At 50.4% G+C, this 69696-nt stretch overlaps 2 protein-coding genes across 10 annotated transcripts; one reads left to right on the top strand and one right to left on the bottom strand.

Moving 5' to 3' along the window:
* The first annotated feature begins 9908 nt into the window (after positions 1-9908).
* Positions 9909-42541, top strand: TCF7 (transcription factor 7). Of its 7 annotated transcripts, none has more exons than XM_027097603.1 (11): positions 9909-10341; positions 10534-10600; positions 11110-11234; positions 32676-32787; positions 33643-33733; positions 35359-35451; positions 36698-36817; positions 37244-37406; positions 37518-37625; positions 38147-38195; positions 40836-42541. In XM_027097603.1, exons 1-11 carry the CDS (start codon positions 10090-10092, stop codon positions 40913-40915), a joined length of 1260 nt encoding a protein of 419 aa, XP_026953404.1. In that variant the 5' UTR covers positions 9909-10089; the 3' UTR covers positions 40916-42541. The 7 variants fall into 7 exon arrangements, with proteins under 7 accessions (XP_026953404.1, XP_026953387.1, XP_026953395.1 ...); XM_027097586.1 differs by lacking the exon at positions 40836-42541 and adding an exon at positions 39382-40806 and having other exon boundaries at positions 9914-10341; XM_027097611.1 differs by having other exon boundaries at positions 9917-10341; positions 40813-41140.
* A 6372-nt stretch (positions 42542-48913) lies between these two features.
* On the bottom strand, positions 48914-65290 carry SKP1 (S-phase kinase associated protein 1). Of its 3 annotated transcripts, none has more exons than XM_027097542.1 (7): positions 65161-65271; positions 63029-63100; positions 62348-62444; positions 56430-56503; positions 52930-53073; positions 50519-50659; positions 48914-49877 (listed from the first exon to the last, which is right to left on the bottom strand). In XM_027097542.1, the coding sequence occupies exons 3-7, from the start codon at positions 62442-62444 to the stop codon at positions 49842-49844; spliced, it is 492 nt and encodes a 163-aa protein (XP_026953343.1). In that variant the 5' UTR covers positions 63029-63100; positions 65161-65271; the 3' UTR covers positions 48914-49841. The 3 variants fall into 3 exon arrangements, with proteins under 3 accessions (XP_026953343.1, XP_026953346.1, XP_026953336.1); XM_027097545.1 differs by having other exon boundaries at positions 63029-63094; positions 65161-65265; XM_027097535.1 differs by lacking the exon at positions 63029-63100 and having other exon boundaries at positions 65161-65290.
* Between the last annotated feature and the right edge of the window lie 4406 nt (positions 65291-69696).

Genomic DNA, 69696 nt, shown 5'->3' with positions numbered 1-69696 from the left:
ACAGTGACTTGGAATCACCTCCCTGGCAAAGAGCTTCTGACTGCATGGACCTGTCTATCTGACAGCCAGGAGAGGCTGGGAAAGAGCTTGGCATCCCTGAGTCTCCTCATCCCAGTCAGGAGCCCCAGAGGCTGTAGCTCTGTGTCCCAGTAGACAATAAGGCCATCTCCCCTGACAGTTTCTGAGGAGTACTTCTGTGCCGAAGGAGGCCATGGGGGAGCCTCCAACCGCGAGGGATTCCTTCTGTCCTCCCACTGTCCTCACACAAGGACATGGGAGACGTCTCTGTGGGCTGCGGAGTTACTGATAATTTGGAGCCCCAGCAACCCGGGTTTGAGCTGTGTGACCTTGGGCAAGTCACTTCCTCTCTCTGAGCCGCAGTTTCCTCATCTACCTCTCAGGGTTGTTGTAAGGATCAGATGAGATAACAGAGGGGAAGGAATTTTGTAAACAGTGAAGTGCAGTGTCTGGAGACTTCTGGAATCCAACAGGTATTTATTGGACATCTGTTCTCTGCCAGGCCCTGGCTCAGCCCAGGGCACACAGTCATGGGCAAGAGAGAGGAGTCCAGCTGGGACAGAAGAGAAAATGGGAGTGAGCAGGACACCTTAGGCCCACAGCCCCACACCACCCAGAGAGACTGTGTCCTCGTCCAGCTCCTGTCCCTTGTCCCTGGTGCTTGTCTGGGGTGGCCCAGCTCCCTCAGCAGTGTCACCGCCAAGGCAAACACTGCCAGCCCAGAACTCTGGCTACTTCCAGGCCCCCTCCTCCCCATCATGGAGATTACTCAGCTGGAGGAAGCAGGGCTGTAATTTGTAATCGGAGTCACCCAGCAACGTTTCCACAAATTAGTCAGAGAAATCTCTCCCAGGCAGCAGCCACGAGAGGGGGCTTCCAGCCTGACCAAGGCTGATGGGGGTTGGGGGACGCCTCTGACCCCTTCCTGCCCACTGATCTGTTGTTACCCTGCTCTCATTGGCACCTTACCTCCCTAGAGAGGCTGCACACCTGTGGGGCAGCAGAGCCGAGTGACGGAGAGCCAGACCACCCAGAGTTTAAACCTTCACCCTGCCTCTCATCAGCTGTGTGACCTTGGGCAAGGAACTTCACCTTCTCAGATTCACTTTCCCTAATTTCCCTAATAATAGTAGTTTCAACCTCATTAGGCTGTTGTGGAGACTAAACAAGGTGATTGATATAAAGACCTTTGCACGGTACTAGGCTAGGCATAGGTGAGTTTATCAATTAATTTTTATCTCTTTAACAAATACATGGTACTTACTATGGACTATTATGGACCACAAACAATAACTCACTTCATCCTCACAAGAACCGAATGAGGGAGGTATTATTATCTTTCCGTCTTACAGAGAAAACTGAAGCACAGAGAGGTTAAGTGACTTGTCCAAAGTCACAGAGCTACCAAGTGGCAGAACCAATATTGAAACCCAGGCTCTCTCCTCTCCTGCTTCTTCCCGTCTTTCTCCTCAGCCCCTGGTTTTAGAAGTTGCAGCAAGAGAGGGGAGGCTGATTTAAGAATAAGACCCCTCCCACCACCAAGCTCTGTCCTCCGTGACCCCAGCAGGCCTAAGGCAGGTGCCTGGGCACAGAACAGGCTCCGGCTCCATGATGTCAGCCACTGAACTAAGCTGCTGCCTCAGAAAGGTGACTCTGTGGTTATTAACCCCCTTGAGATCAGCCTCTTACAGCAACACCCTCTCCCCTCCAGCCTCCAGCCCCAGTTTGGAGCCAGAAGTATCCAAGCTTTTGCTCTCACTCTCAGACACCTGCGGTGGACTCAGATGGGCCAGGGAGGGGCAGGCCCACTCAGGAAGTACAAGGGACTGCCCACAGCCTCAGAGGAGCCTCAAGGGTAGAAATCCCCTCAGTGGCTTCCCTCCCTTGGAAGCCCCCAGCCTCTGCTCATACACCTCTGGTGACAGGGAGAGCTCACTTGCTCTGTTGGTGGCCTGGGCGGCCCACGATTGGCCAGTTCTGCCTGGTAGACGTGCTTCCTCAAGCCAGATGAAATCTCTCCATGTAATTTCCTCCCATTAGTCCTGCCTCTGCCCTCAGGCGCCACAGGCCAGCTGGCTCCCTCCGGCCTGCAGACATCTGGAGATGGCCATCTCTTGGCAGGAGGAGTTCCTACTCAGGAGTCCCCACTTGAACACTCAGTGGCCTCGGCCTGGCCTCAAAAGGCAGGGTTCCTGGTGCCTTCCCCACCTTGGTTCCTGTTCTCCACTCATGACTAGCAGGACTGCAAGATGGCAGGACAGCCTCTGCTAAGCACTTTGAAGGGCTGGTCCTGAGCTCAGCCCTGCTGGCTGGGATCAATAATAATAATTGAAACTGGTCGCTACTTAGCAAGAACCTACTCCACACGTGACACTGTGCAAAGTACTTTATAAGCAGGAACTCATTGCATCTTCCCAGCTTTTGAGACAATACTATCATTGCGCCCACTTAACAGATGAGGAACCGAAGGCTCCAAGAAAGAGGGGACTCGCCCAAGGTCCCACCCACAATGAGTTATTGCAGAAGGCCTAGTTCACACACAGGCTGTGAGCTCTAAGCCCCTCTCTTGACCACCAGACAACACAGACAGCAGTCAAGGGACAGGAGACTCACTCACAGGAAACAGAGACTGAACAGCTCAGGAGCAGTGGAGGGGTTCCAATTCTAAAGGCAATGGGAGTCTGGAAGGGAGAGAGATCCCTGTGGACCCAAGTAAGTGGGAAGGCTTCCTGGATAAGGGAGAGACCAGAGATGAGCCTTGATAAGCAAGACATCTCAGACACTGCAGAATTCCCAGCTAACAAACCAATGGGAATAGCCCCTGGGAGTTTGAGGAACTGAGGTGGGTTGGACCTTTGCCCAACAGCCCCATCCCATGGGCAGCAGGCATTTATTAAGCGCCACAGTATGCTTGGTCCATATTAGCACTCAGCAATGGCACAGATGAAGGTTCCCTGATTCCAAGAAGCCGAGACTCCAGTAGGCCTAGAGTGAAGCCTGGTTAGAGCTGTAAAGACCAGTTTGGGGTGCCAGTGTTGCTAATTTCCTCCATATCAGGGACACAAATTGGAATATGTTCTGGATAAGGAGTGCCCATCTCTGCCTCCTGAAACCAGGGATACCAGCATTTCCCAAAAGACTTTCAGGGGAGCCACGTTCTTTGGAAAATCATACATGGAAGAATAGTTTTACGGTCAGATAAGTTTGGAAGGCACTTAACCAAAGAAGGCTAGACAGGACTTTCCTGGTGCAGGACTTCTCAGAATCTTTACTGGCCGTGTACATTGGGACTGGCAGTGACTCCAGGGTCTGGCCCAGGTCCCCTTTAATCCTCCCTACCTCCCATGTCCTGTTGCTCCTCCCCCCGCCCAGCTGCTAGAAAAGAGGGGGCACTCTACTTGGGGCACTGAGCCAGAAAGCCTTGAAGCCCAGTGCAGGATGGTGGATGACGCACCCAGGAAGTAGTCTGTCCTAGGAGAGGAGGTAAACAGGGAGGGCTGGTGTCTGGGGAGGTAGTACTTGGGAGAAATTGTCCCAGTTGGTGGGGGGCTGAGGGGACTGTAGGAACTGGGGCATGAAGGTGTGCCATTCTGGGCAAGGCTCAACAGATAGCCAAACTCTCCCCCAGGATCCTGGCTCACCTAGGCCCCAGAGACCCTATGGGGTCAAAGTTCATCACAACCCAGAGTGTGGGCTACTGCCCCACCTCCTAAATTCTACTTGCCTCCTAGGCTGACTTTCATCCTCCGGAAGCCCTCCGTGTCTACCATGACATGCGTACAACAGCCATGTTTCCAAACCCCTGGCTCCTGGGAACTCTATTGGCCTGATGTCCCCCGCAAGACGGCAAGTTCCTAGAAAGCGGGTACTGGGCTTGCTACTTTCTCCCTGAATTCTAAGTGGTCACTGCTGTGAATGATTCACCCATCCATCTATCCACCTACTCATCCATCCACCCATCAAGTAAGTCATCCATCCAAAAATGTCTGAGCACTGCAGTTCGCCAGCTCTGTGTCACACCCTAGTGATAAGCAGCAAAGCCCTGACAGCCCTGTTTCAAAAAGAGACATCGAATGGTACTTTCCTGGTAAGACGTTCATACGTCCACGTGTCTCGGGCCGTTCCCACACCCCAAACAGGAGCGAACAGGGCACACTCTTCCGTGAAACTGCCAGCGACTCTCACATGGACACTGGGCCTCAGTGTCCCCCACTTCCTGTTGCATTTGGGGTGCCTCTTGTCTCTCACCTCTGGACTCGTCGCCACAGGCTCCTCATTGCATCCCTGAAACTAGGTAAGGGGCACTGGGCCCGGAGAAGGCAGTTCACCCAGCAGGCCAGTGGTGGAGCTGGGTACGGGACACAGCCTCCCACTACTGAGCTCCCGGGAGACCAGCGCGCCCTGGCTGCACAGTGCTTGGCACGCAGCAGCCACTCCCAGCTTGCCTTTGCTGCTGACACCTTGGTGCCTCTGACTCCAGACCCCTTCCTGTGGAAACCCAGGACTCTTTATTCCTCTGGGTGAGCAAATCCCAGCCCCATTCACTGGGAACAATAGCTGGTCCCATGTGGGAAATTAGCCCCGGGAAACTGTCATAAGGAGCCCTCTGAACCTGTGGGGCAGCTCTCTTTATAATCTCACCACCACTACGACCCCTCAAGCCAATTTGGCCAAACTTCCTTGGGTTTTCATCAGGAAAAGCTAACATCGAGCTTCATTATTAACTATATTTTAAGAGTAATTCTCGGGCTTCCCTGGTGACGCAGGGGTTAAGAATCCGCCTGCCAATGCAGGGGATATGGGTTCGAGCCCTGGTATGGGAAGATCCCACATGCCACGGAGCATCTAAGCCCGTGCGCCACAACTACTGAGCCTGTGCTCTAGAGCCCGCGAGCCACAACTACTGAAGCCTGTGCGCCGAGAGCCCGTGCTCCACAACAAGAGAAGCCACCGCCATGAGGAGCCTGCACACCACAACGAAGAGTAGCCCCCGCTCGCTGCAACCAGAGAAAGCCAGTGCGCGGCAACGAAAACCCAATGCAGCCAAAAATAAATAAATAAATTTATATTTTAAAAAAAAGAGTAATTCTCGGTTAGTGCAATAATTGCGGGGGAGGGGGTCTGGGGGAGAAACACAGAAGATTATAAAGATGGAAAAAATGACCCCAAACCCTGTTGCTTCATTTTATTTATTTATTTTTTAAATTTATTCGTTTATATATATTTTTTTGGCTGCACTGGGTCTTTGTTGCTGCCTGCAGGCTTTCTCTAGTTGCAGTGAGTGGGGGCTACTCTTCGTTGCGGTGCGTGGGCTTCTCATTGCAGTGGCTTCTCTTGTTGTGGAGCACGGGCTCTAGGTGCGCAGGCTTCAGTAGTTGTGGCTCACGGGCTCAGTAGCTGTGGCATGTGGGCTCAGTAGTTGTGGCTCGCAGGCTCTAGAGCACAGGCTCAGTAGTTGTGGTGCACGGGCTTTGTTGCTCCGCGGCATGTGGGATCTTCCCGGGCCAGGGCTCGAACCCGTGTCCCCTGCATTGGCAGGCGGAGTCTTAACCACTCTTGCTTCATTTTAAAGGCAGCTGCCAGAGCAGTCACATCCCAGCAATTGTGTGTCTTTGCCATTCTGCAGGCCACAACCTCCCACATGTACACACACAGACACACACGCACAGACGTGCAGTGAAACTACACAGAGTTTTCAGAGAGCAAACTGTGTTTCTAGTAACAAACCAGTCTGACTCTAGGACGTGTGACCAGGCTTTGCCCCGAGAGAGAGAAAGCTCCATGGGAAGTGTTCCTGCCTGGAGCCAGCAGCCCAGCCTCCAGGCAGCGTTCAGCAAGCCCCGACAGGATGCCAGGCGGCTGGCGGGCAGGAAGAGACCCACTCTGAACCTCTCTCCCCGTTGTAATTTACCAAATCCATCTGGGGCTCCTTTGAGCTGTTTTCTGGAAACACCACATTTCAAGGGTCTCCCTGTTAGAAAAGGTCAGAGAGTTCATGCGGGCCTTTCATGTTAAAGAAACTTGAAAGAAAAGGAAAGGAAATGTATATTTTCAGCCTTAGTTGTGATTAAGTGAGCTCAGGCCATGAGAACATTTAGATGATTTACATGACATTACATGAAGAGCCAATTAGCCTAACAACTTCTGAAAAATATCTAGCTCAAGAGCACCCATTTATTAGAGTGCTTGGAATGTGCTGGGTGTTGTGCTAAGCTCTTTCCTAGGATACATGAGTCATCTCAGCCTTGCTCCCACAGTGCGAGGCAGGCTCTGGGGTGACACCCATTTTACCCCTGAGGAAGCTGAGGCTCAGAGAGGGTCGGTGATTTATCTGCGGTCCCCCAGCTAATAAATGACAGGGCAGGGATGGAAACCAGGTCTGTCTAAATCCAAACCTAGAGCTCTCTTGTTCCATCCCTCAACCCTTAAGAGCTCTGATTTTGTCCTGCGTTCAGCATCTGATGACAGCGCGATCCACCTGGTTCATTTGTGTGAAAATGAAGCCTGGGCTGCGTGAGTCCAGAAGATTCTGGGGCCTCCCTGCAGTTGGCCCTGGTCCCCAAACTCCCTGGTCACCTCCAGGAGGGGCAGCCACAGCAGATCCCACTCACCACCCCACAGAGGAACCCCAGGGCCTATCATCTCTGTTTGGGATCTGAGTCAGCGCCCAGAGCAAGCAGTCTAGGGCGAGCCCAAGGGAGAGATGGTACGGGCTGAGGTCTGTCTGACTCAAGGCAGATGCTCTGGGCCCTCTCAACCAGCAAAGGGCTTGAGCCACCCTATTCAGACCAGCCAGGAACTTTCCCCAATCCTCCTGGTGGCCCCTGTATGCAACGTGAGCCACCCAGAAAGCTGGGATTCTATTAGTGACAGCTCATTCATCAGCATTTGTCTGCAAAGATCACAAGGCAGATAATGACACCCTCTGGAATTTTAGAAGTCACCACACTAGAGTGTGGTGGTTAGGGTAGCTCAGGAGTCAGACTGCCAGGGTTCGGAATACTAATACCCTCACTTCTAAGCTGTGAGACCTGCAATGACTTATTCAACCTCTCTGAGCTTTTTAGTTTCCTCATTCATAAATGGGGATAATAGTCCCTATGTCATAGGATTGGTATATGGTGAATAAATGAGATAATGTGTGTGAAGCTCTTGCCATGATGCCCGGCACATAGCAATCACTCAGTAATATGAAGTCACTGTGTGGATGATGGATTCAGCGCTGACCAGACAAGGGGCTGCTGCAGAGGTGGGTATATATCTTATGGGGACAAGCCTGAATACCTTTTCCTCTCTATCTCTCCAAGCGCTACAGAGCCTTCCAGGCCCAGACGAAATCCGCCTCCTTCAGGAAACCAGCCTGACCGTTCCAGCCACATTGATCTCCCCATATCTGAGCTCCTTCTGCCCATCATCTGTACAGATTAATACAGTAACAAACTCGGCTCTAGTAATTTCTGAGCTTCTCAAACAGTCAATGCCTCCTGGAGGGCAGGTCCTCATTTCAGCCCCTCCCTTCTCCACAGCCTGAGTCCAGGTATAGGGTAGAGGCTCCCTCAGCAAGCCTTCAGGCTGATTTCAGTGTGGCTGTGGATGTCTGAGCCTCAGCTTCTCTCTCCCAACCTTACTCCACCTCACCCCTCTGTTCTCCCTACTCACCCACCCCCTCCCCCGGTTCCACCCAGCAGGGCAAGAGGTTGGGGCCATGACCCCATAGGGCAGCAGATCCCAGACCTTAGGATTTCACAGCCCTATACAATGTCCAAAGAAATTTGGGGTGGCAGAGAGAACAGAGAGTGGCCAAGTTTTTCTTTTGCCAAATAAGAATATTTAAAAAATCAATTCTTACTATGATTTTAGTAAAGAAAGGCTGTTTTCATCCCAATAGAACAGAAAGTTCATAATCTCTGATTAAAGGCTAATACTTTAAGCTGAAAAAAATTTAGCCTTATTGAGAAAAACAAACCAACCACTTCATTGTTGCCCTGACTTCTCTCCTTTCTCCATGGAGAAAACTTCAATCCCCACTGGCCTATGTCCACTGTGACGGCATGGGTCTTCGGACCTTCTCCTGGAGGAAGGAGGCTCCTGCTAAGCTGGGGTCACCCGCAAACAGAGGAGGACCTCCAAAGCCTTTGGATTAGGCAGATTTGTATTCCCATTCAACTTCCCAGAGGATGCTCAATCCAAAACCAGACCCTGCAGCCTCAGGGGCAGGGGATGGGGGGAAGCTGTGGGCCCCTCCTCCTGTACCCTCTCCCCTCTCAACTGGGCCAAGTCAGGCTGGAACAACCCTCCCCCCCACACACACTCTAGAGAGGATGAGTGAGACTGAGCAGCAAGCTCACAGCCAGGAAAGGAGCCAGGGGAGACCTAACGGGCAGGGTCTTCCCACATCTCCGTCACCAAGCTGAGCACCAGTGCCCAACCCCCTCCCCCCGACCCCCACCCCCACCCCGCCTCGCCCCTCCAGCACCGGGAAGGGAGGAAAATTGGGCACTCTAGCCCTGAGGTGGGGGGGCCGAGGCGCCCCGCTGGGCGGGTGCAGATAGGATCTGAACGCAGAGAAGGGCGGCCGTGGCTCTTTGATCCGCAGCCAGCCCGGCTGGGCCTGGACCCGCAGGGGCGGCGCGGCCCTCTTCCGGCCAGGCTTTGCGCCGCTACAGGACTCCTGTGGGACTCTGAACCGGACACGCGTCCAAGACGCTCTGGCCTCCTAAATACCCTCTGCACCAGTTGCTTTCGGGAGACGTGGGAACGTCTACACTGAATCCAGCACCGAAACCTGCTGGATTTACTGCACCGCGATCCAAAAGGGCCGGTGTCTTTCCTAGATGCAGTGGCTGAGCTGAGGTCAAGTGTGCTGAGGAGGCCCGCGTAGACATGACACAAGGTGCCTGGTAGATGCGATGGAAGGTGTCTCACGTTCCCGCCCTCCTCCGGCTACAGACCCTGCAGCCTAGATCTTGCGAGGGTCCGCCTGCGCCAGGCTCAGAGTGAATAGGCTCTGCGGGAATGCGACTTCCCGGTTAAGTTGCTGGGACCATTGACCCCTCGTCAGAATCCCGTGGCCCACGTAGCTGCCCACAGTCTCCCCTCCCCCGGCCGCAGGTTCCAGGCAGGGAACTCAGTTGAGCGAGGTGTTGGGGGTGGGATTGGGGGGTGGGGCTGGAGGATTGGAATGGCGTCTGGCGGGATATTTCCTCCCTGCCCTCTTGGCTGTGTTCGCGCCTCGGAGCCGCCACATGGTTGAGAGGCCCATCACATATGTGTAATGTATGAGTCCCTCATACAACAGGCACTCAATAAATGTGTGAGGGGTATATGCTTGCGTTAGCACTGTGTGCGGGCGACCTGGAAGGAGGGCCCAGATTGGCAGAAGGCTGCAAGATGCTTCAGAGAATGGAGTTTTGAGGAGTCCTAACTCTGCCGTCCCGGTGTTCGAGCACAGCCTCGAGCAGCCCCCGAGCTCTAGGAAGCCCCCAGTTCCAAGCCCAGGACATACTGGGCCCGGGGCACAGACTCTGCTCACACCTTGGCTCCCGTTCCAAGGCACCCACAAACTCCGTGCCCTCCGCAGCTGGCGGAGAAACCTGGGCGCAGGAAGGGACTCCCTTGTTGTAGGTGAGGAATCAAGGTCAAGAATCTCCTTTAGAGTCCCCGCATTTCAGGAGAAGTGTGATGCTTTTCAGGCTCCTCCGACGCCTCACTCAGGTTATGCCTGGGAGAGCGAGCCCTTTAAGTCTCTACCCACTGGGCACGTCCCGGCCTCTCCCGGGAGAGGAGGGGCGGGGCGATATGGCGCCGCCCATCGACAGGGCCCGCCCCCGGCGTCCCCGCCCCGCCCCCGACACTCAGCCGGCGGCGCCTTTGATGTTCGGACCCGCCAGCTCCCCGAGCCTCTCAGCCCTGCGTCCGCGCCCCGCGCCCGCAGCCCGCCCAGGCGGAGTCAGCCCGCGCTCCGCCCGCCGCGCTCCGGGCTCGGAGGTCCGGACTCCGGGCTCGCTGCCTCCCGGGCCGGCTCCGCGCCCGCACCCCCGGCGCCCCGCGCCCCCGAGGGAGGAGCGCACCATGCCTCAGCTGGACTCGGGCGGGGGCGGCGCGGGCGGCGGCGACGACCTCGGCGCGCCCGACGAGCTGCTGGCCTTCCAGGACGAGGGCGAGGAGCAGGACGACAAGAGCCGCGACAGCGCCGCGGGCCCCGAGCGCGACCTGGCCGAGCTCAAGTCGTCGCTCGTCAATGAGTCCGAGGGCGCGGCCGGCGACGCGGGGGTCCCGGGGGCGGGCGCCGGTGCCCGCGGCGAGGCCGAGGTCGGGGCCGAGGTGAGCGCCGGCCCGCGCCCCGCTTCTCCCCCGCAGCCGCCACGCTCCGCCGGCCCCGGCGCTCGGCTCGCGCTACCCCGCCCCTCCCTCCCGCGGCCCTCGGGGGTCCGCATCCCTCAGACCCCTCCTGCCCCGGGCCCCGAGCCCCCAGCTTTCCCAGCCCTCTCAAGGCCCCTCTGGATCTCCCCGCAGGCCCTCGGGCGGGAACACACTTCGCAGAGACTTTTCCCCGACAAACTTCCAGAGTCTCTGGAAGACGGTGAGTTTCTGCCGGTCTGGCTCCCCTCCTCCCGCTAAGGCCCGGCCTCGGTGGGAGAGCGGGGCCTTTGAGGACGGGAGGGAGCCGATGGGGTGCCTCCCCTCAACTGCAGCTCGAGGAGGCGGTAAAACCGAGGAGGTGGGGGAGTGGGGGGCGGGTTTCCCGGGCGCCGCCGGGCTCGAGTCACTTCCGGTGCCCTGACCTTTATAGGAGTAAACAGACCCCCGCCATCTCCGCCTCCCCTCCTGCCCAGGTGACTGACTAATCCCCCGACTTGACGAGAAAACGTTGGCCAAGGTTCCTTGGCGGGAGGGCGGAGTGGGGGCCGAGAAAGGGAGGCCCGAACTCGGGGTCCTTCGTCGAAACTTGGCACTGCGGGCACCCCCAGCCCTTCAAGTCACGAACTTGAAGGGGACCCCTTGGCAATTACGATTTTCTCTCGAGCGAGCAGACATCCTTCAGCCCGAGACGCCCGGGCTGGCGCTTCTGACCAGCTGTGGTTTTTCCAGGCCTGAAGACCCCGGAGTGCGCCAGCGGCATGTACAAAGACACCGTCTACTCCGCCTTCAATCTGCTCATGCACTACCCACCCCCCTCGGGAGCAGGGCAGCACCCCCAGCCGCAGCCCTCGCTGGTAAGTGGCCCCAGCAGCCCAGCCCGCCTTGTGCCTGCTACCTTCCTGATCAGGTATGTGAGGCATGGGCAAGACTAGACTTTTGCCTAGAACAAAATGGATACAGAACTCTGTTCTTGTCTCTTTCCCCATCCACACCCAGCGGGATCTGAACCAGAAGGAGAACTTTCCTGAAGTAAGGAGGGCTGCCCTAGGCACCCCACCTGCCTCCAGCGGTTGGCTTTTGTCTTCCAGCTTGCTCACGAGCAGGCATGGGCCCTGTCCTGGTGCTAGGTGGTGCTGGGATGGAGTCGGCTTGGAGAACGGTTAAGCTGAGACCACCCACCCCTCCTGACGGTGGTGTGTGTGGTGTGCTCAGAGTTGTGAGCTTGGCTGTTAGCCTTCTCCCACTAAGCCCCAATCCTCAGTGTTCGGAGGAACGGGCAGAAAAGCTGGTCTGCTTCAGGTCTCCTAGTTGTACAGGAGAAACATGCTCTACTCGCTCTGTCCTTATTGGCATGAATGTGGCCTTACCAGAGAAACAACCCGAACACGATGTGTGGAAAGTGGGTTTTTATGAAGCTGGCTTGGTCTCAGATGCACCAGGAAGGGTTTGCAAAGGTGTTTCAAATCAGTAGTGTCAGTAAGCGGCCTGTTTAATGAATTTGCAAATTAAATTTAAGTCCCCAGTGCTTTGAGAAGATTCCATGATCATTACAAACCATGCTTTTTGTCCACTGGTGCAGATGACCTAAGGTGTGAAGAGCCTCTTCTGAGTGCTGTAAAGCAGCGGTAAAGCTGCACTTACGAAAAATTCAGATTAGTGTTTCCGAGTGTGCTCAGCTGGCCGAAGTCAGGGGTGAGAGGAGAGCTTCTAGAGTTCATGTAAGGGTTTGGGGTTTTTGGTGGGTGGGTGTTGGGTGCAGATAGACCCAGGGCAGGTCAGGCCAGCAGTAGGAGGCTCACATGGCCAGTGGTGGGGGTCACTCAGGGCGGAGAGTGACTGCCAGGCTGTGTCAGATCAGGAGTGAGGAGGGTTGGTTCTGAAAGCTGTTTCATGCTGAAGCTGGTGGGACATGAGAAAGTAGATTGAGCCTTCTCTCCAGAAACCCAGGATGGAAAACCTGGTAGTAGGCAGCTGACTAGAAATAAGCTCCTTGCCCTTTGGACCCCCATTCCTTCATCTGTGAAGGAACATGTTGGTTGAGTGGTCTGTCTGGCTTTCTGCTCTGGGGTGGCTCCATCTGTGAGGTACTCGCTTCCTTCCAAGTCTGTGGGGCAAGGGGCTCACCTTCTGACCTTGCCACCTGACGCAGCAGCTCTCCCCAGAGACCTCTACCCTCCATGAGCTGATACTGAAGGATGCTTTGGGGGCCCCCATAAGGTGTAAACCCTTAGATTTGGGGCCAAGTGGTGGGACCTGACCCACCACTGCCAAACCACAGGCACGTGAGCTGCTGACAGGGGGCTGGCGTCCCTGATAATCATGACTAAACAAAAGGCCTAGGACCCAAAGCAGACCTAGCAGGCAGATTCCCTCCAGCATCTTATGATTACACAGAGGGGCAGGGAAAAGGCGGTGTTTCTGAGTTTCTTTCACAGCCTGGGCAAGTGGTAGGAGAGTGCCCAGAGTGGGAGTGCCTCATTCTTCGTAAGGGTGTGGTGATGGGACCATTTGGTGTCCTTTAGCTTACACTGGTCAAAGTGTAGGCAGATGGATGGCTGCCTCTAGCAGTCAGGATTGTGGGGGGAGTAGGAACTAGGGCAGGCACACCATCACTCCCCTGGCCTGGATCATTCATTTTTTCAACTTTGGGCTCTTTCTCAAGGTACAGCAGATGCATTTCTATGTGTCGCACCCTCTCTTATAGGGGCAGATCCCTTTGTCCTCCTCCCCACACAGCTATAGCCTCCCGCAGCCTGGCTTATGGGAACACAGGAGGAGGGCAGGCTCTGGAGCTGACTTTCTGTGCCCTGGCATCGGCTGCTCCGTGGGGCTGGGGACAAGGACAGAGGCAAGGACCTAAGGTAGGGAGATGCTGGGTGAGGAAGATGTACGTGAATATAAGGGAGCCTCCTTTAAGCAAATCTGATACTTACAACCAAGTAGCAAATAAGAGTAGTAGTTCTTTGTGTTACTCAGAGTTGTGTGGACATATAAAATATGGTGAGGATTTAAAAAGCAAAATTAATTGACCCCATGTTTTGGGAGCACATTTATCATGTGATCCAAGGTTCATGTGTCTGGAATGAGAAAAGAACCTCTTACGATGGGTTAGGAGTCCCTTGTAGGGGACCTGAGGAAAATCACCTTTGGAAGTTTTTTTCCAAAGCTCTGCTTTCCTGAGCCCCTCTTCAGGGGACAGATGACACACTGGCCAGCCCCTCCCTGTGAGCCTTAGAACTTGGCCCCTCTTGCTCTTTGCACTTTCTGAGAGAATCCAAGTGGTCAACAGTTGTGCGGGGGAGCTCAGGGCCGAACGCTTGACCTCCCCTGACAGTGGGGAAAACCCATGCCAGGGACCTCACCTGCCCTTGCGTAAGTGGAATACCCACGCGGCTACTACGCTGGACACCTTAAAGCAGGCAGACTTGAACGTTGTCAGGAGCAATGGGCCAAATGACCACCTCACAGACAACTGCCAGGGGGGCAGAGGGATTTTTTTCCCAAAAGGTTCCTTCTTTTTGGTACTTGGTTTCTTGCAAACTCTGTTTTTGGAAGTGGAAATTAGGTCAAAGTTAATTTCATAGCTGATGTCTTTGAGGCATCTAATGTAGGCTTGCAGACAGTTACTGGCCTAGACCAGTAGCCACTATCGGTTTGTTTTGTTTGCTCCGCTCTGGGATTGAGGTGGGGAGGGGCAATGACTGGTCCTGCGCCAGACTTTGAGGGATTTCTGGGATGAGTAAGGCATCACTCCTTAGGGAAACTCAGAGTCTTAGTGCAGAACTGACAGTCTGGTGCAAATCCCCATCTCAAAAAGGATATGAGGCCATGTCACTCTTCTGACCCCTTCTATGGGCTCTGCTTGGTATCTGTGGCCTGGAAGGCTGCTGAGCCTTTTGCCATTTAGTTGAAATGCCCAGGATAGGCAAGTCCATAGAGACAGAAAGCAGAGGAGTGGTTGCCGAGGGCTGAGGGAAGAGGAGAATGGGTAGTGACTGCTCATGGGTACGGGGTTTCTTTTCTTGGGTGATGAATATGTTCTGGAATTAGTGGTGATGGTTGCACAATCTTGTGAATATATTAAAAGCCGCTGAATTGTATACTTTAAAATGGTCAATTTTAAGGTATGTGAATTACATCTCAATTTAAAAAATAAATAGCTGAGCTGAGCCTTTTGGCTCTTGCAGGGACTTGGGGCTGTTTCCCTGTGCCGTCCTGGTGTCTGGGCATGCCCAGAGACATCTGACGTGAAGGAGCCCACTTGAAGCAGTGGGCTTCTGGCCATCGGGCTCATGTTCTCTGACTCCAAGGTCTGAGGTACAGGTGAGGGGAGCGAGCCCTGGGGGAGCAGGAGGTGAGGGTATGAGCAGGACTTGAGCAGAGGAAGGAAGTGCTGCTGACGGGTGGCTAGCCGGTCCGGAGGGGCTCTGCAGAGATGCACCCACCCAACCCTCCACACCCCTCAGAGGGTGAGCAGTGGGGCCTCACGGAGGAGGGGTAGTGATGCTTGGTCACCAGCCCTGGTTGGGATGAAGCCTGTTAGGAGAGAGTTTGGCACCAGGCTGGCCACCAGACAGAGCAGAACCAGCCTTTGCCCCTGGAGTGCCCAACTGAGTGGAGGAGACAGATGAATAGACCTGAATCCCTGGCCAGAGGAGTACTGTCACAAAAGGTCCTGCTGGCGTGTCCTGGGAAGACCTGGCCCCTGCCTAGGCTGTGAGGAGGGTCTGCTGAGCAGCTTCTTGAAGGAGTAGAGTTGTCTGCCAGATGAAGACAAATAGGGGGCTGGCAGGCATCTGGGCTCCCTCCAGACATCCCAAATCTTCCACGTCTCTACTTCATTCGCTACCTCCAAGCCCCAACCATCACCATCCCTCCCCCAGGAAGGCAGCCTCCACTAGGGTCCCTGCAGGACCTGGGTCCCTCCCCACAACCCTACCCTAACCCTCAATCCAGGATCCACAGAGCAGCCAAACATAAGTCAGATCCCACCTCTCGCCTGATGAAGCCCTGTAGAGGCTCCCATTGCTCTTGAAGTAAAATCTAAGCCACTCACCACGGCCTGAAGGCCTGGGTGGCTAGCCCCTGCTGACCACCCCTCCTCGTCTGCACCATACTCTTCCTTTCTCCCTAAAAAGCAGCCACCTCAGTGGCCTGATAGGTTTTACAACCACCAAGTTCTTTCCATCTCAAGACCTTTGCGCTCGTTCCCACAGTTCGGCATTCTCTTCTCTAGCTCTTCACCTAGCTGCCACTTCTCATTCCTCACTCAGGGCTTATTCAGATGTCACCTCCTCAGAGAGACTTGCTCTGACCATCCAAGTGGGGCCTTCCGTCATCCCCCACCGGGCCTCGGCTGCCTTGCCCACCCCAGCAGCTCTTCAGGCCAAGGTGGTTGGCACTGGTTTATGATGCACTTGCCATGCTTAGTCCAGAGACAACCCATGTGTCAGAAGTATGTCTGAGCCTTAGTTTCCTCATCTGCACAATGGGAGTGGCAAGCCCTCCTCCCAGAGTTGGACTGAGGACTGGAGGCAGCAGTACCAGGGACGTGCCCAGGAAGGTGCCAGCGTGGCCTGGGCTTGGGGGTCGGGGTTTGGCCACAATTGATCCCTCTCCCTTGCTGTCCTGGCTCCTCTGGGACCAGGGGTGGCTCAGTGGTAGGCTCCATGTGCACTTCTGTCTGGAGGACTATATCTCCACTTTGGGCCACGGGGTTTGGGGGTTTGAACCCTGGGGACCAGCCCTCAGGTGTACAGGCCCCCTCCTCAACGCCTGCCTCACCCAGGCATTCTTGGGAGGAAAAGTGTTATTCCTGGGGCCAGACTGGGAGCCATAGCCACTCATTCCATCCTGAGAATCCTCTCCCACCGCCCAGAGATTTTGCAGAAAGAGGCTCCCCTTCCCCAGCCATATAGAAGCCCTTTACACAAGATGTTAGGGGCTTAAGCTATTTTGTAAGAAAAAAAGGGAAAAGACCTTCATGGCCATTAGCCTCTGAGCCACTCCCAGAGCTTTTCTCACATGGTGCCCCGTGTGCAACACCCCTGTGTCTTGCTCCGACGCTTCCCTGGTGTGCAGGCCCCCAGGCAGTGCCCATGCACAGCTTCTTTGCTTGTTTTCCCTCATGTTTATTATTCATCTCTCCCTCGTGTGGCTTCTAGTTTGCTCGCAGCTTGCCTTCTTTACCAGCGGGAATGATGCTCTATACAAATCACTCCTTGGTTTCCGTTTTGATTATTTTCCTGGAGCATAATGTTCAAAGAGAATTATGGGTTCAAGAGGTAGGAAGAATCAAGGCCCCAGTTCACTGAGGGTTCCTTGCGGTGCCCAAGCATAGCTGACGTGGAGTTTCCCCTTTTTTGTTGTTCATTTTATAGGTTCGTGGTGGGCAGTGAGACTTAAAAGTAACTTTGACTTGCATTCCTTCCTGACTTGGAAGGCTGTGTGGTATTTGGAAAATCTGCAGCAACCCCCTCACCACCAGCTGCTCCCAAGGTGAAACTTCGTTTTCGGGGCTTCCCTGATGCATTTCAGGGCCAGGAAAGCACCCTGAAGGAGGCCTATCCTGCAGACCCCTGCCCCACCCTGTCACCAGGGGCTGCTGTTTTAGGGCTGCCATCCACTCCTCCAGCTTAGCAGGGTGGAGAGGCTGACAGAGAGCCCTGAGTTGGTCACCAGGACCCAGGTATTCTCCCCCGGCCCCAGCAGGGTTTCACGAGCCAGCTTCCATAGCCCGCAAACAGGGATATCCATACCAGTTCTGCCTACTTCCCCAAGTGCTCCAAGACTTAGGCGTGAGTGGAGTTGAAAAGGGGGGGCCTTGGTGGTCCCCTCTCATGGCCAGTTGGCAGACCATGCCCTCCTGGGTCTCCTAAGATCACACCCAACCCCCGTTCCTGCATGAAGGGAGGTTTAGCGGAGCTGCAAGAATGGGCTGCAGGGGCACTGGTTTCAAGTCGCATAACTGCTGAGGTCAGGCTGGATCAGGGTGGGCACAGAGCCACATGGAGGGGATGAGGGGAGCCGCAGCCTCCCTCTGAGCTTCCTCGGGCAGCTGCGGTTCCGAAGCTATACAGTCACACTCCCTCATACCTTGTGACTGGCTGCTTCCTGCCACTGTGTACAAACAAGACTCTGTTGGAGGAAACAGGTGTTTTATCAGGTCACAGGGCTCCCCCTCCCCGAACGGTACAGTGCACAGATCCTTGGGTAACAGCCCTCCTCTGCAGGTGGGGACAGTAAGGCCAGGTCAGGGAAGGGACTTATCCAAGGCCCCTTAGAGGAGTGAAGGGGGAAGGCCTGAGTCGGGAAGCTCCACCCTCAAATACCATATCTTCCACTCCTTGGCTGGGTGGCCTTGGGTAAGTTAACTCCTGTGGGCCTTAGCTTTCTCATCTAAACATGAAGATAGCGAAGGTTCCTACCTCCTTGGGTTACTGTGGAGTGGAGCGAGATAGTGGATGTGGCGTTCCCGGCACATAGTAGGTGCTTCCTGAGTGGAAGCCACTGTGGGAGGGATTGTTAACACTGTGTGGGAATGGCCCTTGTAAAGGACGCCGGTCCAGTAGGTGCAGTGCTCCTGAAGGTGCGGCTGGACTGAAGCCCCTGATGCTCTCCGTCCTCAGCTCAGCAGCCAGTTCCCCTGGGGCAGAGCAAAGAGGACAGCTGTCCAGCCCAGCCAGCCCTCGGGCCCTCAGCTGGTCGACGACATAGTGCCAGCTGTACCTAGAATCCTGATCCAGACTCTTAACCGGTATTTACTGAGCCCCACTTGGCCTTGGCTCAGCTCAGAGGGGACGGCTGCCTCTGCCCCACCCCGCAGAGCTCAGCTCTGGCAAGGCAAAGAGACTCTCCTTGGGGCTCAGAGTCGGCCGTGTTGGATAAAGGGCACTGAGGAGGGAGGGAGGCCAGTGGGGGCAGCCAGGAAGGCTTCCTGACAGGGGAGAGTTCTGGCTGGCCCAGAACCTGCGAAGGTGAGAGTGGGAGAATGCTCGAGGTCGGGGGCACAGCTCAAGCAGAGGAGGAGAGGCAGAAATTAGTATGTTCTTGGTCATTGGAAGAGCCACCCGAAGCCCAGGGTCTGTGAGGCTGGAGAAGGGCCAGCACTGAAGGCCCAGCACGTGACCTTAATACCCGGGGGTGCTGGTTCCAGAGCCCAGGAGTGGCTGGTGGGTACCTGCAGTGTGTTGGCAGCATGAAGGGCAGTGTGGTGCCCACGGGAGATGGTTTGAGTTGAACATAGAGGGTGAGGCGGGCAGAGCCGGCAGCTGGGGCAGGTGGATGCTGGGATGCAAGGGAGGGGGTGGGCTTTGGGCAGGGCAGACCCGAGCGGACTGGCACATGCAAGGCAGGAGTGCCTCAGAGGTGGAAGTTTTGTGTTATTTCTTTTGACTCTCAGTCTCACTCCAGGGTCATGAGTCCAGGGTCTTGTCCGCTGTTTCCTGAGGGGAGCTGAACCCCAGAGGTCAGGGTGTGCAGCCCATTGGTGCTTTAGCCAGGGTGTGGAGAACACGTCTCCTCAGCACTGTCTCTAGCAGGACTCCAAGGCCCCAGGAGTCAATGGAGGGTCTCTGAGACCCCAGGACATTGTTAGCTTCTTCCTTCAGGCAGTTTGCTGTCTCAGCTCGCAGACCTTTGATGCTTGGGGTTTGGACGTGGGTGCCGCCTCCCTCCCTTAAAGAGGTGTGGCCCACATCAGCCTTGGCATGTGTAGTCTCTGAGCTGCAGCCCGGGAGGGTTTGTCCTGGTCAGAGGGTTTGGCCCCTTCTGGTCCTGCAGAACATGGGGCTCCCGTTGGCTCAGTCCCCTGGTGGGTAGAGGGACTGTCCCCTGCTGGATAGGGTCCCTGGCCCAAGGTAGTAGTTTGGTGAGTTTGGCCCTCTCTTGTGGGGAGGCAGCCATGTAGCCTGTCCCACCCATGGAGCCTGCCTGCCTGCCTGCCTGGGCTGTGCTAGCAGATATGGCTTTAGAGCCCAGAGGGAGATGGTGACACACAGCCTTCATGTCACAGCCAGCTCCACAGCCAAAGCTCCTTGGAGATCAGAGGAAGCAGATGCTTTGCCAACCCCTTTACCCCTCCCGTTAAAACAACCATCTCTCTCTCTCTCTCCACGAACCGGAGAGGTGTCTGGGCTCCACACTCTCTGCTTTCAGCTGATGGCGAGTGTGCGGCTGGGGCTGCAGGCGTGGATGGGCAGGCCCCAGGGAACAGTGCGTTCTGGGGGTGCATGGTTACAGCTGCCCCAGCCCACCGTGTCTGGGTGGCCTAGCCAGGGCTGGCCGGTCACCCCTCCCAGGAAGCCCAATTTGCCCATGAGGGGAGGGGGCTATGATGGGTAAGGAAGCCAGGGACCAAGGCCACCTCCTCCCCCGGGTGTGTGACCTCAAGCAAATCTGTTAACCTCTCTGGGTCTCAATTTCCTTCTGTAAACGGGGGTGGGGAGCTCTGGACATGAGGATTTCTGAAGTTCAGACGAGGGTCAGCTGGGGAGGCCTGCTGCTCGGGTGGGCCTCAGGGGGTCTTTGGTGGGTATTGCAAGGACTGCTCCAGGCCTGGTCTCCCTGTCAGGCAAGAAGGAATTGTAGGGAGGGAGAGACAGGTGACAGAAGTCCAGTTGAGGGTATTCTGACTAACTCTGACCTGGCTCTGGTGGCAGGAGGCCCAGCCTCCCGGTCCGCTGGGCCGCCATCTGAAACGCATTACCAATGCTTTGTAAACTGCACATCATTCGGCCACATGAAAGCCTGGGATCTAAAAATAGCCATTCCCAGAGGACACCCCGCATTGGCGGGGCTCAGCTGACCTCTGCACGCACACCCACCACTAGGCCACCTCCCTTGCCAGGGGGCCCCCGACTGGCAGGGCCACACCCACCCACCCTCCCAGTGTGGGCAGCCACTGCCGGAGGCCACTTTATCTGGGCACAGATCTCGTCCAGCTGCTCAAAGCTGCAGGCCTCAAGGCCTTAACTAGGGCAGAATGTCTGGAGGAGGCAGCTGAGAGCATGTCAGTGGCCGCAGGACCCCTTCCCCAGACCATAGTTGCCTGGCATGTCTGTGGGAAGCCAGTGGAACCATCTTACAGATGAGGACACTGGGGCCCTGTGGAGGGGAAGCACAGGAAGGGGGACTTGGCCACTGTCAGATGGTAGACAGGAGGGCCGCTGGTGGATGTGCTGGTATGAGAAGGGCAGGGTCCTGCCCTGGACCCCGTGGTGTCGGTGGAGTCTGCCCCAGCACGAAGGCAAGGCAGCTGTGGGTCTCCAGGCTGCTACGGTTGACTCTTTGCCCTACTTTCTGCAGGCTCCTTTTCCCTATAGTCTCTATGACCAACTGCAAAACCACTCTTTTCCCTAAAAATAAACATGCTTATGGGATTGGGGGAAGCTTTGTAGCTATCAAAGGAAATAATAGGGTGTTTAAGAAAATTACATTGCGTTTTAAATAACCAGCATGAAAGTCATTAAGTTTGAAGTTTCATTCAAATCAGATGGCTCTGTGGCTGGCCCGGTGGCCAGGCAGGCAGGGGGTGGGTGGGCACTTAGGGACTCTGAGAAGCAGCCTGTGGAGAGCTCTGCAGCAGTGGCAGTGAGGTCTCTGCGGCTATAGCCAGGGTCCAGGCGGGGCGGCCCCAAGTGTGCGCCGGGCTGCAGCAGCCGCCCCAGAGCTTGCCGACAGGCTTTGAAGCAGGCTACAGCCTGGGAGCCCCCCAGCTGTGGTGGGCAACCCCATGGGTGGGGCTGGGGGGTGAACATAGACCAAAGGGTGTGGGGCCAGATGAAGCTGGGATTGCAGAGGCCACAAGCGTTGATGGCCGTGTTGAGGTGGGGTTTAAGGGATGGTGGTTGGGATCAAAAGGGCTGGAGAGGATCTACAGGGCCAAGGCCACATCTGTCTTCTTCACTGCTAGAATCTTAGCGGCCAGCATAGCGCATGACCCATAGTAGGTGCTCGTAAACTGTTGCAAGAATAACAACAGCCACAGTAATAGTGCATGTGTCAAGAACTTCCCAAGTGCCAGACCTGTGCTGGGGACTTAATCCTAATAGCAAGATCCTTACAAGAAGCCAAGAAAGTAGATACTATTATCGCTCTCATTTTACAGATGGGGAAACTGAGGCTCAGAGAGGTTAAGAACTTGCTAGTACCTGTCAGAGTCAGGACTTGGACTCAGGTCTGTTTTACCCCAAAGCCCAGGCTCTGCTCTGTCCCTTTGGTCTCGATTGTGTGGAGCTCATTGGGAGCATTGCAGGCTGCAAAGCTGAACCCACTCCTGTTGAGTTTATGAGCTGAATTCCTCTGGCCTCAAGGAAAGACTTGGCCCTTACTGCCCCTCCTGGGCGTGACCTCAGAGCTCTGGACCTGGGTCAGGGCTGGACCACATGCTATCGGGGGCCAAAAGGGTTGTTTCTTGGTTAAAAGCAGGACCTCAGGGCTTTCAGAATAAATATTACCTGGAAAAGTGTTTATAAATGACATTTAAGATGACATCAGGTTTGGGAATTCCCTGGTGGTCCAGTGGTTAGGACTCTGCACTTTCACTGCCGAGGGCATGGGTTCAATCCCTGGTTGGGGAACTAAGATCCCGCAAGCCTCCCAGCGCAGCCAAAAATTAAGTTAAATTTTTAAAAAAAGATTACATCAGGTTTGATGCATGATGCAAGGACAGTTAAGAACTGTGTATAGGTTGATTCCTCCTTTCTAACTTTGGTCCTGGTCCTGGCTTAGCTTGGAGCTCACTGTTGGACTTCTCTGGCCCAGGTGCCCTCCTCTGTGTGGTCCAGGGATGGGCTAGAGGGTGTCCTAGGCTCGGAGACAATGGGAATGGCTGGACTGAGGAATCTGAGGGCATCCCTGCACATGGGTGTCCCCTCCCCAAACCCCTTGGAAACCAGATCCACCTCCCAACCCTGCTGCGGCATTTTGAGGGTTTCTTCTTCTACCACTGCCCTCCTCTACTCCTCCCGTGCCACCCCCCACGCCTCCCCCCGCCCCTGCCCTGGCTCTGGTCACTGAGGGCTAGTCAGGAGCTCAGGAGTCTGGCCCAACAGCAATCTGGCCGTAGTCCAAAGGAAATCGAGGGCCAGCAGCCCTGGCCTGGCACAAAAGCCGGCTTTCCTGAAAAGCCTTGGTCTAGGAACATGCTCGCCTTTGTCTTTTGTTTTCTTCTTCGTTAATTTTAAAAAATATTAGCACACACAAATATTACTTCATTTAATCCCTATGAGATATGGATATTGTACAGATGGGGAACCTGAAGCACAGAGAGACACACTTTGCAAGTGCTGGAGGAGAGACGTGAATTCAGGCATCTACCTCTGTGTTCCCTGCCCTTACCACCTGCTACCTTGCCTCTCAGACAACATATCTATCCACTCATTTTTGAAAAGTTGGGTTTTATAGCTACAGCTGGGTCGCCTTGGCTCCCCCATCCCATCCATCCCCACTCCTCACCCCCGCCAGGAATTTAGTGTTTCACCCTCTTCCTGTATTTTTATAGTGTTAGACCCAGGTGTGTATCTGTAAAAGCTGTTTGGTGTGGTTTTTGGAACCCCCTAACTCAACCTCATTAGAGGGCTCCACCCCAAGAGGGCCCCTGTGACAGTTGCAGCAGCCCTGCCCTCCTCCATCTGCTTACACTTGGCGTGAGGGGCTTGGGTGGGAGCATCCTGGGGCCTGAAGCCTCCAGCAAGTCGTTTCCACTCCTTGCCTTGTTCACTTGGGATAAACCGCTGGACTGAGTCCAGGCAGAGCCCCAAGGGCCTTCCTTAACTGGCAGTAGCTGCAAGGGTTAGACCCAAGTGAGCTTCCTGACTGTGGCCCCAGGGCAGAACTGTCCTCTGGGCTGGTACAGGCAGCTGAACAGACCAGGTAACTCAGAGGCCCCCATCTTATCTTTGCTCCTCAGAAGCTGGCTGGAATTAATTGGGGCAGGAATGCAGTGCCAAGGCTGGGGATGAGATCTCCAAGTCTCTTCTGCCTCCCACCCTTGAGCCGTCGCTGACCATCAGCCTCCGCCTCTCTGGGCCCTGCGCCAGGCCGCCCTAGCTCTCGCTCCTAGGCAGCACACTAACTCTTCTGCGGTGGCCATCCACCCCGCATGCACGTGGACTGGGAAGAGGCCAGACCTGGTGGGAAGAATGACTTCTCACGGTTCCTTTAGTCATTTACGACTGAGGACCCACATCACCTCCTATGAGGGCAGGGTGTTGCTGGCAAAATCCAGCGGGTCCCGGGTAGGTGGAGGTCTTAGTGAGGAGACCCAGTGTAGGGGGGAGAACCTGGCAACCACTCGGCTCCTGCGCCTCACACGTGTGGTCTCCATTGCTGTGCGCTACCAGCTGGCCTGGGAGGCCTCTCACCGAGTGGTAAAGATCTCTGGCCAGGAACCCCAAAGGGCTGGATTCAAATCCCGATCTGTCACTACTTGCTCTGAGACCTTGGGCAAGTCATTTAACCTCTCCCGGCTACCCTTTCCTCATCCGCACAATCTGTACACACGTCACAAAGTGGTTGGGAAGACTGGTGGGATTCGGGGGGCGGGGGGCGAACCCTGCAGGGTGCTAGGCACACAGGAGGCTGCCACTGGTGGCGGCTGCCGTGTCTAAGTCTGCACCTCCACTGCTTTCTTCATGCCTTTTCTACAAAGCGTTTTTGTTTTGCTCCCAAGGGAACAAAACCTCTGAACTCCTCAAATGCCTTCTTCCCTGAGCCTGGCTTTCCCTACTGCCAAAGACAGCCTGAGCCGAGGTTGTGCCCTGGCCTCTGCCTCAGGCACATGGGCTCCCGGAGGGCTGGGCCTTGAGGAGCTGGGAGGGTGACTGCCTGGACAGGGGATGCCCAGCCCCCAGGCTGCTGCAGAGTCCCCAGACAGTGTGTCGGTAGCATCAACTAGCAGCTCGGCTGCAGCAGCTCCCGGAAGCTTATATTTTCCTCTGAAAACATCCTGTCCTGAGGGGCGTTTACCTCAGAGAGGAAGAAGGAAAACAAAAGTAAACGAATGCATAGAAACCGCTGGAGGCTGTGGGCCAGGCCACTCAGCTAAGTGAGGTTCCGCTAGCTCCGGGGGTGCCTCGGGGCCAGGCTGGGTCTAGAGCAGGCCTGTGGTTTGCCAAGCCTGTAGGCAGGGACTCAAGTCCTTGCCTCTGCTGTGGCAGGACCCCCTATCTGATGTCAAGGCCAGGCAGCTGGTGGACTGGCCACGTGGACCTGGGAGGGCTCTGTGCATCCCTGGCCACAGTCCTGTGCTGGCAGGCGGGACTAAAGCCTCCTGGTCCGCAAGGGTGTAGCCCAGCCATACCCTAGCCCTCCAGCTCAGCTGGCCACACGGCCGCGGCTCCATGCTCTGCGGTGGGCGTCTAGCACAAGGCGTCCAGCACGCTGTGGGCGGGGTGCTTGAGGGCCGTCCTCTGGAGAGCACCATGTCCTGGGCAGCGGGGGCTGGCAATAAAAGGGCATGAGCCCAGCCAGGGGATATCTGCAGACGTGGGGTCTGGGGAGCCTGCACATCACGGCTTGGCTGATATGCAGGCGAACCTCCTTTGGAGGACCTGCTTCCTTCTGGGAAGTTCATTCTCGTGGTCCCAGGCCGTGGGGCAGCTTCCCACTCAGAAACTGGCCAGACTCCTTGGTGCTTAAGCACCGTGGGTGCTGGACAGTGGATCCCCAGCTCCAGACCTAGAGGACTGGGGGAGCTGTGTGTGGTGGGCACTAGTGGGCCCTGGAGCTGGGAGAGGAGTCCAGAGGAACTGATCAAGGCCAGAGCAGAAGTTGAGTGGCAGACCCTGGATGGAGCGTGGCCTGGTTTCTGGCAATGCAGGGAAGAGAAGTGAGAACTGGAGAGGACCTTTTGAGCAGGGCCACTGTGTGGGGTTATGCAGGGAATCTGGGCCAAGGAGCTGAAATCTAGCCTGCACTATGCTCCACAAGCCACGTGCCCTGGTGTGGGCCTGGCTGTCTCTCCAGAGGAAAGGGTACTTTTTCTAGTTAGCACAAAGGCACCATATGAACTAGTGGTAGCCCTGGCTTTGACTGTCTGGTGAATTCTGACTCGCAAGGTGTTGCAGGAAGGAGGAGATGGGGTAGAAGGAGGCACAGGGTCTCAGTTGCCAGGCAGGATGTCCCTGACTCCCAGCAGTGGCCCCAGTTCCTCCCAGCCTCCTGTGTGCTGCTGTGACCATGCCCAGCCCCAGCCAGGGTGCTTTGTCCAGTGCTGCCACATGCTCCCTAAACACTGGCTCACACTGGGCCCTACCTACACGTACTGCTAGAGACCTAACTTGAGAGCCCAACAAGTGGTGGGAGAGCTCTCCAGGCAGAGGCAACAGCATGGCCCTTGAAGCCAAAGTGGCTGGAGCACAGAGGGAGAGGAGGTGAGAGATGAGAATGTGGCTGTCTGGTGTTGCCTGAAGACCCTGAGAGACCTTAAAGGGGTCCCCAGCACTGACTTGCAATTTTCTCAGCGTCACTGAGCCTCACGACCCTCATGAGTAAAACAGGAAGGATAATGCCTGCCTCAAATCAGTTGTCACATGTGGCATTTACAATACTGAATTTCACATCTGTGCACTTCGCAGAGAGAACAATAACTATCAATAGCCCACCCTTCTGTCTAGTTCGAGGTGTGGATCTGCCCTCCTTCTGTGGACTCATCCCAAGGGCCGTTCCGCAGCTCCAGAGCGGGCATCAGGAATACCGCCCCCCCTCTTCTAGGAGCCAAGAGACTGAAGTCAGGTCCATGGTTGGATGAGTGGGTAGGCATGCACGGGTTCTGGGGCATCAGGTATTCTAGAGGCCTTCATTCAGCAAGTCTTAATGAACATGCCAAGCACAGACCCTGGAGAGGCAGAGATGACTAACAAGCCGATTCTGCCCTCCAGGACCCCTAGGCCAACAACCCCTGCAGCAAGTGGGCAGCTCTGCCTGCTGGGCTGGTGGAACCCCACCCAGGTCACAGTCCTAAGGAAGTGGCCCTTAGACTGAGGTCAGGATGAGAAGGAATCAGTATGGCAAAGAGTAGGAGGAAGTGTGGAAAGCTGGGAGGGGAGGGTGTAAGGGGTGGATAAAGGTGCAGAGGCGAAGAGCTGGACACCTGGGTAAGAGAGAGGCAGGCCTGCGTGGTTGGGTATGGCTGGGGTGTGGCTGTGCGAGAGTGAGTCGGGGAGATGTGGGCTGGGGACCTGGGGTCATGTCCCAACTATTGCCATCAGGCAAGCTCCCTGTGCCAACAGCCCTGGCAGGCAAGCAGGCATGGGGTATAGCTAGAACCCCAATCCCAGGGTCCCAGAACTTACTGGAGCATCTTTAGGGTCAGGGGAGCACTGGCTTAGGTGACTCTGACCAACTAGGCTGAAGAAGGGAGAGACTGAGTTTAGGACTGGGACTCCTTCCCCTGTTCCCCCTTGTTCTGTCCTTGATAACCGTAGGGCCTTTGCAGTACAGTTGGTGGAATCTCAGCTCTGCCACTTACAAGCTGTGTGACCTTGGGCAAGCTATGTAATGTCTCCATCTCAGTTTCCTCGTTTATTAAATGGGGATAATAATTGTACCTATTTCATAGGTTTTAGGAGTACATGAGTTAAACTCTATAAGGTGCTCAGAATTATGCCTCGCACAGGGTATAAACCATCAGCTGTCATTAGCAGATGCTGATCTCCTGGCCTGAAACATTCTTCTGCCTGATACATTGTAGGAGCTTAGTAAATACATCCTGACTGACTGTGTCTGCTGATAGTGGTCAACTGCGAATTCTGGTGCAGTGTGTGTATGTGTGTGTTGCGGGGTGGTGCTCCTCCTGGCACAGTCCCTGCCAAGGGGAGGCCTTCTTGGGAGGGCCTTGTCAGCCTCACACGCTTCCACCCTCCAGGCTTGAGACCAGAGGAAGCAGAAGCTTTCTTCACTGAGAAAGTGTTGTGCGGCTTCTTAAGCGTTTGGGGGTTTTCAGAGTCAACCGTTAGAGGCGAGTGAGCTTCTCTGCTGGCAGTGGCAAGGGCTCTCAGGGTGCACACAGCCTGTAAGCCGACCTCTGCGGTCTGCAGGGAAAATGCCGACCGTGTTTATTTTTCACCTGAGCCTGCAGGAAGTTGGGGGTTGGGGAAGAGGGAGGCGGGAGCAGCCCGGCCAGGCCCAAGCCCGACTTCAGAGCAGAGGAGACCGACCTCAGGAGTCCCTCATTTCCACCTCCTCCTGCCTGGCCCTGCCCTAGGGCCCCTTCTTGGCTCCAGCCTGCTCAGCAAGAGGAGGGCATGCTGGGGCACCAGAGTGAGGAATTTCCAGCCACGGGCCAATGAAAAGATCCTAGAAGGATGAGGACCGCCTTCGGGACGATAGGTTTTGAACCGGCATGGGGAAGAACAGTAAGAGCAATGCTGTGGCAGGAAGGACCGCCTCTGCTAAGGCTGTTCCCAGTCCAAGGGTCTCAGAGTCTAGACTCGTCCTGGAGTGCTGCAGTCTGGAGGGGGAGAGGGGAAAGGGGCTGTATGCAAAGGCCAAGAACAGGGGTCTTGGAGTGTGCTGATCAAGGAGTATGGTCTGCTGTTAGGTCTTTCATTTGTTTATACATCCCACCATGCTGGGAGCGCTTACTGAGTGCCCAGCGCTATGCCTGGCACTCTGCCCTCAGAGGTAAGAGATGAGGTTGTGTCGTCGAGATACTCAGGGACGGGTGGGGACGATCAACCCAGGCCTGCCTCCTTCCCTCGGAGGCAGGGCACAGTCACCATCAGGGGAGGAGAGGAGCAGAGCTCCAGTCACTGGGCTCCCCAGACACAGGCCAGGCCCCAGGCAACTCCACCCTGCTGGCTGGGCAGCCTAGCCCTGGGACAGCCTTGTGCTGAGGCCGTGGAGCGGGACGTTCCATTTGGCTGAGAGGGGCGTGGGGCACCAGGTCCTGCGCCAGACAGTTTCCCCTGGCTGCCACCACCGGGCATGCAGGGGGCTGGGGAGTGAGGCTGAGAGGCAGCCTGCACGAACGTGGGAAGGACTGGCCAGGCCCTCAGTGCTCTGCCCTGGAGCCCTGGCACCTCAGGACCTCCACCTGCTGGCAGGTTCTCAGCCCCACCTCCACCCACCTGGCACTTCTCCTGTGGCCTGGCTACAGACCCCCGTCTAATGAGGCTTTTCCCCAGTTCCCAGGGAAGGCTGGGGGACAGGATGAGCCCTCTGTCCATCTGCTCCTGTCACACACATACATAACCAGGCCAGAGGCTATAGGCTGAGCTGGATTCTGAGGTTTCCTAGACCTAGAATGAGCTGTGTTACAACATGGAGCTTAAACAACCTGGCCAAGGAGGGTCAGCTCTAGCTGTCCCTCAGGTGACAGGGCTTCCTGGCCCAAACGAGCCTTCCCTGGGGAAGGTGGTGTGCTGCGAAACCTGCTGTGGAGCCACCCTCTGCCTGCCCTGGGCAGAGTGGGACTCCGGGACTGTCTTCCTAGAGCTGGCACCTTGGACCCCAGGCTCTGCTCCTAAGATTCCCCAGGGTCAGAGCTGCCTATTCCACCAGCCAGGCTTATAACTCTGAGAGCTGAAAAGCCAGAGCCAAGGCTGAATGGCAGGGCCTTCTCTGAAGCAGAAGTTTAGATTTGAAAGCTCTGTGGTCTGCAGCGCCCTGTGGAGGGTGTTCATTCCACCCATTGCACCAGGGCTCCAGGCGTTTGTGCCCTTAGATGGCGAATAGTGGAATGCCTTCCACCAGGGTCCCAGGTTCCTGAGGGAGTGGGCCCTGAGGCTCATCTCCATGTGTGCCACAAGGCCTGGGATCTGGCTAATCCCTGTCCTAGGAACTTATCAGGGTAAAAAGGCCCCCGAGGTTTCCAGAAAGCTTTCCACCTTCATAGGCCCTTGGCTCCTGCTCCCAAAAATTCTAGGATAAAGCAGGGTTCTTTGCATCCATGACCAATGAGGTAGGCAGGGTTGATATGATCATGCTCATTTTACAAGGGGCATACTGGCCCAGGGTCCTATAGAGGAAAGGTCAATGAAAAAGGTCAGCAAGCCTAGAGCTGTACTTCCCAACCCACTTCCCATCCTGGCACAGTTAAAAATGACCACTGGAGTAACTGGAGGAAGAGGCTGGAGGCTGAAACAACCATGAGAAGTGCTGGGCATAGTGAGCAAGGAGCGAGGACGGTACTGGGGTTAGAGAGGTAGTTGGGGGCCTGATCCTGGAGCTCCATAGGCCTGGGCTGAGGAGCGACGTGATCTGATTTCTATGGCTGCTGGATGGAGGACTGAGGAAGCAGGAGGCTGCTGCAGTCGCCAGGTGAGATGTGACTGTGGCTTGGACTGGGTGGGGAAAGGGAGAAAGAAAGAAGTGGCTGGATTCTGTTATATTTTGAAAGTAGAGCCGTTAGGATTTGCTGACAAATTGGAGGTGGAGTGTGAGAAAAAGAAGCGTCAAAGGTGACTCCAAGCTGTTTGGTCTCAGCCACTGGAAGGAGGGAGTTACCATTAACTGAGGAAGATGGAGAGGAATGTTTGGGGCAGGGAGTCAAAGGTTCTACTTTGGACATGTTGAATTTGGGGAGCATTTGGAGAGTGGAGTTCCTAGAAGTGGGGGCTGGAGATGTGGAGTCATCAGATGAAGACGTTTAAAGCCGTAAGCCTGGATGAGAGCAGCCTGGGAGGGGAGGATTGATAGAGAACTGAGGGCCAAGCTTGGGTCAGGTCAGGAAGAAGATAAAGAGCCAGAAACAAGGCTGAGAAGGAGTGGTCTCTGAGGTTAGAGGAAAATCAGGGAAGTGTGGCATTCTGGAATCGAAGTGAAGAAACTACCACAAGGAGGAGGGAGAGATCAGTTGTGTTCAGTGTGCTGAGAAGTCAGGTAAAATGCAGACTGAGAATTGACCGCTGAGTTCAGCAACATGGAAGTCCCTAGGGACCTTGACGAGTCACCTAGGGAAGTGATGGGGCAAGAGACTGGCCTGGATGAAGGGATAATGAGAGCTGAAAACTAAAGGCAGCAAATGGGGACAGCTCTGCTGAGGTCTGCAATAAAGGGGAGCAAGACACGAGGTGGCAGCTGGAGGACTTACAGATGCGAGAAACAGCAACCTGCTGGTACCCTGGTGGGAATAAGACTGGGCTTGCAAAGTGCTGGGCACAGTGCCTGGCATGTGGCAAGTACTCAGTACATGAAGGGGTCACATTCCCCCACACCCCGTACCCCACACCTACTATCCCAGTCTACTCCTCTCTCTGTTGCCGGTCACCTGCAGGCCTGAGGGTCCTGTTTTCCACCTTCCATTCCCCCGCACGATCCCAACCTGTCACAGGTGAGTCTGGGTCCGTGCTGGGGATAAAAGAAGGCCTGGGAATGACAGGAGCTTCCCCCAGCTTGCTCAGGAAGCCCAGCCTTCACACAGCAACAGGAAGGTCCCAGCAACCAAAGCTTTGAACAGCATGGCCCTGTCTTCACTCTTCACAAGTGATGCTGCCAGTGGGCTGCCAGGCGTGTCTGCCATCTCCAGGCAGACCTCCTTGGCATAATAAGATCAAAGTGTCTGGCCCATGTGAGGCCTGGCACCAGGGGGCTAGGGAAGCACTCTAAGTAACGTTTCCTCCTCACTCTTCAGGGTGAATGAAGGGCTTCTTACATGTCCCTTCCTCATTACCTGACACCTGACTACTTGAGCTCCTGGCTTTATCCTCACAGGAGCCATTTGAGACAAGGTAATAGGTGCTCAGGTATTGTAGTAAATTAGATCCAGGAACTGAACGTGGTTGGCAGACTCTTCCTCAAGCCCACAGTGGCGAGTCCTCGGAAGCTCTCCTGCGCTGCCCCAGGAGAGGCCTCTGGTCAGAGGTGAGGCATCGGCCTCAGGAAGTGGCTGTGATGCCAGATCCACGCCAGCCGCAAAGAAGGAGGCACCACTATTAGAGCATTAACTCCTGTCTGCCTGAGGACAGGAGGCAGGCTTATCATCCCTGGTATCCAAGACTCCTCCTGGTGGGCAGATGGATGAGCAGGGGACTGACAGGTGGCAGTGTGAGCAATTTACCAAGCCCTGAGGGGAAGGGTACAGCTTGTAGCCCAGCCTGAAGCTCCCCTGGAGGCAGGAATGTGGGAAAGGTGGTGGCCAGGGCTGTTGCTGGGAGGTGTGGGATCCTGTGCCCACCCGGGAGCCTCATGCCATGGCTACAGTGTGGCTCATACCTGCCCTTCCCTCTAGCCTCACTCTGGACCCCCAACAGCCAGTGCTGAAGGACCGGTGCCAGGCCTCCTCACCAAGAGCTACCTTCACCTTCCTCCAACCTGGTGATGACGGGATCATGAATCCCATCCACTACACAGGAGAGGAAGCCCAGAGATGTTAAGGAGTCTGGCTAAATTCAGCCAGTGAGAAATTTCACCTACAGGGTGGGAAGGAGCCCAGACTACCATCTCTCATGACTGTTGCCCCAGAGATGTCCCATTTCTTCTGTGTCGTGGGTTAGAAGTCACTCATCTGTGCTCCCAGCCAGCAGCATCCCCACAGGTGGACTTTTCCAAGTGGAAGCTGACCTTCAGTTTTAGATGATGTCTCCAGGGCCCTGGCCTGCAAAGGTGTGCACCGAGGATATGCAGAGCTAGGCCTTGGCCCTGAGCCGCAAACTCCCTGTGGTTGGGTCTCAGGGGAGCCCCCGTCCCAGTCTGAATATGAGTCAACTCATGACAAATCCATGTGACTAGCGTGAAAAGTAAGAGTCCTGCGGTGCTGAGGAAACAGGAAGTGTGGAGGCTGGGTGGGTTGGCCCTGGGGGGAGCCTGGCCACAGCTGGCACGACCTTGCCCCACCTCCCCTGAGTAGAGAGCTGAGGGGGCCCCTTCCCTATGTCAACAAATCCTCTTAAGCCTGAGGTGGTTCCAGAGGGTCAGACTCAAGCCCCTCAGTCTGGGGGCTAGAGGAGGGGGACAGCAAGCTCCAGGCTTAGGGCTGGAGGCTTGTGAGCAGCTCCCCAGACAGGCCATAGGGCCTCAGAGAAACAGGGAGATCTCTGAAACCAGGAGGCAGGAAGAATTTCCTGGGCAGGGGAAACGCCTCCTAGAACTGAGGGCCAAGAAAGACCGAGAGGCTCTCTAGTGGGAGACTGGACTGCTTGGGCAAAGTTGGGTGGGGGGGCAGGGCCCCTGGACACCAGGTGGCCTGAGTGGGGTCCTGTCCAGTGAAGCCTGTGGTTTTGATCACCTCCACTTTTCTCTGGTGGTTGGGCTGCCGCCACACAGTTAATTGGGGCTCTTCCCGTATGTGCACCCCGGTCTCGTGCCTTCCTCTCTCAGGTCCCCCACATTCACCCACCCTCCTCGTTTTTCAGCACAACAAGGCCAGTCAGCCTTCCCACGGCGTTCCCCAACTCTCTCCTCTCTATGACCATTTCAGCAGCCCACACCCCACACCTGCTCCAGCCGACATCAGCCAGAAGCAAGGTATGGATCCTGGATGGGAATGGCCCAACAAGACCCAGAGCCGGGGAGTGGGGAGATCAAGTCCCAGCCTTCTGAGACCAGGTGGCTAGACCCTTTTTGTAAGTGGAGAACCTGGGGCTGTGCAAACTCAGGGCCCCTCGAACATGCCCAACAGATTGAGGAGCCTGAGGGCACCAAAGGTTGGGGAAGGTGGTACCTGGTCAAAATCTGAAGGCTTCAGGTTGAGGTAGGAGCCTAAATCCTGCGTGACTACCCAATACCAGTATGGGAGTAGGCCTCTGTGTAAAACTGATAAATATAAAACTTGTAGTCTTTCCCTCCCCCAGTGAGAAAATGGAAAGTGGTGGTTGTGATGGCTGATTCACCTCAGCCTCGGGCAGAGTCATTCTGAAATCAGCCATTGTCGGCTGTGGGAAACCTGCTGACTCAACCCTGGGGAGGAGGGGGCACGGGGGGATGGGTGGAGCCCTGGCTCCCCAGGCCAGGGGGTCTGCCTCCTGCCCGGAAAGCCAGGCTAGAGCCCCCAGCAGAGAGGCCCCAGTTACAGACCAGCATTGGACCAGGGTGTGGCAAGGTCTGGCCTCCCACTCCTGAATGACTCCAACTCTGCCACTGTCCAGCCACTGTCCCGTAGGCAAGTCACCCAAACCCTCTGCCCTTGATTTCCCTAGCCTGTAAATGGGGCACTGTTATCACACTGGGATAGTCCTGAACAAACCAGTATGTCTGGTCCTCCCTCTAGCATACGGAGATGGGATCCTAGGAGGGCCCCACAGGAGGCTCCAGGATGCAGTAACTAGCTGAAGTGGCCTCCAGGTCAGACTGGCTCACTTACTCGGCCCCTCTCCACTGCAGGAGTTCACAGGCCTCTGCAGACCCCTGACCTCTCTGGCTTCTACTCTCTGACCTCAGGCAGCATGGGACAGCTCCCGCACACTGTAAGCTGGTGAGTGAGGGCCCAGTGGGAAAGGGGCACCTTGCGCTGGTTGGACCCATACCTGCCCTTCCATTTTCCTCCTCCACCCTTCTGTGCTGAGCACCCAGATGCCAGCTCTGTACAGATGCCAGCTCTGTACAGGTACCAGGGGCTGGCCAGCAGCTCTATCCATGCCTCAGCTAGCCAGACATACTCCCTTTGGGAAGGCAGGAGACCTAGCCCCTGGTCCTAGCCCTATCACACTCTGCCGTAACGTCTAAGACTTGGACGGGAGAACCCTGGGCTGTTCAGGGCCATATGAGTATGTGAGGAAGAAAAAGTAGGCCTGACCGGGGACGTGGCAGCATGCATGGCCACAAGAGAAGCTGTTGCTTCTCAGTGGCCTGGTGGACAGAGGGATAGTTCCCACTTGCCTCAGTGTCTACTGCTGGCTGGTCCCTTCCTTGGCTGAGCTGCTTGAAGGGCAGGGTCCTTCTTGCCCCTATGGTGCCTGCTTCAGTCCAAGCCCCTGGCATTCTGCTTGGAGACTCTGCTAAGGCTGGGCCAGGGAAAGACAGCCTGGATCTCATTCGGCAGGCCCAACTGTGAGCCAAAGGGCCCGTCTTCAGCTGGAGCTGGGCCTTGGCAGAGTACGTGACCCTTTGTTCATCGTGCACAGTTTGACCTAGGCAGGTCTCTAGCCTCTCTAGGTTGGGGCAATTACCCAAAGGCAGGAAAGCCTGGCTTCCCAGGAAGGCAGAGCAGGCCAGAAGCCCAACCTGGGGCCCACCTGCCCCTTCCTACTTGCCCTTTATCCACGTTCAGCTCACTCTTCCCTGTCCAGATTGTCTCTGGATAAAGCTCCACCTTGAATACAAATCAGGACTACCCTTACGAGTCCCCGCAGGATTTAAGTGCACCGGGCAGGTTCTGGGAACCAGAGCAGCACTGCTGAAGCTGGTTGATCCTCCGGTCCCTGCCCTCTCAGAACTCAGTCCACCTAGTGCACACGTCAGGCAAGAGGCCAATTACAGAGCACTGTTAGCAGTGCTTTGAGGACTGTAGAAGCCTGGAGGGACACCTCATCCAGTTTGGGATCTCAAGGGCTTTCAGGAGAAAGGGTGTTTTGGCCAAACAAGACCTTGACAGATGACCAGGAGTTTGAAACAAAGTGGGACAGAAGAACAGTCCTAACAGTGTCAACAGTGAGTGCAAAGGTCTTAAGGCAGGTATGCAGGTATCAAGCCCGAATTTCAGGAGGTGAGGCTGGAGGGACCCCAGGGACCTACCAACCTGGGTCCCAGGAGAATGCTGCCATTTCTACCCCTTATACACGAGTAGAGGGAAGGTAAGCCTGTAGAGCAGGGGTTAGGAACCGGGCCGCACAGCAGGAGGTAAGCGGCAGGGCGAGCCCCAGTCCGTGGAAAAACTGTCTTCCACAAAACCGGCCCCTGGTGCCAGAAAGGTTGGGGACCGCTGCTGTAGAGGGAAAGGTTGCCCTCTGGTGGCACGTGTTTAAAATATACACTAGAGTGGTCCAAGCAGAAGCCAATTTGCCTTATTACACTAGGGGTCAGGCCCAAGCAAGGTGGGGAAGTCGTTCCCCACATTTGGCAAGTAGCCAGACTGCTAACAGCTATCTCTCCCAACCACAGGCCCAGCCCTCCTCTCTACCCCCTGTCCCCTTCCTGCGGATATAGACAGCACTTCCCCGCCCCCACCGCAGCCCCTGGCGCCCCCTACCCCAGGTGAGTCCCCTACCCTGCAGCTAGGCTCCTGCTTCCTGTTGCCCAGGCTTCAGTGCCCACAAGAGGCCACGCCCAGGCCAGTGCTTGCCCTGTGTCAATCGTCTGTCCATCCGTCCGTCTGTCATTCTCCAGCCCCATGCTGCCCTATACCTGAGAATGAAGCCAGTGGGAGTGCAGGAGGCCTAAGCCCAGGCCATACAGTGCAAAGCACAACAGAGCAGCCAGAGACAGTGCATGTACACGTGTGCAGGTGTGTGTGCAGTCACCTCTGTTGTGCATCCTGCTGAGCAAAGGATGAGTCAGGACAGCAACCCCTGAGCTCTGCCCAAGCTGAGGCAGAACCTTTTACATGCATCTCCAACCTCTGGCCCTTAGGGGCCACCTGCTCAGTTATTCCATACCTGTGCAAGCAGTAAGGGACAGATTGGTATCCATAGAACATCAAGAAAGTAAAGTGGGAGCTATGTGTATATGTGTGTCCTTTCACTTGGCTCACTCCCTCAGTGACAGGCTTGTGCGCAGGTATGGAACAAGGAATTCAACAGACATCTGTAGCCCACAGCCCAGGGTGGGAGGTATAGACACAGCAGCAGCAGTTGAATGGGCTAGCTGGGTGATGGGGAAGCCCCGAGGAGACCCCAGCCATGTCTGATGGGTCAGGGAAGGCTTCATGAAGAGGATAACATCTCTTGAGTGAGGGAAACAAAGGGAACATCAGTAACTGGAGATGGCTGGGGGTGGGAAGTGATGGGAAGTGGGGTGGGGGGGTGGGGCTAGAAATGTCAGCAGAGATGGCCATACAGGGCTGTGCAAGCCCTAGGGAGGAGCCTGGGTTTTATTCTGTGGGCAGTGGGGGAATTTCAACAGAAGTGGCCAAGAGCATTCAGGTGTTTTTAAAAGGTCACTCTGGCTGTTATATAGAGAGAGGCCTTGAGGGGTCAAGGAGGAAAATAAGGGCAGCCACAGGCTGAGGCTGAGCTGGTGAGGGCAGGAGGTAAGAAGGGGACAGATTCAAAAGCTATTCAGAGCTTCAGTAACCACCTGAATTTGACATACATGTAGATTTTTGCATCGTGTCTGTGCAGTGTGTTGGGAGCAGGTATTTGTATGTATTTCTGTGTACTTGTATGCAGGTCAGTGGAGGTGGGTATCTGTTCACCCTCTTGTATTGTGCAGGGGCCTCTCTGTGTCCAGAGATCTGGCCCGTACATACCTGGCTCATTGTTAACTCTTCTTCTGCCTTTAGGTTCACCCATCCACCCCTGATGCTAGGTTCCGGTGTACCTGGTCACCCCGCAGCCATCCCCCACCCAGCCATTGTGCCCCCTTCAGGGAAGCAGGAGCTGCAGCCCTATGACCGCAGCCTGTGAGTGAAAAGACACTCAATGGGGACTGGGGGTGGGACAGGTAAGCAGACCTCAAGATACACATTCCTCCCCCCAGGCCCAAGCCTGCTGCCTGGAAGCTCCAGGGACTGCCAGGAGGCCTCTGGCCAAGCCGTCCTTTGGCAATTGCCACTGACCAGTTTTTTGATCCTCAGAAGCAGGAAGGGAGTGGGTGGATTTAGTTTGAGCCAAGAGGGGAGGGGTTCTCCTTACTTAGCTGCAAAATTCCTATAAGGAACTATAAGTTACTTAGCTCTGCTCACCTACTTTGGGGCAGCTAAAAAAAAGATCCCATTTAAAAAACCCTAGTATCCAGGCACTTACACATACACTGGACACACTAGAGGAGAGTGGTAGCATCAGGACACCGTGGGGGCCCCTGAGTGATCTGTTCATGTGTCCTTCAGGAAGACGCAGGCAGAATCCAAGGCAGAGAAGGAAGCCAAGAAGCCAACCATCAAGAAGCCTCTCAATGCCTTCATGCTGTACATGAAGGAGATGAGAGCAAAGGTCATTGCAGAATGCACACTCAAGGAGAGCGCTGCCATCAACCAGATCCTGGGCCGTAGGGTGAGGCCACGGGGCAGGTTGGCTGGTAGGGGTGGGCCCTGACTACCTTCACCCCGGTGCAGCCTGCTGACTCCCTGATGCACCTCCATCTGCTCCCCTTCCCCTCTGCAGTGGCACGCACTGTCCCGGGAAGAGCAAGCCAAGTATTATGAGCTGGCCCGCAAGGAGAGGCAGCTGCACATGCAGCTCTACCCAGGCTGGTCGGCGCGGGACAACTACGTGAGTGGCCAACACGCAGTAAGGGAACCTTCAAGATGCCAGGCCACAGTCTCACCAGGGAAGTTGGGACTACTGTCCTGAAGGCACAGAGGAGGAGGGGAGGTGGTAGAATAGAGGGTCCAAGGCCTCCCATGGCTAGCTCAGAAGAGGATCAGATGAGGGGAGCTGCCCCTAAAGGCAGGCTCATTCTCCCCAGGATGTACTTCCACACAGGGCTGTTGTCCAGTACTTGACTGGGCTACATCAGCACAAGCGGAGGAAGGGGCCCGGAAGTCACCTCCTGCATTCAGAAAGGAGACCAGTGTGGGAAAGGGAGGAGGCCCCAACTGCTCCGTGGTAACCTAGCAAAAAGTGCAATCAAGAAACACCAGGGCCCCCAAGTCAGAGGGAACTGTGGACCTGGAATCCCAGCGGCAGCCAGACTAGGCAGCAGGCTGCAGGTGTCCCAACCACTCGCTCACTGGGGTTACAGTGTCCACCTCCCAGCATCCTCTGAGCATCCTCCACTTTGCTCCCTGCAGGGGAAGAAGAAGAGGCGGTCACGGGAAAAGCACCAAGAATCCAACACAGGTGAGGCCTTCCCTCAGCAGTAGTGGAGGCTCCTCTCGGGTCCCCAGCTCACGAGCGGCCCTGCTCTGGCCCAAGAGAGGGGCAGAGTACTGAGCCATGAACCTTTAGGGCCTGGGCCCTCTGGAAACAAGGCCTGCATCTCACAAGTCAACCCCCCACAGGAGGAACAGCTACACTAAGTCCCAGGGAAGACCTGCAGAAGCCAATTCTTAGAGCAGTGCTTTGTGACCCGCCACACACACACCCTTGCAAGCCCTGCTAGTGGCCAGCCTCTGCCAGAGAAGCTAGTGAGGAACTGTTTGATTCAAGACTAAACCCAAATACTGCATCCTGGTTAGCTCTGCGGAGGTGAGCAGCAGGCTGTCTGGGTGAAGGCTGAGCCAGGCCCCATGCTTGAGCCCAGCAGTCACACAGCCTGTTGGCTGGTGCCTAGCAATTTTTCTATCGCCCCACCCCCAGTTCTCACGGAGGCGCAAAGTGCTCTGTATAGAGGACTCGGGAGGCCGCACCCTGCCTCAAGTCTTCCTCTGGGTGAATTCCTGTCCCAACTCTGATACTTCACACTCCGCATCCACGAGTGACTTTCTCAGCTGTGCTGCCCCACACAGGGAAGCTGGAAGCTAGGACTGGGGCACGGGAGAGTCCTCAGTCCTTTTTCTAAGGTTGAAGAATGGGCTTTACTTTCCTTCTGGAAAAGTATTAGCATAGGCTTAAGCTACAGCCGCAGGGGATATGGGTCAGGCAGATTGCACACTGGCAAAGATGAAGAAAAACTGGATAAAATGGGCAGGGAGTTGGCGGGGTGGGGGTGGGGCCCTAAGGCAGAAGAGGCTTGATCCCCACGGGCCCCCCAGGTTCTTCTCTGAGCTCCCTTGCTGCAAGGGGCCCCACAAGCCACAGAGAGGAGCCAGTCTGATAGGGTCCCCTCCCTCCCCACCCCCGCCGTTCTTCCCACTGCCTCTACACTGCCAGCTGGGTGCCACCCTTTCCTGATACCTTGGCTTTGGGCCCTGGGGCTCCCACTAGGGCTGGCTGTGCCGTGGAGAAGCCCTTGCCTGTAGGGACTGTGGGGTATCTGTGACTGGCTAACACTGATGTTACCTCTTCTTTCTGGGCCCTGCTCTGCCCTGCTGCCTGCCTGCTCGCCCTCTGCCCTGCTCTGCCCCTCTGGCATGGCTGTGAGCAGACCCTGGCTCGCCTAAGAAATGCCGTGCTCGCTTTGGCCTCAACCAGCAGACGGATTGGTGTGGTCCGTGCAGGTGGGTTTGTCCCCACCACTGTCCTCCCTTTGCTTCAAGCTGCTTCCCTTACTCTCTGCACATGTTCTGCTGGGCCTGCTGCCCTCCTCTGGCCCCTAGCCCCCAACATACCCACAGACTGGGGAGCCCATGCCTCCTAAGAATGGGAGTGAACACAACAGCTCGTGGGGAAGACTACTTGGGTCTAAGAGGAAGGAGGAGAGACAATGCTCTAGGAGGAAAGGAAAGGCAGACTTAGAAGGTATTTCTGGTACCTGGTGCCCAGGGTTCCCTGGTAATGTTGGTCTGGTGCTTATCAGGCCTAGCAGGTCCTCAGCAGACAAATCACACACACAGCATTTAAATGGCCTGAGCCCCTGTTCCCAGGCCTCAAAGTCATCATGGTCCACCAGCTCCCTCACTTCTTCCAGTTGGGATCCCTGCTGTACCATACCGAGCCCTAAGAATAATGAAGTGACTGTAGTAGAGAAAAACCTGAATAACCTAAATGCCCAGTGGCCATGTGACTTATATCACGTACCTGCTGAGACCAGCGGGCTCAGAGAGGTAGGGAGATGAACAGAGGTACCCCTGGTAGCCATACTCAGACCCTGTGGCATTAAACCTATATGTTTCACCATACAACAGAGAAATATTTGTGTATGGGAAAAGAAAGTATACCTACCAAATGGCTAAAGTTGCCTAGTTGAGGTTCAGGCCAGGCCTGCTAGAGCCAAGGCTCAGGCTGCTCCAGGCAGTAAGTTCACTGACTCTAGGGAATACTTGTCCAGCCCCTATGAGTGCCCACCATACTCCCTGTCCAAGGGCAAAGAGGAATTTGGGGGAAATAAGTATGTGTGTGTGTGTACACATGATGGGAGGCAACCCTGTTCTCAGAGGAGGCCCTATTCCATCCATTCCACGCTACTCAGATACAAAGTGTTGTCCAGAGAATAAGATGGTAGACAAGTCACTGTCCAATTCTTTCCCTTCTCTGCCCCTAGCCTAGCTCTGAGCATTTGGATTGCTCAGCCCTAGAAGCCACAAGCCCATTGCAGCCCCCCCACCCCACCCCCCGCCACTTCCTTAATCAGATCTGAGCCCCCCAAATGTGAAGCAGAGCCTCAACAGCCTAGACTAGGAGATAGCTGCCCTGGAAGATAGCAGGCAGCCCACAGGCCAAGCTACAAAAGGTCCCTGTGCCACCTTGTGGTTCTGCTGGGAGCTGCACCTGTCCCTAGGTCTGGGCCAGGCTCAGCAGTTGTAGCGCTAAGCATGAAGGCACAGACATATCACCTAAGTCATGGGGAGCTAGGCCTATGCAAGGACAGCATTTTTTGGTTGTGGAGTATGACTATGAATTCACCCTCTGTTTACAGATAACTCTCTTCACTATTCCTAGGAGGAAAAAGAAATGCATTCGGTACTTACCCGGAGAAGGCCGCTGCCCCAGCCCCGTTCCTTCCGATGACAGTGCTCTAGGCTGCCCCGGGTCCCCAGCTCCCCAGGACTCACCCTCGTACCTCCTGCTGCCCCACTTCCCCACAGAACTGCTTGCTAGCCCTGCGGAACCGGCGCCTACATCACCAGGTCTCTCGGCCGCTCTCAGCCTCCCAGACCCCTGGGCCCCCTCAGGCTCCTCACAGCAACCTGCAGAGTACACAGGTACAGCAACAGGAATCTCAGAGACAGGCAGCCTAGCATGCACAGGACACATGGCTTCCTCCAGGGGCCCACCCTCTGAGAGGAGACGACAGAGCCCCAAAGCACGTGGAAACCGGCCAGGGGCCCTGTTGGCTCCCTCTCAGAGTCCAGGCCCTGGAGATTTCAGAGGCTGCACATCTTCTGCCTGAACATGGGGCCATCAATTCAAACTGCTCCAAGTGGTGGGAATTAGATCTGCGTTGTGTCATTTGATTAAGGGCATCCCCTCATGCCTATGGCAGACTGGATCTATTCTTTTTACCATCTGTCTTGCTAGCCAGATGCCCCTCCCTGCCTCCCTTGCTTTTCTGCTATAGGTCATAGATGGACTGGACTGAGCCCAACTGCTTTCCCTACTTCCCCCACCCAACCCCACCACTGCCACACCCTCCCCATACAAGATACTTCATGGACCAAGAACAAGCTGGTTTACCAAACAATATGTAAGCATGGTCACAACCACAAAGCTTAAGACAACAGTGTTTCTCTCTTAAGGGCCTGGAGAAGCCCTGTTTACAGAAAACCAGCTGCTATCTGTAAGCTGGACCAAAGGAAGCTTCTTGCCACGTTCTTTGGAGCTTACAAGAAGAGGAGTGAATGGAATAGGTTAAATTTAGGCCTATCACCCTAGCCAACAGGAATAACCTGACACCACCTTAAAGGCAAGTGTGGGTGGTGAGGGTATGTGGCTCTAGTTCAAATTACTCAGAAATGTTTCCTAAGGAACTCAACCACCTAAGAAGCCCTGATACCAAATGCCTCAGTCACTAGTGGCTGCAGTCAACAGTTCAAGTAAGTCATGGCTCAAAATCCAGTGTGCATCCCTACCTGCTCTTGAGAGCCTTTTTCACAGATCCAGTTCCAGCCTATCCACACCATTCTAGCCAGCTCTCAGACAGTTGTAAGAGGGCAAGCCAAACCTCAGGACAACCAGTGTCTATCTTCCAGCGTGAAAGTAGGCCAGCTTCAGTTTCCCTATGGGGCTGCAGGAAGAAAGACTATTACAACCAAAGCAAGGAGCCCAGAAAACCTCTAGTGGTGGACATCGGGTTTGCACCACAGCCTACTTTAACCCATTTCTGAGCCAAGCTTCAACCCTGAGCCTTAAAAAACAAATCTTTAATTTAACTTAGTTGGGTTTTTTGCCTCCTCTTCACTGTACATAGCCTGAGTCCAAAGAGAAAGGGCTATACCCCCGTACCCACACACACCCTCAACAAAAGCCTTTAGTTCCTACTTTAGCCACTGGCTTCTCAGAATCCAAAGATCGTATGTTCTGGTGTAGTGTTGCAAGAAGTCTTGAGAGAAAAAAGGACCATTGTAGTATTCAAAATATTTTTGTATTGTTAATGCATATTACAGAAAAACTTTTCTGATATGAGAATAAAGATACTTTTTACTGGGTTTCTTTTTCAAAGCTTGACTCTGAGGAATAAGCTGTTTCAGTGACAGAGTATAACACTCTTTCCTTTTCTTTTCCACAGCCACAAAGTTTATTCTCTATTATGGTACACATGTTCTCAAGACGTTGAACCTACACAAGCCAGGGATTGACTTGTCATCTCTCCTTAAGGGGCTTGGGCCCTGCTCCAACCCAGAGAGCGGGGCTCATGCTAGGTATAAGTTCCCATTGCAAGCCTTGATCTTAACCCCCCAGTCCTCTGAGCTCACCCCTGATGCAGGCACAGGCCAACCTACCCCACTGCTCATATGAGAATGGACTGGAAACTGCCGCCACAGCCCCTAAGAAAACCCAACCAGAAATAGGCACGTATCATCACTGGGCTCCATTTTCCTCTGAAGGCAGAAAGAAAAGACAGAAGTACATAGCCTATTTTGAGGAAAACATGAACACACAGGAATCTTTTATAACCTGGTATCATCATAAAATCCAAAAGATGGGTATTTTAAGAGAACCCTTTCCTCCCAAAGACTGTAAGGTACATGAAATATTTCTTGAGGTAGTCATATTCTTATACAAAACTGAAGACTGATAAATCTACAATCTTTTTCCACAGCAGTTTCCATCATGTTTAAGTATAAACTTCTTGAGACCCATCACGAATATAAAAGGTGTCACAAAGCCACCTCAAAAGGTCAGTCAACCATTAGGTACAAATGGTGGGCAAGAAGTATTACAACAGCCAGCTGCTGGGTCACCATAATGTATTGTAATTTTCACTTAACAGAGTTAGTTTTTTGGATTTTATGTTTAAAAATATAAAGAAAGTCATCTTCCAGAGTAGTGTCTATTTAAAGTAGGCCACTGAAAGTTGTAATCCTAGACTTGCCTTTTTCTGCAAGGGTGCTAGAGGAGACCAGCCATTCTCTTGACATCTGTCCCATTTAAAGAATTCCGCTCTGGCTACTGGCCTAGTTGTTTCAAAAAACATTTTAACCAAGGCTTATGCAAGACTGGGTTGCTGCATCTGATCTGGTGTCTTATTTACAGCACAGGGGGTACATGAACAATGCACTCTTTGTGTATGTGAGGGTAAAGAGGGGGGCTTTGGCAACTTTGTTAAAATCAAACCAGCCTTTTAAAAGAAACTGACTTCAAAGAGGAAACTCAAATCTTCCTAGATCATACCAGCACATTCCTGTGAGGGCATGGGGTGACTTGAGAGTGTAGCCCCAAATTCAACTTCAAATACCACAGCAGTCCCACCTCATTTCCAGCCAAAAACATGCTGTTTTCTGAGACATAAGACAAGACATCCCAACCTCCCTTACACATTCCTAGACAACTGGCAGATTTGCTTGAAATACAGATCTTGATCCCTCCCCTGTTACGGCTGCTCCCCCTGCCCTCAAGTCAGAAGACATGGTGAGGGCTCAGCCCAACAAGCTAGCAGCGCATTCCCAGGTCTCCCAATTTGAGGGTGTTTCCCCCTTTACAGGAAGCTCTGTGGCTAGACTCTCTTCTGAACTGTAACTACATTCTGGATGGCCCAGAAGCTGCCCAGCTCTATTCAGTGTACCATAAGCCTGGCTAGGAAGGCCACATGTGCAGTGAAGCAGAATGGTTCTTTACATTGTTCCAAAGAATAAGAAAGGAATCAGTTCCTGCATGCATTTCTACGGGGGGAAAAAAAAAAACAGCGTTGAAGGAACAAGGGTAACACAGACTTGCCAGGCCTATAAGATTTGAGACCAAAAACTAATTCATTATATTAAAGCTGAGTTGGCTTTTCTATGAGGTTAGAAAAGTTGCTTTAGCATGCCTGTTTCTCAGGTCTCTTGAGAGTTTAAGAGTTCACCAAGGGTCCTTGAAACAGAGCTGGCAACCAAAGCAGAACCTGGTTCCTAGGTTGTGTCAACTCCCCCAATCCCAACTACTGCGATCACCTTCTGTTTCAGATCTCAAATCACCATGGGCTTCTTTTTAACTCAGGCTCCCAAAGTCTGTACTGGTCTGCTTGTCCACACTGGGCAGTGGGGGTCTGAGAGGAGCTATAACTGAATGTACTCAGGGAGTACAGCAGGGAGTTTTACAACAGAGAATATAGATGGGGATATTCCCATAGTCAATTCCCTCGAATAAAAGCCCACCTTAGATCAAGAGACATTTTGAAGTTGTTAAGAACAGTTATGGGACTGGACAAAGAGTTAACTGCAAAGGGCATAATTCTGTCCTAGGGTAGGGGTAGGAACTATCCTATCCCTAGCAGTCCCCATGAGTTAGGTCACTAGCAACCTAAAGTAAGGGATATTTCAGCAGCTATGAATTATAAGGGAGATAGTTACTAGTTCAGGCTGACACTTCTTTAAAGTTCACCCGGGGCTCTGGACCAGATGTTCCTTTTTTATTCAGGTGTTCTCACATTCCTTTATCTGAAGTCTTGTTCTTTCAGGCATGTGCAGTCAATGGCGGGGCGGGCGGGTGGGGAATGGAGGAGTAGAAATTAGGTTCTAGACACACACACACACACACACACCTCCTCTTGAATATATATATATCTGAGTTTCTTCTGTATCCCCACCCTTCCTATAAGCCTCCTACGACAGAAATATCTGCAAAGCATCTGAAGCAGGTAAAAGTTAGAGGATGTGAAATGGCACATTCAGCACTCAAAGGAAAAATACCAATTTGCAACATATACAGGTGGAAGGTTCTGAAGGTGAGAGTACTTTTATGCAACAGGCTGATCCTCAGAGTGAAAGAAGAGGCCGGCATATGGCAGGTTAATAAGTTGAGCAAATGACTCCTGAACATGTCAAGTTCAGCAGTGTCAGAAGGTCATGAGAACTAGAGACATGGAAGCAGGTATTGTTGTGAGCAACTATATTCCTCCTACAAAATGCCTCTCAGTATTGGCACACAGACCAGATATAGCCAACAGTGCAAAATACTGCAAGGAAGCAAGTATGTTATCCATAAGTTAAACTGTCACTCAAAAGAAGTCCCACACTGGAAATCGCTCAAACAAGAGCCCCTTCACCAACACCGTTATGCCACCAACAATGCTGATATCCACTGACAACTCAACAGGAAGGGTAGCATTCAGCCTACCTGCTTAGGTGTTCAAATGGCTAAATCTTGGGCTAAGGGACATGTTATAAACTTACATCGTTCTTCATCTTGTGTACACATACAGTTCTTACTCATTCTGTTTTTTGAAGGTAGTGACTTTTAACAATAGTAACCAAGAAGAAGGCATCAAGACTCTAGTTGTAAAGTCCTCAATATTCAGAATACTTTAATAATAATAAAAACATTCTGGTTCACTCAAGAACTGCACTGCCTAACATGAGTCTGATGAATACTCTTCCTACAATGTCACCAAAATTCTTTCACCAATCCAGCTTTAATATCTCTTTCCAGACTATATTCTCTAGCAGGCCTAATGACACCCAACTTCTGCTACTAGTTCCAGACTGAGCACACTGCTTTCTCCCTCACCTTGGCATCCCTCCACCCCAACCAAATCCAACTTGACCTTTGAAACCAAGTTCTTCATGGAACCTTTCCTAGACCCTTCCAGCTCTGCAGCCCCAATTCGCTCACTAATGTTCTGTCTCAGAACATTTTTATTATTCATTTCCTCCCAGCAGTATTTATCTCTGCCTCCTAAGCTACACCAAAATCTCCTAAGAAGGCAACCATGTCTTATACTTCCTACAAAGAAGCCAGGAGCTACACTTCAGGGATTTAACCATTTCATGTGCTTACCCTTTACTTGCAATCTTCTCCCTTATTCCCTCCTGGTTTTCATACAAATCCAGACAATTGAAGATTATCACCTTTTTAAAGCACAAGCAACTCATAGGAGAACATTTATTTGGTACCTTCCCATTTCAATGTATACTGAGCTTTATAAAAATAATCAGAAACATCTTCAAATGGAATTGGTGGCAACCAAAAGTTAAGCTTTGAAAGATGAGATTCTGATGGATGTGGATAAGGTAAAGGCTGTGCTCAGATCAAAGGGTCTGCTGCTCTCTTTCCCTGGTGAAACCACTTTGTCTCCCTGTTCAAACTGCCGTATTAAGAGCCCGGGCAGGACTTCCCCGGTGGCACAGTGGATAAGAATCCGCCTGCCAGTGCAGAGGAAACGGGTTCAATCCCTGGTCCGGGAAGATCCCACATGCCATGGAGCAACTAAGCCCATGCACCACAACTACTGAGCCCGCGCGCCACAACTACTGAAGCCCGTGTGCCTAGAGCCCATGCTCCGCAACAAGAGAAGCCACCACAAGGAGAAGCCCACGCACCACAACAAGGAGTAGCCCCTGCAAGCTGCAACCAGAGAAAGCCCGCACAATGCAACAAAGACCCAACGCAGCCAGAAAAAAAAAAAAAAAAAAAAATCACGTGGTTTGGAGTATCTGCCTGCCCTGAGTCATGTGCCTATAGTGACTCACTGCTACTCTCCTCCTTCTCCAGCTAGTTCCAGACTAAGCTCAGAATTACCATGGCACCATGTTACAGAGCTGCAGTCCTAGCAGTCTACCAAATTACAATACAGATCTTGCTTGATCAATTCCAGCAGCTGATGTGTTCAAACAGTTGTAGAATAAATCACAGCTATAATGCCACTTCAGGGATCTGTAACCTAAAGGGATGCCTGTGAATCTTTGGAAAAATATAAAAACTGTAAAGCAATACCTACTTTGTATATTAAAAGTAGATTTATGAAGGTGAGCTAATAAAATATAACAGCACCTCGAAAGAGGTTAAGAATTATTAGAAACTGAGAGCACACATCCTTAATCCGTGACAATGTTAGGGAGAAAGTAATAAGCTAACATTCAGAAGGCGGCTGGTTTACTTTCGATCACAAGTGACCCAGAGAATCAATGAAAAGCTGAGAAGCCAAAGGACTGTCACAGAGGAGTCTTCACCACCAAGAGCACCACACTGCAGGTAGCTACAATTTCCAACTTACCCAAGACGAGGTAGGCACTAAGAGGCAGAGGCAGGACTCCAGCCTCAGTTTGACTTCATGCTACAGCATTAGCTCAGAATAACTGGGAAATGAGAGGGCAGACAGGAGAGAGTGTGTCTTTGAAGACAGGTTTGCTATTATGGATAATGGGAAAGGGCCACTCACTTTCCTTGGACAAGGTGAGAACCTGGAAAACTCTTGGTAGACATATTAAAGAAATAGAATATAACAGGGAAGAGGGAAAAGGGTAGGAAAGTGTTACAGCCAGTTTGAAGGGCCTCTTAATATGCCTATGATTTATTTGGGTATATAATGTCCACAAATTGCCTATTTTCTCTTGGATGAGCTGTCAGATTTCTATTAAACATGAGAGTTTCAGATTATCAGGAATTTTTGTTTGTTTAAAGACAAGGGCCAAGGTCTACAGAAAGTCAAGAAGAGAACAAAATTTTAAACTACTATATTGTCTGTCCACTCAATCTTACATATTCAGAAAGATCCCAGTATCCTTTAAATATGGGTAGTGATGATATTTAGTCCTATAATTGTAACAATTCTTGGGGGTTACAGATCAACAGCTAATAATAATAGGCTCCCGCTTCCTATAAGCTGATACTTCCTTTCCAAACTAAATAGAGCATATGCTAACAATCCTGAACTTTTAGGAAAGATTTGTTTGTTATGATATTGCGAGGGATATACTTGAGGTAGTTAAACTTTTGGCAAGAGTTGACCATTGGGAAATAGCAGAAAAGAGACACTCCAGCTAGGAGTGAATGCTGCTACCTTCCCCACTAAAACCAGAACAAATGGAAAAACAAGCTTACTTCTGAGTAAAGGGAATCAGGGATTCAGAAGTAGTCGAAGGGTTTGCAATCTTTTTCTGTGAAGAGCCAGAGTAAATATTTTAGGCTTTTTGGTCAAATACACTCTTTGTGTGTCTATTTTTTAACAATCCTTTAAAAATGTAAAAACCATTTTTAACTCACAGACTGCAAAAACAGGTTGTAGGCTAGATTTCACCCACACACAGGCTGTAGTTTGCTATCTCTGGTACAGACAACAAATGGGGATTTATGTGAGACAGCACATGAAACTTTATTATAAAGGTAGATTTGGGACAAATAACAGTTGAAGTAAAAGCAAACTACTGTCAAGTAATAATCTGAGCCAGAAGAGCTCACAGTAAACATGAAGAGAACACATTAAGACTACATGTGAATATAGTTAATTCTAACTGGGAAAGTAAGTAAAAAGGGAACACAAGGAGGAAAGAAAAAAAATTAGAAGACAATTAGAACAGAGTCTACCAGAACCTTATTGTTATGTCGCAGCCTCCAGTGAGCTAGGACATGAACTGCCTGCAAGTCTTTTCCAACTGAACAACCATACGTAAACTTAACTTTTAATATTAAGTGAAGAGAAACATTTAAATACACAAAAAGCAAACCATTTACTACCTACTACGTAACTTACTTTTTATTGGAAGTATCTTGCATTTGTGACTGATGCTTTCTGGGTAACGCCATACATTTTAACATTAAAGGTTAAATTATTTTTTACATGCAAGTAGTGTTTATGGTTTTCCCCACATAGGATTACTGATTATAAAAAGATGACACACCACATGGGGTTAAGTGTCTCTTTTAATAGAAAAGCCAGCAAACTGTCTAATTCTGCTTCCTCCCAAACCACAAACTGAGTGGTAAATGAGCCTCTAGCCAACATATTCAAAGCTGAGAGGATTAAAAATGCAAAAATAAGTCCTCAGATCCAATTAAGGGAGCCCTGCTACATACAGGTTAATCAATACCAGTGGACTCCAGGAAGCTGGAAGACATTCTGATAACCCCACTCTGATAACATTTACCTCAATTAGCCTTTTTCCAGTTTCCAACTCATGAATAAAAGATAATACGTTGTTAATTCTATTTCAGAAAATTTTTTGCAAGTTGTTTTATTTACAATGCCAACTTTTAAAAGTCACTAAACTAAAGTTAACTGGACAATAAACTAGGCATAAATTGCTTTACAAAAAGAGGGAAAGCCCAAAATGCCACTTTCTATAGAGAATCCACAGTTTAATTTTATTCAGAGCAAAGAATAAAGAACTTTTGATCATACTAGAAGAAACTGAGCCATAAGTTTGGAATCTGTACTGAAACTACACATGCAATGAGGACAACATTCTGCTAATACAACTGATTTGCTGCTGCATTTGTGGACTGTTTTTCTAATATTAACAATTATAAACAAAGCAGTGCAACTAGTATTTGGAACAATCCTTACAGTGTTACAGCATCAGACACAAAATTTCACTTCTCCTCACACCACTGGTTCTCTTTGCGTACCTAGAAGAAAAGACAGATATAAGGAAGTACCTTAAGTAGTCTTTTCTAAGACTACTATCTAATGATTCATCAATAGCCTGTGAGGTGGGTCAGAAGGAAATAGATGGAAAACCGGAAAAACCCAGTTAACAGTACGCTTCCAGGTTACCATTCTTTCCCTCCCCAGTTTTTTATTGTGCCCTGCTGAAATTATCAAGAAAAGCAAAGACAATGGGCAATTACAGCTTTAGTCACCAGAGACAACCTGCATCAACAAAATCATTCTGATCTATTCATTTCTTCCCCATTCACTAAGTTGCTCTGAAGTATCCTGGCACATAATCCATAGGGCCTGCTCTTCTGAAGTCAAATATTGATGGCTTACATGTAAGGTCCCAGGTGCCAAAACTAGTACCTGCTAAGGAACAAATATCAAACAGCACCTTTGGATGAAAACTAATTGTTATGCTTATAAAAGAACAGTATCATCTAAGTGCTTAGACTAAGAGACAGACCAGAATATTTTTAGCATACAGAAGGTACCTATTTTCCCTCAAGTCAAGTCAAGACTCCTTGATATAAATACCTCTTTTCCTAGCATGCTATGGGTTTCAGTCTCTCTTGAAAAGCATTTGATCAAGAACAAGCTGTTAGCCACCTACCTGGGCTTCCTCTTCTTCAGTAAAATCATTTTTGATATTGAATGTCTTTCGAATCTCCTCAGGAGTTTTCCCCTTGATCATATTGGCAACAGTCTTGCAGGTAACATCAAGCAGACCTTTGATGTCTAAGTAGTTTGCTGCCTGTAAAGTAATTGTTGTTTTCATTAAAGTATACTTGATGCTTTAAATTAAATCCAGAATCAGTGACTAACAATCCATATCTAACTTAGCTTAAAATACTAGTTAATTTTAAGAAATTAAATGAATAAATAAATCAAATTCTTCTGTGAAAGATTATTGTATGTCCCATTCTTTGTTATACCTCTGTAATACTGAGTCCTTGCGCTACATTCAGCAAACTACACTACCTCAAATGTCAAAGAATGGCCACTACTGGCAGTTGTGTACGCGTGCACACACACAAACACAAGTTTGTGTTTGACAAAAATATTTAAAGAATTCAGTGATTTTCCTGGTGGTCCAGTGGTTAGGACTCTACGATCTCACTGCCAAGGGCCCAGGTTCAATCCCTGGTTGGGGAACTAAGATCCCGTAAGTAGTTATAGCATTACATTTTACTGACCTTCTGATTCAACTTTTGGTTTCTTTGATTTTCTCTATTGTCTACCTGTTTTCTATTTTACTGATTTCTGCTCTTACCTTTACTACTCCCTTTCTTTGGGATGAAATTCATCTTTCATTAGTTTCTTAAAGTAAAAGCTTAGACTGCTGGGCTTCCCTGGTGGCGCAGTGGTTAGGAGTCCGCCTGCCAATGCAGGGGATGCGGGTTTGTGCCCCGGTCCGGGAGGATTCCACGGCAGCGGCTGGGCCCATGGGCCGGGGCTGCTGGGCCCGCACGTGCTCTGTGGCGGGAGAGGCCGCAGCAGTGAGAGGCCCGCGTGCCACAAAAAAAAAAAAAAAGCTTAGACTGCTGATTTGAAACTTTTCTTTTTTCTTTTTTTTAAAAATATATTTATTTATTTTATTTTTGGCTGCATTGGGTCTTTGCTGCTACACGTGGGCTTTCTCTAGTTGCGGCAAGTGGGAGCTACTCTTCATTGCAGTGCATGGGCTTCTCATTGTGGTGGCCTGTTACCAAGCACAGGCTCTAGGCACGTGGGCTTCAGTAGCTGTGGCACGAGTGCTCAGTAGTTGTGGCTCACGGGCTGCAGAGCACAGGCTCAGTAGTTGTGGTGCATGGGCTTAGTTGCTCTGCGGCATGTGGGATCTTCCCGGACCAGGGATCGAACCTGTGTTCCCTGCATTGGCAGGCGGATTCTTAACCACTGTGCCACCAGGGAAGCCCCTTTCTTTTCTAATATAGGTGTTTAGGGCTATCAATTTCCCTCTAAATGCTACTTTAGCTTAATCTCACAGATTTTCGTATGTTGTGTTTCATTTCCATTCAGTTTAAAATACTAACTTTTCTTGTGATTTCTTCATTGACTCATTCTTCAGTAATCATTCTTGATTACTAAGAAATGTGTTACTTAGTTTTCAAATATTTGCAGATTTTCCAGATAGCTTTCTGTTACTGATTTCTCATTTCATTCCACTGTGATTAGAAAACATATTTTGTGTGACCTGAATCCTTTCAAATGAGACTTTTTTGTTTGTTTTGTTTTGGCCGTGCCACGCAGCATGTGGGATCTTAGTTCCCCAACCAGATATTGAACCCACACCCCCTGCAATGGAAGCGCAGGAATCTTAACCACTGGACCACCAGGGAAGTTCCCCTGTGACTTGTTTTAAGGCCCACAACATGTCTATCTTGGAAGTATACACTTGAAAAGAATATGAATTCTGCTGTCATTAGTCTTCTACATCCTTATGATTCTCTGTCTACTTGTTTTATCAATTATTTAGAGACAGGTTTTGAAATCTCTAACTATGATTGTGGATTTGCCTACTTAACCTTTAGAGTTCTATTGGTTTTTGTTTCACTTTCTGGAAGTTCTGCTTTTAGGTAGAAAAACATTTAGGATTCTTATGTCCTCGTAATAATGAACAGACCACTTTATCATTATGCAATGACCCTCTTTAATCCTGATAATATTCTTCACTCTGAAATGTACTTTAATATAGTCACTCCAGTTTTCTTTTGGTTATTATTGTTAGCATAATATTATCTTATTCCACCCTTTAAACCTAATTGTGTCTTTATATTTAAAGTGAGCTTTTTGTAGACAGAATAGCTAACTCTTTTCTATCCAATGTGATGACCTCTAACCTTTAATTGTGGTGTTTATAGACTGTTTACATTTAACGTGGTTATTGATACATGGATTTAAATATAGCATTGCAGAGTTTAGAGTTAAAATTCAGTATCAATGAATTTAACAATTTTAACTCTATGAAAAGTGCTAAAGGTATGGACTAGAAATATCTTATACTATGCATTAAAAACATACCAGTATAAGCTCAAAAAGTGTTCCTTGGTCAACTTTCAGGAATTCTTGATCCCAAACAGGGATATCATCTGTTCGCTTTTCTTTGTTCTCATCATCCTCAGGAGGAGGAGGATCATCCTTGTGGTGGGTGCACCACTGAATGACCTACAACAACAAAAGTTCATTCCTATATGGCATTTTATAACAAGGTACTTCGTTCCACTGCTGGGGCAAGGTTATTCCTATACGGGGCTAAGAACTAACTGTAAGTCAACTTGAATAGTAAAGTTAGTAGCCCAGCTTGAAAAGCACAACCCTAGAGTTCATGGAAGATCTTAGATAACAGCGAACCATGAAGACAGATTACTATACTTGACCATACTAATAAAGCTCCTGTGCAAAAAAACACATTAAGTCAGACAGGACAATGACTGGGAAATACCTGCAACATGTACATGCCAGCAATGGATTACCTTATAAAATATAAAATCTTAACAATCTCTACACAGAAATGGGCTAAAGATATGAACAGGCAATTTACAAAATATATCTGAATATGAATAGTCTAAAAGGAGGAAATACTCAGCCTCATTAAATGCAAAATTAACACTACAGATACTACTTTAGACTGTACCCCCAAAAGATAAATAAAAATCAAGATGTCGATACTAATCATTGGCAACAGTGTGAGGATAACATGAACTTTTCTACTATAGAGTGTAAACTGGTATAATCCCTTTGAAAAGTAACCTAGGAGTACCTAGGGAAGCTGAATATGTGCATACACTATCACCAAGCAATTCTAAACACCCTAGACACATGCACAACACTACCCAGTATAAGAACAATGCAGGCAAAGCCCAAAGTTCCCTTAGTAATGGAATGAACACATTAAAGTTTCTAGAAGCTGATTAGCTAGACTGTGCACCATCATATAGACCACAATCTACACTGAAAGTGTTAAGTTACAGAATCTAGGTGGTAGGAAAATGGGTGTTTGCTGTATAATTTAACTTTTCTGTATGATTAACTTTTTTTTTTTAATATTATAATGTTGGGGGAATAAACAATGCTGAGAGAAAATGGGAGAACTGAGAAATCATACTATAAGGATACAAAAAAGGGAAAGAACTACTTCTAGAAGAAAAAGCCAAGCATAAAGGGCTTTAATTAAATAGCTTTTTAAGAAGTATTCCAGGGCTTCCCTGGTGGTGCAGTGGTTGAGAGTTCGCCTGCCGATGCAGGGGACACGGGTTCGTACCCTGGTCCGGGAAAATCCCACATGTCGCGGAGTGGATAGGCCCGTAAGCCATGGTCGCTAGGCCTGCACGTCTGGAGCCTGTGCTCCGCAACCAGAGAAGCCACATCAGTGAGAGGCCCGCGTACCGCAAAAAAAAAAGTAGTATTCCAGTAGTATAAGAAGGAAACCAGGGCTTCCCTGGTGGCGCAGTGGTTGAGAGTCCGCCTGCCGATGCAGTGGACACGGGTTTGTGCCCTGGTCCAGGAAGATCCCACATGCCGCAGAGCGGCTTGGCCTGTGAGCCATGGCTGCTGAGCCTGCACGTCTGGAGCCTGTGCTCCGCAACGGGAGAGGCCACAACAGTGAGAGGCCCGCGTACCGCAAAAAAAAAAAAAGAAAAAAAGAAACCTATGAGTAACATATGGCATTTAAAAAGTCTTAAAAGGCTATATAGGGTTTCCCTGGTGGTGCAGTGGTTAAGAATCTGCCTGCCAATGCACGGGACATGGGCTAGAGCCCTGGTCCAGGAAGATCCCACATGCCGCGGAGCAACTAAGCTGGTGTGCCACAACTACTGAGCCCACACACCTAGAGAGCCCACATGCCACAACTACTGAGCCCGTGTGCCACACCTACTGAAGCCCGTGAGCCACAACTACTGAGCCCGTGAGCCACAACTACCGAAGCCTGCCTGCCTGGAGCCCGTGCTCTGCAACAAGAGAAGCCACCGCAATGAGAAGCCCGTGCACCGCAAGGAAGAGTAGCCCCTGCTCGTCACAACTAGAGAAAGCCCGCGTGCAGCAATGAAGACCCAACGCAGCCAAAAATAAATAAAAAATAGTAATAAAAAAAGGAGATCTAACTAGATAAAAATATAAAGCTGTGAATTGACCTAAGACAAGCAAAGTGGTAAAAACTACATAAAGAACTCGTATAAAAAGCCTATTAAGACTACAAAATGGATGAACCTTGAAAATATTACGCTAAGCGAAATAAGCCAGACACAAAAGAATATCCTATGATCCCATTTTTTGTAAGATAGCCCAGTATAGTCAAAGTCACAGAGACAGAATACAGAATAGTGGTTACAAGGGGCTTTTTACCCGGACTAGGGATATTAAAAAGACTGGTAATAGCCAATCATGGTAAGAATATGGAAAAATATGCAATGCAGCTGTATCTCATGCCAGGGTCAAGAGAAAGCATAAAATGCAACTGCATATGGTCAATGACTCTGAAAATTCCTCAGGAAGGGGCCAAGTGGAAACGACCATTCCCATCTCTAAGCCTAGCCAGTCTTCCCCACAATGTGGAAACTGGCTGCTGTTTCTTCAGAAGAGCATTCAGTTAAACAGCTGGCTCTATTAAGGAGCCATATGCTCTGAAACACTAAAATCCTATTCAATGTAGAGGGCTGGGGAATTCCCAGATGGTCCAATGGTTAGGACTCGGTGCTTTCACTGCCACGGGCCCAGGTTCAATCCCTGGTCGGGGAACTAAGATCCCTGCAAGCCGCGCACAGTGCAGCCAAAAAAATAATAATATGTAGAGGGCTGTTTATGCTTAGACACAGGGTAAGGTGATCAACTAAAAAAAAAAAGAAACAAACCAAAAAAAGCACATATCTTGTTCTCAAACTCCTTTTTTTTTACATTATTTTCATTTTTGGCTGCATTGGGTCTTCGTCGCTGTGTGTGGGCTTTCTCTACTTGCGGCGAGCAGGGGCTACTCTTCGTTGTGGTGCGCGGGCTTCTCATTATGGTGGCTTCTCTTGTTGTGGAGCACGGGCTCTAGGCGTGTGAACTCAGTAGTTGTGGCTCGCGAGCTCTAGAGCACAGTCTCAGTAGTTGTGGTGCACGGGCTTAGTTGCTCCGTGGCATGTGGGATCTTCCTGGACCAGGGCTCGAACCCGTGTCCCCTGCATTGGCAGGCGGATTCTTAACCACTGACCACCAGGGAAGTCCCTGAAACTCCTTTTGAGGCATACCATTCAGTAGACAAGCAATACAAAAAAACTCCCCTTTTTGCTAAGCACATACCATTATATTTCAATAATTTAAATGTGTTAATGAAAAAGACTAGACAACTTAAATATTCACAGGGCCTGGTTAAACTAAAATAAATATCTTAGTCATAATCTTACTATATAGTTACTGTTTTTGTTTTGTTTTGTTTTTAAGGAAGCTATCTATATATCAATTAGAAATATCACCAGGAAATTGTTAATGAGAAAAAGGATATATACATATATATATATATAAGGGTATAGTTGCTACCTTACCTTTTTTAATATTGCTGCATTAACATTTGGCAAGGGGACTGGATCATCATCTCCTTCATCATCCATTCCCAAATCTAAGTAAACCAGAAGAGAGTTGCCATTATTTTCTAGCCCCATTATAACAACCAGGCTGTTTCAAACAAGTAACTTGTAAGACATGTTATCTGAAAGACTATAAAAAGTACTTTACTAAGAATAGTTCTCTTGAAAGTATTTAAAACCGGCAGTTCCTAGCAACAGCTCCATGAACCACCCAAAACTATATAAAAATGTGTGAGAAGACAAATACAGGATTATATAAAAAGAGTTTTCTTAATTAGGAGGAAAAGTGATTTAATAAGTGGGATTGAGATAACTGGGCAACCACCTGGGAAAAAATTAAAGCTAGACGCTTACCCTTACTCTTTATACCAAACTCTAAATGGACTGCACTCAGGAAAATAAAACAATGTGAGGTATTGCAGAAGTAACAGAATCTCAATCTATTAAAATTTGAAGCCCAAAAATGTATATATACACACACAGACACACACAACAGATCGTGCAGCCACTGACAAAAAACAAGGCAGGCAGCTCCATACATACTGGTATGATTTCAAGATTAAAGTTTTTAAAAGCCAAGTATAAAAGATAAGTGTTACCTGAATAAAAATGGGAATATATTTATATTTAAAATATCTTCAAAAGGATATACAAGGAATTGTTAATATTATGTCCAAGGTAGTTAATGAGAACATGGGTTGAGAGACGTAGTTTCAACATATATCCTTTAGTGTTATTCATCACATACATACTACTTATAATTTTGAATATATAGGTTTCTCTAATAAAAAGTCCTAACTTTTAGACTATCAAAGTGGTTGCTAAGCTCCAAAGAGAAAACTTAAAATCCGCATGTTACTTAAAGATTCTAAATAAGAGTATTTTTCAAACCAAATGGGTCCATCCTTCAGTTTCTACAGGACTAAAAAAGAGCTGCCAAAGACACTTATGTAACAGAAGTACCAAGATCAAGGGTCAAAAGTACTGCATTGCTATACTGGTTGTAGCACAGCACCAGTTACATTGACATGGTTAAGTGCTGAGGCATACATTTGAGTCCCTAATATATAGCTGTGCTAGGCAGGGAAGAATCAGCAATGAATACAGGAGGATGGGAGGAACTGTTGGAACTTTAGATAGAGTTGCTCAGGATGCCTCACAGAGAAGATGACATTTTAATTAAAATTCTAAAGGAGAGAACACCTAAGCAGAGGAAATGACAAATGCAAAGGCCTTCTGATAGTGTCCTAAAAACACTAAGGAATCTAGTGTTACAAGAGCAGAGTTAGCCAGGTTGAAAGGAGAAGACAGGGCCCTAATAGGGCCTTCTGCAATTTGGCTACTATATTGGTAAGAGATAGCAGAGAGCAGGAGGGGAAAGAGGGAAACCAATTATGAGGCTAGCAATGACCCAGGCAAGTACAAGTGGCTTGTACAAGGTATATAGCTATGGAAGAAGAAATAGTCCAATTCTGTATGCATTTTGAAGTGAGAGGCAACAGGATTTGCCAACAGATGGAAAGCAGAATGTGAAAGGAGTTAGCGATGGCTAAGGCTTATAACATGAGGAACCAGACGGATGGAGCTGCCATTGGAGTTGCCACTAATTGATATGGGGAAAGTTGACAGAGAACTTGTTTTAGAGGGCAGGGAATCAAGAATTCTAGTTTGGGGACTTCCTTAGTGGCACAGTGGTTAAGAATCCACCTGCCAGTGCAGGGAACACAGGTTCAAGCCCTGGTCCAGGAAGATCCCACATGCCGCGGAGCAACTAAGCCCATGAGCCACAACTACTGAGCCCGCGCACCCCAACTACTGAAGCCCACGCACCTAGAGCCCGTGCTCTGCAACGAGAAGCCACTGCAATGAGAAGCCTGTGCACCACAAAGAAGAGTAGCCCCCGCTCGCTGCAACTAGAGAAAGCTCGCACGCAGCAACGAAGACCCAACGCAGCCAAAAATAAATTTAAAAAAGAAAACAATTCTAGTTTAATAAGTTTGAGATATCTATTAGATATTCAATGGTTGACCAAGAAGTTAAATATGCAAGTCTAAAAATCAAAAGAAGAGATTAGAACTGTAGGTAAGTTTGGGAAATGATGTATAAATGATTTATAACACTATGATTCTAGCTGAGGGACTGACTGAGTATTGATACAGTGAAGAGGTACAATGATTAAGCAAACTCCCGGGAACTGAAGGCTTTAAAGATGGGGAGAAGGCTTTAAAGATGGGGAGACAGGTTGTCAGTGAGCTAAGTATTAAGTATCCTGAAAGCCAAATGTAGAAGGGACTGATCTACTGTCAAAGGCTATCAGTAAGTCTAGATGAGAAATGAAACAATGCACTTGACAACATGGAGATCAATGAGTTTAACAAGCTTCTCCAGTGAAGTGGTAAAGATGAGAGTATATTCAAAAAGTATTCTATTTTCCTGTATGGGTACATTCACTCATCTCCCCTCTATTCCTCCCCACCAATGCCTTTACCTGATCCCATCTTTGCTGAGAGTAAAACTATAAAATGACAATATTTCAATTTGGATCAAGCCACTTATGCTTTTCTTGAACTAGTATGAAGTATTTTTAACTCAGAGGGCAGAAAAAGAAGTTATACTATGGAAAATACGTGTGTTTGGGGAAATGAACAGATTAGAGGAAATGAAATACAGAAGACCAGCTTGTTTAGATACAAATGTTATTTGGAAGAAGGCTTAAGTCACATTAAAAATAAGGGCCTTACAGTTGTAAAGGATCACTTCTCCAGCATTTAAACCGAGGATTTGAAATGGTTTTTGCTTTTAGACTAAATGCACAAGTACCAACAGTCATTCCTTTAAGCTATTTAGTTTCAAGGACTTCTGAAAGACACCTGTATCCTGATACCACAACCTGGACCTGAAGAAATGAGTCAATCCATGTGTACACATGCCAAGATTTTCACTTCTGATTGTCCACTGATTAGAAGATTTTATTTCAATACACTCCAGTCTTCAAGAGGCTAGAATTCTATATAAACCACTGGTACTTAAGATAAAGCCATTCACCTCTGATGCCCAAAGCTATGAAAGGAAAGAAACATTTTAATTGTTGCTATCTATCATCCACTTGCTTCAGTGATCAAAGTTGGCAGAAAACCTTCAAGCAGCCCTATGTTCCTACACTGGCAAATGCTTCTTTGAAGCAGCACAGGAGAGATTAGTGTGCCAGGCACCAACTAAGATGAAATAAAGCAAGTATTCAGGCAGCAATTTTGTTATCAGTTTCTACATCTTCTAGATAAAGCCTTACTCACCTGCCTTTAGGGACACCTGGATAACTTTCACACTCTTTTATCAGTGACCATACTATAGTTCTTCATTCAACACGTACTTGATGAACAGTGACTGTGGGTTGTACCAAGGGGTTTACAACTTAATAAAAGTAATCTATGTAAGTCACCAGGGTGCAGGACTGTAAGTGCCACATAACTGGTGTCAATTACCCAAAACAACTTTATGTTCAGCTTTTATTTTCTATTAGAAACCAGGAAAATAACTAAAAAGAAAACCGAAAAGAATATGTTCAGCTTTTATTTTCTATTAGAAAACAGAAGACAAACCTGCAGCTCAGCTTCTGCCTCTACCACACCTAATACTTGCTGTTAGAAGTCTTCTAACTTATTATCCCTGAAATCCTAAGTGACCAGTCTGCAGTATATGAATCTGATAATCACTCTGGTCACTTCAAAATGCCTCCCTTTTCCCTTGGCTTCCTACTCCACATATTCTCTACTTCTGACTTCACTCGTAACAGCCCATCCTGCCCCAACATGGCCACCTGCCAAGCTCATTTATTTACATATATATATATATATATATATATATATATATATATATATATATATATACTCCTATAACCCACCATACAAAGTCAGTCTATCCCCAGCAGCCTACAACTCAGGGACCAAGATCCACATACTCAACTGACTAGTAGCTTATTACAAAGATCTTTTGAGAGAATCTCAAACATACACAACATGTTCAAGCTCAAAGTCATTTTCTTTCCATTCCTCTCAAACTTGTTGCTCAGCTCTATCAACTACAAGTATCACAATCACAACCCCAATTAAAAACCTCAATTTCTTTTAAACACATCCTGTCTACTTTACCTCAGAATGATCTCCCAAAACATCTTAATTTTACTAGATTTGAAATATCACCTCACTAGTACTACACACTGCACTCTCCACAAGCCTAAAGAATAACATCAGCCAACAAGTTCCCATAGCACCACTTGGCACAATTTTATTAATGCACTAATTATACCATGTGACCATTAGCCTTGTTTGGTGTCTATCTCCCTGCCTAGTTTATAAATCCTTCAAGAGCAAAGACCACTTCTCACTTACCTTCTTTTCACCGGCACCAGGACTTATTCTTTGCCTGCCTTTCTGCTCTCACTGAACACTGACTACTATATCTCCTGCTAATGCTTGGCATACAACTCTTTAATTAAATATCTATAAGCTACAGATAAACAAAAACTTTTGATATTTGAATGCACTCAGCCCTCCGTATCTGCAGGTCCCACATCCTTGGATTCAAACCGTGGATAGAAAGTATTAAAAAATAAAAATTTTTAAATTCCAGAAAGTTCCAAAAAGCTAAAATTTGAATTTACATAGCATTTATGGTGTTATTAGGTATAAAAATCTAGAGATAATTTAAAGTATAAGGGAGAATGTATGTAGGTTATATGCAAATACCACCCCATTTTATGTTATTTGAGTATCCATGGATTTTGGTATCCATAGGGGGTCCTGGAACCAATCCCCTGCAGATATGGAGACAAATGTACTGAAGAACATTCTTATTACTACTGTTTTTTTTCCACCAATTCTAGAAACTGATTTGTAAGTCTCCATATACTGTTAATGTCTACCAACCCACTGATAATACTAATTAGAGATCCAGGGCTTCCCTGGTGGTGCAGTGGTTAAGAATCCACCTGCCAACGCAGGGGACGTGGGTTTGAGCCCTGGTCCAGGAAGATCCCACATGCCGCGGAGCAACTAAGCCCGTGCGCCACAACCACTGAGCCTGCGCTCTAGAGCCCACGAGCCACAACTTCTGAAGCCTGTGCGCCGAGAGTCTGTGCTCTGCAACAAGAGAAGCCACCGCAATGAGAAGCCCGCGCACCACAAGGAAAAGTAGCCCCCACTCGCCGCAACTAGAGAAAGCCCGCGCGCAGCAACGAAGACCCAACTGAGCCAAAAAGTAATTAATTAATTTAAAAAAAAGAAGTGAGAGATCCATGTTAACTAGTAAAAGTTTCAAAACGTTTCAGGACCTGTTTTCTTGCCTTCCTTCTTTGATGCACTGCATACATGCTTTGCAGCAGTTTCAGAGGAATGACAAAACAGACAAAAGGGAAGACTTGGTTAAAAAAAAAAAAAAAAAGAAAGAAACAGACATCTACTCAGTTTACAATCTACTCAGCTTACTCCGGCTGTTGAAACAAGGTGTTCTATTTAGCTACCATATATAAGGTATCTCTTTTCCAAAGGCTTTACTTTTTGTCATTAGAAATTACGAACGCAAATTTACTTGAAAGAGAAATGGGCCATTGTCTGAGGTTTGGAAGTCATTTCAGTATTAGCTTATGGTATTATCTACCTAATAAGGGAAAAAACTCAGTAATTCAGAAAATGCAGAAAAAACTGACCTGTACCAAAAACAATGCAGTTAATACTTTAAAGAAAAAAAGTAAACTTTACCCCTTCATACCCCTGAGAGTTTTCTGACACTGTTACTTCTGTAGATTTGATGTTCACAGGTTATATCAAGCTACTCATTTCTTTCCCTTTCCTCTGACCCACGTTTTCTAATAAACTTACCTTCCAACATGGTCTTAATAGTCACAGATTGTTTCGCAATTTCAACATCAACTTCAAATATCTCTCCATCAGAACTCTGCAACTTAATTGAAGGCATCTAAAAAAAGGTATTATATTGAATTTGAAATTTAAGAGATATTACTTCTATACAAACTACATTTCAAACTACAGTCTGTTAGACACCTTCTAACTTATTAACCATAAAACCCTAAGGACCTATAGTATATAACCCTATAAAACACTAAGTGATTATTCACATGCTAGCACACAAGTGTTTCTATAAAAATTTTGTGAAAGTATAACTCCTAGGAACAGAAGCTTTTAAAGCCTGCCCTACTGAATTCATTACTAGTGTAAGTTTTAGAATTAACACTTTATATTTTTGAGGCAAAATGTATCTAAAATGGACTTATTCTTTGCCCACCTTTCTGCTCTCACTGAACACTGACTACTCCACCTGCAAACCTGAGGGAGGTGAGTCCAAAATAAACAAAGCTACCCAGATAAGATAGTAATTTTCCCACAGTGAGACTTACCAGTGAAAAATGAGTTCAAATCCAAAGAGTAGATCAGGATATACTTATTTATGTTTGGATCAATGCAAGACCATACACAAAAGAATAAAATATTTTAAGGATAAGCACATGTTGTAAACCTAGTAAATTTCAGAGTCCTTTTTACCTTTCATTACTGACTGTCCAGGTGTCCAAGTTTGAGATCTCCTGCCAAAGTCCTCATAGTAATAACCTATTACTTGCGCCAAAAATGTATTTATTAACTCAGATTAATTATGAGTCATTAGGAAAAAGACACCTCTTACATAAAAGTTAATTAAGCAATTAACTTCAAAAGACTTGAGTTTTGGCAAAAAAACACCTCTTTAAAATTAAAAGTTCTAAGCTTCTAAGCCAGCAATTTCTTACCATATTCAGATTCTTGGGGGAGTGGCGCAGGGGAGGGGGGAACGGCAACAATACCTGACTGTAAAAATTCAAAACCTCTTTAAATTTCAAGTATAGATTTTTTAAAGGTCCATCATAATCCTGCGATGTCGTTATAACTTAAAAACATAGAATTTGGCATTTAAAACACTGATCGAACCTTTTTAGGTCCCAAGACTTAAGACCCATTAAATCAGCTAAAATATTCATTCTGCTTTCCCCAGACAACTGTCTCCATTTCCCAAACAACAAGTTGTTAAGGCAAGGAAGCAAAAAGGTAAAGCTGTTTTAAAAGCAGCCATTTAAATATCCAGCTCTCACCCATCCATGGGTGGAGAGAATCAGATTTCATTTTACAGTTCACAAATATGTCTGCTTTTCCGTGTTGCTCAGTACTTGCCAATAATGCAGTTGTCCTGCTCCATGGAGAAAGACCCAGAGCAGAGAACCTTCTCTGTGACAAGGCAATAACAAAAGGTATCCCCAAAAGAAATATTTTAACGTGAGCTCAATTTTTAATTACGAAACATTCTATGATCTTTTTATGTTCCACAGTACTGGAGCGAACATTATAGAATCAAGAGTCTGGCAACACAGTTGATAAAATTACTTTTAAGCAAGACGAACATTTCATATTTCAAATAACTTTTGATAAACAGCAAGATCTGCTTAGTCATAGTCAAATTCGTCTATTAGGTTACTCCTACGGGAGCTGAGATCTTAATAAATAGCAGAGAAACCATCGGTTAATCTGTAATTCGATGCACTTTGTAACGCTAAACTTGGTACTCAAAGACAACTTTTTTAGTGTTATACAGCTGGAATTCAGAGCAAATTTTCGTATAATGATGGGTGAAATTTTGTTTGACATGCTTTCAAGACCATTCCTTCAATTCCTTATGCTCCAGTACTTGTAAATCACTCTGAGTGGGTTCTATCAACACCATAAAGGAAAAAAACCTGTTTTAAGTGACCCGAAATTCTGACACCTCTTTTTAGAGGGTAGAGTGAAATCTGCGTTGCTCTATGACACAGAAACATTCTACTGTAACGCTCTGATGAAAAAAATCATGACCCAAAACCTAAACCTGAAGTCTCCATTAAAAAGTAAACCGAAGCAGGTGAATGTCCTACTCCTTCAAAAACCAGGCACCTCGAGTTAGGACTTAGAGCACCTAAAAGCCACACCACTATGACGATGGCATCTGCTATTACAACAATGGTTTCAGCAAGCCCAGGCTGTGGCAAAGTAATGGGAGAGAAATATTCCGAAGGAGCAGGCGGCTCTCTGCCAAGATTCGGACCCAGCACAGTCAGCCAGGACCGGTGACTAGCGACGCTAGATACAGGGGCGAGAAAAGGATGGGTGCCAAGAATCCTGCGCTCCCGGACTACCACCGCCACGCTTCCTCCGGACACCAAAACAACAAACACGGACACACGCCCACGCTCACGACAGCCCCGGGAACTCCATTAAAAGCCCCGCCGCCACCCTCGCCCTGGCTGCCAGTGGCTGGCAGGCTCAACGCCGAGCGAGGCCCCCGGCCCCAGCCTGGGCCCTCAGTCGAGCCCCGCCACGGCTGACGGTCGCCCCGTGAAGAGAAGGCCTAATCTCGGGTTCGGCTCGCACCTTCTCCCTCCCGCCCGCCCGGGCACCCACGGGGCGCCGTGAAGACGCGAGGCTAGAGGAGGCCTCGCCGAGTCGAGGGGCGGGGTGGGAGAACAAGGCCGACAACGGGTTCCAAAGAGCCTGAGGGAAGGCCAGGCCCAGGTGCCTCCCGCCTCCAGCAGGGCCAAAGCACCAGCGGTGCTGCCACCAGCTCGCAACCCGCGGCGCCACCGCCCCTCCCAGCTCCGTCGGCGGCTACTCACAGTGTTAGGATTCAAGGAGATGGCGGGCCAGAGGCTGAGGAGAGCAGGGCGGCGTCTGCAAAAAAAAAACACAGAAAAGCGGAGAACAAGGCCAACACTGCGGAGCGGCGCGGCGTCTACCTATATATGAGCGGGCGCAGGCGCCGAGGACCCTTGCGCCCGTCACGTCACAGAGCCGGCGGGGCTGGCCGCCGAGATCGCCTGACGACAGGCGGAGGCAGGCCGGGCGGGCCAGGCGGAGACGCGGCAGGGCGGGGCGAGGCGAGGCGAGGCGCGGCGGGCCTTGATCCTCACCCCCTCCCTCGAAAGCTAGGCTCGGTCTCCTCAAAGCGGGAACGGAGGACTGGCTGTGGTACTTCACGGCCTGCGCGGGTCCTTCAGGCGGGGGCTGTCCTAAGCTGAACTAAAGACCCCAGACCTGAAAAGCCTGGAAGCCGCGAGCGCAGGAGGAGGAGGAGGAAGGGGGAGGAAGGGGGAGGAAGGGGGAGGAAGGGGGAGGAAGGGGGAGGGAGGGGGAGGGAGGGGGAGGGAGGGGGAGGGGGAGGGAGAGAGAGATGTTCTCCCGCGTGTGTGTTGAGGATGGTGTTTGGGAGGGGCTACGGCTCCCTTTCAGGACGGGGAAACTGGGACTCCGAGAAAGAATGGGAGTTGGCCTTTCCAGTCAGCGCTGTGAGATTCTGCTCAGGGTCTCAGTATCCTCCCCTGAACCTAATAGGAGTTAGCTCACTCTCCACAATAATCCATGCGGTGAAGTATCGTTACCCTTTTTTATTTGTAAGGGAACAGGTTCAGAACGGTTCGGTGGCAGAGCAAGGATTTTTTGATCCTCTTAACCCCTATTGCCTATCGTTGACTTCTGAAGAGGCCTCCAGTCCAAAGTAACTATTGTTGCAGAGAAACCCCAAGTGTATAGAGGAGGCCTCTCTCTGCCAGTGAATATCCATTCATTCAGCAGAAGTGTACTGGGGACGGGGGTGGGGGCGTGGAGGGGAGCGGGGCGGTGAAGAGCCACCGGGCGAGATCCTGCAGCGAACCAGGCAGCCAGGATCCAGCCTGCACAGAACTCTTGTATGGGATGCTTCCTGAGGGCTGTGTGATAGTCTCCCTAGGATGAAGCCAACCATTAAGGGAAAGGGGTTAGTCTGAAAATTCCGACCCCGCCCTCCCCCGCCCCATCCTCTCCAGTCAGAGACTGACCAGCTCTACCCTGCTCTGCTTGGGGAACATCGCCACCCCTCCCTAGGAGACGAAGGCGCCAGGCTCAGCTAACCAACAGGCACGTGATGGTATTCCTGACGCCAAAGAAACAAAAGACACTTCCACAGAGGGCCCCCTAAAGAAATCAGAGGCCTACAGCTCTTCTGGGAAGGGACTGGGCAGGGAGGCCAAGCAGCTCCTTGGGTTACCAGGTCTTTGTCTACTAGCTGTGGTATCCAGTGTCTGCCAGGTGCCACAGCTGATGACAGGAAGATGAAAGGACCTACAGCTCTCAGACTTGGTCTCACAACACCGCCCTGCCCTCAGCAGCTCAAGCTTCAGGTCTCCTCCTCAAGACCCACTGGAGCCCCTTTGCTCCCCAGCCTATGGCATACAAGGTGGCACCTTGTAAAGTCTTGCTGAGCATCGTAAGCAGTGCCACATCGCACATCTAGCCTGAGGGTCTAGCACGGGGCCTGGCATAAACTAGGTGTATGTTTTTCCACACGTCTGTGGTCCCCCAATATTAGAGTCACCAAGAGCTTCTTGTTTTCAAAAAGCACATTTTATTTACTCATGCAGCTATTGTACGCATAGATTATCTCAGGAAAGATACACAAGTAATTTTTGGCCTCAGGGGAGGGGAACTAGGTGACTGGAGAAGAGGGTTGGGGTGATTTTTCACTTTATACCCTTTCTACCTTTTGGATTTTGATCCATATGTATGTATTACCTATTCAAAATTTTCTTTACTTCAAAAAAATTGGCATCAGGTCAAGAAAAATACAGATTCCTGGGCCCGCTCTTGATGTAATGAATCAGACTCCCTGGGGGCAGGCTTTTCTGCCTTTGAACAGGTTCCCCCAAGTGATTCTTAAACCCAGGGTAAGTTGAGAAACCACTATAGTAGCACTGCCAAGAAGGGGCCAGCAGTGTCTGTCAAAGGTGACTCATTTAGATTCACACTTTCTGAATCCACCATACCCTCCACTCAGGAGACACAAGACAGTTGCAAGACTGCAGGGTGCGGGCTGGGGAACATGCATCCCCACTCATTTATCCGTAATCACCAGCCCAGGTCAAAAAGGACTGGCCCCGACAGAGTCCCCTTGGTATGTGGGTGTGGGTGTGTTTTTTGAGGGGGTGGGGAGGCGGTGGTTCTACTGATCCTGGAGCTAGCCCTAAGAAGGCTGAGGTCTCATCCTTACTTCAGTCACTCCACACACCATGTGATCAAACTCCTTGTGCTATAGAGGAAGAAAATAAAACCAAAGAGAAGGGATTTTCCAGTGTCACAAAGCCATTGCAGAGCAGGGCTGAGGTTCCAGCCCCAGCTCTGCTTCTGCAACCACAGCCCAGGTACTGAATTTTAGCCCCATCCCTCAAATGCCAGGAATATTTTCTGATTAACTATTCCCAGCATACTACCTCCAGGGGAGCTAAACTCCTGGGATTCAAGCAGTCCAGGTGGGAAAATCTGGTTTTTATGGTGAATTCATTTCCAGAGATGATCACCCTTTGTAAATAGAGTTTCACTGATGTAAAGGGCTCACAGGAGCATTCCTATGAGGACCGGCCCTCTCGGTGGATCTAAAATCAAACTTTGCTGCCCAGAATTCAGTCACACTCCGTTTGTCAGGCGCTTACCCATGGAAAAGACCTCAGGCTCTGGATGTGTGTTCCAGCCCATAGGACAGCATGTAAGCTAAGAAGTAATCCAGTCTACATGGTCAGAGATCTCCTGGCTGTACTCTCCTGCTGTGTCAACTTTCTCAGTCTTTCTCCCCTGATACAGTGGTAAGCACAGTGACTGTTATATGATCTTGGGCAACTTATTTCACCTCTCTGAGCCTCACGTTCCTCTGCTTAGCCACTCCTTCTTCCCTTTTGTCAAACTCTAAGCCTTCCATCTAAAATCAGACTACCTATTACTCCAGAGGAGAGAGTGCTGAATGCAAAGAATAAAGAGTGAAATTCTTGGATCTTGATTAGCAAAATGCTCTCTTGAAACCCAAAGCTTTTTTTTTTTTTTTAAATTAATTTATTTATTTTATTTATCTTGGCTGCATTGGGTCTTCATTGCTGCACGCGGACTTTCTCTAGTTGTGGCGAGAGGGGGCTACTCTTCGTTGTGGTGCATGGGCTTCTCATTGCGGTGGCTTCTCTTGTTGCGGAGCACAGGCTCTAGGTGCGCGGGCTTCGGTAGTTGTGGCACACAGGCTCAGTAGTTGTGGTTCGCGGGCTCTAGAGCGCAGGCTCAGTAGTTGTGGCACACGGGCTTTGTTGCTCCGTGGCATGTGGGCTCTTCCCAGACCAGGGATCAAACCCGTGTCCACTGCATTGGCAGGCGGATTCTTAACCACTGCGCCACCAGGGAGGTCCCCCAAAGATTTTTAATGCAAGAAGTTTTTTTGAGCAGTGAAAGTCCAAGAGGCTGAAGGACTCATATCTTAAATTTTACATCAGCAACAGCATAGTGAGGAAGAAGGTATGACGACACCAGAGGTAGTTTTCTAAAACACTGGGGGTAGGGAAAAAATCAAGGCAAAGTGAGCATTGCAGTTAGCTACTGCGGTGGGCCTCTTAGAAGGGACTCTCTCTCACTCCCTCCCCTGATCCCCTCTACCCAGGAATAGGGAGAGATTAGGACCTCCAGAAAGGTTTGGGAGCTCCGAGAGTGAAGAGAATCTGTGCCTTGGTCTGTGAGTAAGGTCTAAAGTCTTCCATGATGAGAAAGTATGGCAGCAGTGAAGCAGAAATGGCACCTGGGTGTGCCTAGGCAAGTGGGCCTGGGAGCATCTCAGGCTGGTGAGGAGCATTGAAGTATGTCCTGAGACCCTAAAACAGCATGGAAGTTGCTCAAAGAGGGGCTAGATAAGCAGCAAGGGGCTTGTGGGATGTAATAAACGGAATCAAATAAACCTAGAAGAATCTGGACAGTCCAAGCCAGAGACTATGGCACAAACACGGACATCCGTGGGCACAGCAGAAATCAAGGATGACAGTTCACAACTGGCTGGGGTCAAGTCTACCTGCCTTCCTGAGTAGTAGAGGAAGATGGATGATGACCAAGAGCCAGACAATCTCCAGCCCCCTCAACTCCCACTCCATGCCATGATCATATAAGCTCAGACTGTAGTTTTGACCCTGGATAGCAGAAGAGGGACAAAACCCTCAACTTGACTGAGTGTACCCCTGAAATGACAGTGATCATACAACCACTTGATTGAAGTGACCAGATTATATTTTTGCTATCATCTGGAAATAGGTACTATAGAAAGTAAAAGAGCTATAATATTCGCACACCCTAATTTTCTGACTTTAAAATTTCATACAGCC

Source organism: Aethalodelphis obliquidens, unplaced genomic scaffold (assembly GCF_003676395.1).
Source record: "Aethalodelphis obliquidens isolate GAN/ISIS:26980383/991018 unplaced genomic scaffold, ASM367639v1 scaffold4, whole genome shotgun sequence".
Lineage (NCBI taxonomy): Eukaryota > Metazoa > Chordata > Mammalia > Artiodactyla > Delphinidae > Aethalodelphis > Aethalodelphis obliquidens.
Note: the sequence above shows the minus strand (reverse complement) of the source record. Positions and strands in the feature narration are given on the sequence as shown.

Bases quoted from the DNA above. Each gene is read 5' to 3' on its own strand.
- TCF7 (XM_027097586.1), top strand. From the start codon at position 10,090: ATGCCTCAGCTGGACTCGGGCGGGGGCGGCGCGGGCGGCGGCGACGAC. The intron at 37,407-37,517 runs GTGAGGCCACGG...TCCCCTCTGCAG, and splicing joins ACCAGATCCTGGGCCGTAGG to TGGCACGCACTGTCCCGGGA. The intron at 37,626-38,146 runs GTGAGTGGCCAA...TGCTCCCTGCAG, and splicing joins GGTCGGCGCGGGACAACTAC to GGGAAGAAGAAGAGGCGGTC.
- SKP1 (XM_027097535.1), bottom strand. From the start codon at position 62,444: ATGCCTTCAATTAAGTTGCAGAGTTCTGATGGAGAGATATTTGAAGTT. The intron at 50,660-52,929 runs GTATGTTTTTAA...ATTACTTTACAG, and splicing joins CACTTTTTGAGCTTATACTG to GCAGCAAACTACTTAGACAT. The intron at 49,878-50,518 runs GTAGGTGGCTAA...CTTTTCTTCTAG, and splicing joins CTGAAGAAGAGGAAGCCCAG to GTACGCAAAGAGAACCAGTG.